This window comes from Galleria mellonella, unplaced genomic scaffold, assembly GCF_026898425.1.
Source record: "Galleria mellonella isolate WM207_F2 unplaced genomic scaffold, CSIRO_AGI_GalMel_v1 utg139, whole genome shotgun sequence".
NCBI lineage: Eukaryota > Metazoa > Arthropoda > Insecta > Lepidoptera > Pyralidae > Galleria > Galleria mellonella.
In genome coordinates, this window is record NW_026441995.1 from 7581090 (window position 1) to 7653178 (window position 72089).

At 31.7% G+C, this 72089-nt stretch overlaps 1 protein-coding gene across 1 annotated transcript; it reads left to right on the forward strand.

The window, feature by feature from the left end:
- The first annotated feature begins 691 nt into the window (after positions 1-691).
- LOC113513397 (chaoptin-like) lies at positions 692-27772 on the forward strand. The gene is made up of 6 exons (XM_031909525.2): positions 692-924; positions 20153-20329; positions 22306-22450; positions 22535-22645; positions 22724-25716; positions 26847-27772. Exons 2-6 carry the CDS (start codon positions 20155-20157, stop codon positions 27131-27133), a joined length of 3711 nt encoding a protein of 1236 aa, XP_031765385.2. The 5' UTR covers positions 692-924; positions 20153-20154; the 3' UTR covers positions 27134-27772.
- Positions 27773-72089: the final 44317 nt, after the last annotated feature.

Here is a 72089-nt window from a genome sequence, read left to right on the forward strand (position 1 = left end):
ATATTAGTTTTTATTACCCTATTAAAATTGGTAATTTATCAGAGAAATAATAAAATAAAAATATCATAACCTAATTTCGAGATTCGAAGCTCGTTACGAGTGTACCTACTTGCGTTTGGCCGACTTTTATTGTGCCAATTATTCTTTTACTATAGCTAGCCAAAAATAAACAACAAAGGTACTGTAAATACTACTTACTTATATTAATTTTACAACAAAAGATTTTATAAATGAAATAAGTGTCTAGACAATCTTATATAATATTATTTATCCCTGCTAATTAAGTTGTCATGTTTTGTAAAAAAAATTGTTTTTTAGAACTTACAAGGGCAAACTCATCCTTTCGTGCTCTTGATTAAAAGTTGTACCTATTCTGCATAAACCTTGGTCTGAACATCCATGAATATCACTAAATGCACTATTATAACTATGGAATCCATGAATGGTTTCTTGGATTTACTATTTCTGAGGATTAAGGTATTAAATAGCAATCAGAAAATAGAACTCCCATACCAATGAAGTATAGGTATGCTATAAATGTTGGATCTTCAAAATACAATTTATTTTATAATATATTTTTAGTGAATAAATGTGTAAGTAAATATTTTCATTTAAAATTTAGGGACGAGTAAGTAGCTAGTACCTGGAAGGTAAGCCCGCCCACTGCAGCCTACTGAGCGGCAGTCGGGCATCATACTCTGAAGGTTTCAGTCGCGTCGTCCGTCTAGCCTTCAGTTGAACCTCCGAACAGTACGCTCAACTTTACAATGTACCATAAATTGCGACATCACAGAGTGAAAAAGACCAAACGTGACTGATGTAATGATTACCTCCACTAATTTCTAATAACTGGTAGCTAAACTTTATTGGAATTGTATCGTGACTTAGTGATTATGGAATGTGATTATTGATAACTAGCAATTCGTAAGTATTCTTAACTTTATTATTAATAAAAATAATGTTATATTGTGTGTATAAATTTAAGTATCACGTAATAATTGTACAAGGAAGTACAACTTATTTAAAGAACCTATGTGTATCTTTTTTTTATCTAACGTGTTTTATTATATCAGTTGATTCCTGTCATTATAATTGAAACAACAATATGGCTAGGTACATTGTTGAAAACAAAATTATATATTTTATCAGTACGTATGTACTGTTTAGAAAATTATTACGGTATTATTGATGTTGTTCCCGTCGTTAAAATTTGGTAATTTCAGTAATTTATATATGAACCAACCAGTTAAATTTATCCTTGAAGATATACTCTTAAATAATGTTTATAAGCCACGGTGTAAAGTATTATTCTAATAATAGTTTAATAAATTCAATTTAATTATCTATTATTATATTAAATTTTCAGTTGTAAAATTGAAAAAATGGTCAAGTTTTCACTATAATTTTGATGCAGTATAAGGTACCTAATACATACAATTAAAATTCTAGCTAATAAATTAATTACAATACAAACTTGTAATTTGCAATGAATATTAAATTGATTGCTACATTATTTTTTTAGTTTCTACTCGTATTATAGTTATACATTTTATAAACTAAACCTAAGATTTTATATAAATATTTATAAATAGTTTATTAGTAAATTTATGTATTGTTACCTTATAAAAATTAAAACTTTTTTATGTTCTATATATTACAATCACTACGTTCCTATGCTACGGTGCGCCGTAGAGCCGTAGCTCTGCATCTACACAATCTACTTTACAATTCTGCTTCGAATCACATCGGTGATATAATTTATATTTATATCTAATGAAATTTAACTATATATATAGCTATAATAGTACAAATTATTACATTATACTAACAATTATATAATAATAAATAGTTTATTTAAAAAAAAAGTTATGAGTATTATTTTTTTTTTGATAGGTGAAAATGGTATGGTAGCCCCGCCTGCGCTAACGGGATACGCTGGCGGAGCACCAGTGAAGGGTGATAGATAAGAATGAAAACAGGCTAGTTAGCCCATCATGATGAATTCATCAGGAATTAATCATGATAGTTTCCAGGGGGAATCGCGAGGAGGTCAACCTGGTTGGGTATATTGCTAGCAATGAGATTCTCAGTCTCCATTACTAACAATCCCTTTCCCTCCTATGAGTATTATTTATTATACTTGGAAAATTTAAATCTTGCAGCTGTAGAAATTCATAAGTAAAACTCTATATTTCACTGTTATACGTAGCAGTTTAAATCGAATATAATTCCATTTTGCTCTGTTCACAAATATAGAATTATCGAACAGTGAATATCCAACAGTGTTAGTTTTCCATTAACAACCTATTTCAATTACCTAAGGATCCGTCATGACTGTTTTCTTTGATAGAAGCGGGGGCGAAAAAGGACGATCAAACAAAAGGTGTTTGTCCTTATGATGTAATGGTAGATAAACAACCACATTCCTTTATATTTTCTTTTATTTATTTATTATTATTATATGAGCCCTTAACGGTCCACTGCTGAACGTAAGCCTTTCCTTGAGGGGATTTGCCAGTAGTTTCCATGCTTGGCAGGCGGATTGGCAACCGTAGTTATGCTTTGGAGATGTTTTAAAATGGACGCTGCGGCCTATCATTCGTCCTCCCTTAGTCGCGTCTTACGACTTACCCTATTTACCCGCGGGAAAATAATGAATTGGCCGTTGAGACCACACGGCAAACTCCTTTTATTTATAAACTATTTCTTTTATTTACAAACTATTATTATATATCGAGATATATATAACTATAAAACAAGAAGAAAAAATAAACCAGTAAATAATGGAATATTATTGAAGATAATAATATATAACCAGTTACCAAAAGAAATAACTGAAATGTCAATTTAAAAAATTTAAAACAACATTTGTATCGTTTTATGAAAATAATCCATTTTCTAAAATTAATAATAAGTACATGACAATATTTTTTTTTAATGTTTAGTCAACTATATTTTCTATCTATTTATTAAAACTGGGTTAAGTAATTGACGAACAAAATATATTTTTTTTACATGTCAAATAAAATATCTGAATTTGAATATTACTGGAGTTTCAATTATTTTTAACCAGTTCAATGTATAAATATTTATTTTAAAAAAACTGCAACTTCAATCCTGACAAACTACATCAATAAACAATATTTCATAGACATATTACATTGAAAAGAAATTCATTTAAAATGCAAAGCCGTATGTAGATATTACTTCATCGCAAATTTATGAATCCAACACAGTAATATACCTTATCGATTGCTTTTAAATTTATCAAATTTACTCAGATTTGTCAACGTAATCTCATAACATTGCTACAAAATATTACAGACTGAAACAAATTGATAAACTCCTTCTTTTAGACATCCTTTAAAGACAAAAATGTTATAAAAAATGGATAAATGCAAATATTGTGCTTTGAGTATTCCGCAGCGTCACGACTTAAATTTAAAATAAGACAAACAAATTTATATGCAAATTTCAGATTTACAAACTGAAACCATTTAAGAGCTAAAGGTCCATAAAACATACGGTTACGAATAAACGGAAAGCAGAGTAACAGGAAACAGAGTTCTATTTTGCCATTTCGGAAAGGAACACTAAAATTATTAAAAAAAAAAGTTAGATTTATTGAAACGTACAGAAAAAAAATAACATTTTGTACATATAATATCAATAATAATTATTTCAACCGTTAAATTATTTATCCAATAAGTACAATATTTATATACAACTACATTTTTGGCCTATATTTTGTAAGCGTGGAAATCTACTAGGAAAACCAATTAAATAAGCCACTTCTAGTTAACGTATCAAGATAAAACATACACCAGTTTTTAAATTAGACCTTCAGAATACAACAGAGAAAACCGAATTTAATTCAGTTTTTACGTAATGCCAAAATTTTTAATAAATATTGTTTTGTATTTTATTGCCCTCATACAAAATTCTTCGCCATTTCAAAAAATATTTGTCGCGATCTGACCGCAAGATTCACTTCACATTTTAGGCTTTCGACAAACCGAGTTTGTGAATAATTCATTTCCAAAGAATGTCTAGGTATACTAAACTAACACGTGACAAAAATATTTAGAAAAACCGCATGAAATGGGTTCTGGTCCTAAAATGTATCCTTTTTTTATAAATAACAAATGATGTATTTAACAAATGTTTACTTGCTACTTCATTGGAATAACTAGAATAGCTTGTTTACTACGATAAAAAGTAGCTTATCTTCTCTATCTCAAATTACTACGTGTATAAGTATACTATATTTAATAAAGAAGGGTTTAATCGTTAAGATACCAAAAATTTACAAATAAAGACTATAAAAATGAAGACAGAAGAGGACATTGAACACAAGATACGTAATTAAGGAACCGATACGAATATACAAAGTTTTTAAGCCGTTTGAAGACGGACTTAACTGTTATCTAACCGCAACAATCAAGATTGACGACTTAACGTCTCTCCAGAAACGTTCCAGTTAACATGACAATTTATAGATCTTTATCCACGTCCAGAATATATTGATTGACTGGAATAAAATATAGCTTTTGTTTAAATAAATTCGTTAAAGAGCCATTAAAATACCAAGAGGTATCAAACAAATAATAAAACAAACTCATTTTATTATTATTGCCGTGCTAATTATATTAGATGCTACTACACTTGAAGTCCTATCAAATTGCTGATGGACAAAGTAACGAATCTATTGCGCATTTATAGGCACTTTTCCTGCATCATCAAGAATCCTAAATATTTACAGCTCATTATTTATCTAAGACCTAATTATCTAACTACGGTGGAGCAAGGGAAATCTCCGCGAAGATTATAATAATGAAAAGGTATGATGGGCAAATATAGAGGTATACTGATATATTAAACCTAACACAGATGAGAATGATAGTCTTGGCCATATCATATTACTCGTAGAATACACACGGCTAAGTATACCCAAAAAAAAAATCCCCACGAGTAAAATATCTCTGATTGCTCATGTTCTCTATTATAAGAATTCTATCTGCTGTTGGAAATAAAAATAAAAATAACTACCTAACGTAATTTATTTCACAATAAAATTCTTATTTGTGGTAGATACGTATTTATAGTTCATCGAGTTGATACTCAGTACGATGTCGGATATTTTTACTACAGTGCTAAAGTAAATGCTACTAGTACTAAATAAAAAAAAAAAACAATTTTAGACAGGACCTCTTGAATGTATATTTTATCTTTTCGCTAGTTCTGTTGTAGGGTAATCAGAAAGGACTAAGTACCTATAACTCCACCTTTAGACATTTGTCTTCTATTTTCACAAACTAAAAATATCTATAGGTCGGTTTCTACATTTACTGGAATTACTTTTTGTTTATATTGAGTAATTTATCAACGAGATTCGTCTCAGAGTAGAATAAAGACTATTCTGGATATGGACTCAATCTGGATAAAACCTCAATGTTTCCCTACCTGCCATTTGCTTACGTATTAAAATCTTGCTTATGTGGTAGACATATTTTTAGTACCTCCTCCCCGTTCTTCAAGATAGCATACTGAAACACATAACCTGCGAGTGGGAGACTCGTTAGGCCATTGTAATAAGCAGTAGACAAACCGCATCTATCAATAAGAACTCTTATTATTTCGCATTTGGGAAAGCAAGAAAAAACAACTAGAACATTGCATTGAATGGACACGCTATCCCCTCGATGAGATATTTGCCGGCAGCTGACAAGTTCTCTGAAAATGAGTTATTAATAGCTACCCAATATGCACTAGCTTCGACCATAGCCAATTGTTCCTTGTATCTAGGAGGGTTCAATAATGGATAGAGCATGGAAGTTTCCTAACCCGCACCTCAACTACTGCAGATATTGTACTAACCAAACTTCATTTAATCCTAATATCTGTAGTATGATTTTGCATACTCACTAATTCCGGAGACCTGTCTTCTCATTCAATCAGTTACACAAATGGGGCCTCCGAAATAATTAAGTGAAATTTATTATTACAAAGAAGCTATACCTAATTTATAACAGGCACAGTCCGCTCTGCTGAATGAGCGCTTGTGGATACAAAATTGTTTTATTTATTTGCAAACTTTGCCCAACTTCAACTAGGCAGTATTGACTTTGTTAGCTCTGTCTCGAAAGACGAAATTATTAACACAGTACGTGCGTCTATTTGAGTAAAACAATCATACGAGTATAATATTAAAATTCGCTATGTGTAGGTGTCTACTTGTTACTTCGAGCTACTGTTTACTCGATGTGCGTAGGTACTGTCTAAATATAAATGTTATGTAGAAAAATTTGGAATGCGCTCTCATAAAATAATTAATTACTGAATTCGATATTAGCTTTTACCCGCGACTTCGTCTGCGTGACCGGTATATGTTCACTAACCTGGACAAAAAGTAGCCTATCTCCATCCCATATAATAAGTGAATACCAGGTGTGTGATCGATTAAGCCGTTAACTTCACACTTTAATATTTATAATATAATGTAAGGATATCTGTCTTACTTGATATGATAGGTATTTGCTATGAGTACTAAATGCTTCGCATGAAATCTTTTGGTAGTTTCAAAAAATCTTTGCCTAGTCATTATAATTAATTTATTCCACCTGGTAAACTTCAGCTTGTAGTGAAGTAGTTACTTTTTGAGAACTCGTAATTAGTTTTCTACCACTTATCCATATTACTTACTTAGACAATAGGTAAATTTTCTGCCTATTTTTTGTTACTAATTTAGAAATTTGCTGATGTGGATTTACTTAGAAATGAGTGTGTACATCGAGGGACCACTAAACTAAAGTTCTTACATAAAATAGTCCACTTTGACAACTTTATAGAAAGTTCTCGGGTCTCATATAGGCATTGTATGTTATTGCCCATCGCCACACTATATAAACACATTCAAATTAGATTGTTTATTAGTTGAGTCGAGGACTCAAGACGTACTAATACAGTAGCCGCGATACAGCGAATAACCACAACTCTGCGCGTTACTAGTAAAATATTCGATTAATCTGGATCTATAAGACGGGTCATTAATACTGTATCGGTATATTTATATAAGGTTGAGTGCCGGAGCTTAATGATATTACTACGCCGACTTATGTTGTGTGTTCAAATCTAGCTAACAGCAAAAATTTTGTGTATCAATTTAACTTATCGTCTTTCTCTCCGATGACAGAGAACACCAATAATAAATAAACGCCAATACGAGCTTGGTGAAATGTGGATATGTAGTTTTAAATTCTTTATAATGGTAATAGTCGACAATTATTTTTAACTACTCCTTCAGGAATTATGATCGTGAGATTTTTTTACCTATGATACGTAATATCAATTCCGGAAAACACTCACCGATAGAATGTTGTTTATTTGCTCGAAACGATAACGTCAAGATCCTGGGCGTTACTAGTAGCATTTTCAATTTATTCTGGATCGATAAGTTCGATCATTAATTATCTGTACAATATATAAGATACATGGTAGATATAATTCTGGAAACCACGCGTGTATACTTCCCGAAACGACGGATAATGCATTTTAGGTAGTGAACCCTTCCGTATTCATTTGTTATCGTAAGGAGCACCATTTATTGCAGAGCCACTGTCTACTCTTTGGTCGGCAGCTCTAGACCCAGTAACGTAGTGTAGTTGGATGTAGGTGGCCTGAACCAGATGGGAAAATTTGACCGAGAAAAATTTCCTAACAAATAATAAATACCTTGTAGCCTCAACCACAAATTGCATCCATTTTTTAAATATTTTAGTTTTACCTACGATTTCTTTTTTATTAAAAAATAATTTTTACTTCGTTCCCGTGTCTGGAATACATTGACTACACTAAAAATAACCTGATGTCCTTCTCCATTCGAAATAGTTAATATATATGTACATACATTCTTATTTTCCACGCCTATCATGTATTAGGATAGGCAGAAACAATGTAACGTCAAATGTGCCATAAGTAATATGTGTATTTCATATGACTAGGTACAGCGTCAAATGGTAATAAACAAACAATCACACAAATTCACTTTACATTAGTATTAGGATAGACAAAAATTCCTTAATTATCTACTGTACTTAATTTTTGAGAACTTAATCCGTCAGATTCAAGTCAGTGGGTTTGAACCCACGTCTCTTCGCTATACAAGCCGAAAGTATACTCAGTTACACCCCAGAAGAAATGCTATCAGAGTTTTTTTTTCTAAATCTATTTTCAGGTGACAAATTGTTGAACCTCTTTCAAACGTCATTAAGCCTGACGTAGGCGCCATCTACCTACCGAACTATAAACTTTAACTAACGGCTTGTGTTATACAATAGTATTATACAATTTTTTATGAGACCTATTTATACATATATTTCGAAACATTTTGAAATGCAAACCTTGTTCGAATTGCTATATTCGGGAATCGTAAAATATTATTATAGTTGTAAAATTTAAACTTCCGACAGATCGTTCGAACAGGATTCGAACCCGCTTGCATCTCTTAGCTGAGAGCTATATTTTAAAATACCTGCATACAAAATTTGCATCTAAAAATGTTTTCAAAATTCTGTATTCATGGTAAGAATTGTAACTAGATAGTATTTATCTATAAAGCAGTGGGATTTTTTTTTCATGATACGGAAATTTAAATAATACAAAAATATACGAGTATATATATAAAAACCTCAGTTTTGAAAACACAACTGAATATCAAATTATTTCGCGTTGCGAAGCAAGTCAAAATATTGAAGATATCGTTCTAAGAAAAAGCAATGATGTTCTTTATAGAATTTGCGATTAAAGAAACACGCATCAAAGAATACATGCGTAACTCCAAATCTCGTAGGTACCTAGTTGCTTACTCCAACAAATTCGCATCTAAAAGGAAGTACTAAATAAATATGTCACGTAAATATGAAAATAGAATGAATTGACACATTGACAAATCTCGAGTTTATTGAATATATTTGTAGTCAATAGTTTAACTGTACACACGAATTCGTCCGCTGTGAGTCGCAATATAGATAGTTTCCAAATACTACTAAAATGCCAAACATAACAATTACAAGCTGTAACTCTCTTTTGAATTAATAATATTACATATTTATTATTACCAGAGGGAGACTTTGTACAAAAGTCGATTGCTTGGGTACCTCTGTCCCATTCGTGTTTCAACCGTGAAGCAGTTGTGTTTGCATGGCTGTGTTTCGGTTTGAAGGGTGGGATATGGCGTGAATTTACTGGGTACAGAGGAATAACACCTGAGTCCTCAGGAATGGCAACGCATGGGGGGTATCATGGGCGAAACAGTATACTCTGTTATGTCCATGGTACTGCTCGTGTCTATGGGCGGCGGTTACCACTTTCCATCAGGTGGGCCGTCAGCTTGTTTGCCATTCTAAGTTCTATAAAAAAAAAAAAAAAAAAAAAAAAAAAAAAAAAAAAAAAAAAAAAAAAAAAAAAAAAAAAAAATATTACATTATTTCTATAACATTATTAGTTTTGTCTTGTAATAGTATTTGATTTTTCTTTTATATATACAGTTTATGGTAACTCAACAGGCCTTAAAATTAAACATCTCGTTTCGTATAGCGTAGAAGAGTATGCAAGTATATGAAATTGATAATTCAAAATTATTTAGTTGTTTAAAACTTATACTTACTAGCTATATTTTGCGATTTTCCCCGAATGTATTGATATATAAAGTACCCATAAGGTATCTTATGTATTAATCAAAGTTATTGTCTATTTGTATACTAAATTTTAAAATTTTCAAACATCTTTTCAAGCATTTATATTATTAGTAGAATAATAATTAACAAATCCCAATATATCATAAGACATTTAAAAACATACTGTGTTGGTTTTACACATTATAATAATATGTATATACCTATCCAATTAATATGTATAGAGATTGCTCTCACACAGGAAAATATCTGAAAATATCCTCGTATATTTTCCTGTAATAAAAACACCTTCGATAACGAAGAAAGGGAAATCAGTAGATGAGTTACACACACACAAAATAGAGCGCGTATTTATGATATTTTATTTCATGAAAGATTCTTATTACTATTTATTATTCTACTATTCCGACTCATAGATTCCAATAGTCCTTAATTCAATACAAAAAAACTTTAACGTATATAAACACCAGTACATTGAAGTTTTTTGGTATCGGTCGGTTTTTGCTTTGGTATCCTACCGGGGTTTATTTATATTATACTCATAATTTAAATATAGACTCAGAAATAGGAGTTTTTATATAATTCTACTTAAATTTAAACTTTAATTTTATTTTTGCCAACATCTAATTCATTGTAGTTGTGATTATATTTAATAAATACCTTATTTTATTTCAAAATGCATTTCGAAAATTTTTAATAATATAAGTAAATCAAGAAAATATCATTACTTTCTCAATATCGTTCCATGTTTATTAGTTGCTGACTTGAACCTTTATAGAGTTTCGTATATATTCAAGAATGTTAAATTCTTTGTGGCCGTCTTTACATATTTAGTATATCTGTTTACATTTTTAGATGCATTAAAAAAATATAGTTTTAATCTAAGTGTCGTTATTATTCCATTTCATTTACTCATCTGTGGTAATATAATATTATAAAAATGCGATAGCACTATTCTTTGTATATTAAAAGGCGATTACGCTGTACATTATATTCATACATCAGTGCAAATGAAGGTAGACTCTGAATAAAACCCCATACAAAGCCACCAGGGGAAGTAGGGTAATATCTTCGTCTTATAAGGAGAGACCCGTATCCAGTATCGGGACGGTAATTGGTTGTTAAGGTTCATTATTATCTCATTCTTGTCATAATATAGTACTTCCGTCCAATGATCTATTTCATACTACTACCCATCCTATTCTACCAAGTTATAATTTTATGGATGTCTGAAATCTGTTTTGCCCATAATAAATGCAAGAATTTGTTATCACTAGCAGCCCTGCCAACTATAATGAAAATTGGTATAAACGTAGTATTTAGAATATAACTATATTGGGGGGAAAGGGATTGTCAGTAATGGAGTTTGACAGCCCCATAGCTATCAATATGCCTTGTTAGGTCGACCTCCACGTGGTTCTCCCTGGAAACCATCGTGAACAATTCTTGTTGAATTCGTCACGATGGGCTAACTGACCTATTTCAACCTCACCTATCATCCTTCACTGGTGCCCCGCCGGTGTATATCGATAGCGCGGGTGGGGTTCCCATTCCATTATCATCAATTAAAAAAGAATATAACTATACTAATACAGAAAATACTAAAGGCATTTCAAGATACATACCTATGTACCTTGTGGTGTTATACCTATAATACCACAGTCCTAAGGAGAGAAGGATTGTTAGAATTGGGAGCGTATATCCACATTACTAGCAATATACCCTGTCAGGTCGACATCCAGGCGGTTTACCCTGGAAAACATCGTAATTAATTATTGTCAAATTCGTCGCGATGGGCCAACTGACCTGCTTTCATCCTCACCTATCATCCCTCACTGACGCTCCGTCAGTATACACCGAAAACGCGGGCGGCGTTCAATTCATTATTATTCATTTAAAAAAATTACAATTCTCAAGAATTGCATTGCAGTGGAAAAACCCTGAGACAGAGTAATATGAGTCGTTCATGGTACTGTTCATATCTATACGCGACAGTTACCACTTTCCATCAAGTGAACCGTTCATTTGTTTGTAATTCTAAATTACATAAACAAGTGCGAATCGAATTCACGCACCAAGGATTTCGTACAAATTACAGAGTTCGATTCCTTTACAAATGTTAAAACATACCTTATAAACGACCATATCATTTAATTGCGTTAACTTAGAAGTTTGATTCAAGTGTACACCTTCAAGTGAAGACTTGAGTATTTGATATTAATTTCAAGTTGATACCTATACGCCGTCCTAAAAAATGGAACTTGACAGATGGACAAACAGACGGACAATATAGTGATAAAGGAACACTTAGTTTTTCTTTTTGAGGTACGAAATTCTAAAACTAAAACATAGGGTAACTTTCACACAAAATAACCTAATTACCTTTTTTATCCCGCACAGCCAATGATTATTACTCACTGATACCCCGATGACAGTTGCAGACATAACTAGTTACACAATAATTGTAATAGTTCTAATAACAATATATTAGGTTTATGTGTATTTACAATTAGGGTCTACGATGCACAATAACTTTCGGGGCATTTATCTGAATTTTGCCGTCCTTTTTACGACCCCATTATAACAGATGGTAGCTCTAGTTACAGTGATGAGTTGGAAGCAATAACAGTATCGCTGTACAATATATGTAGACATTTTTTTTCTATGGCAAATAAAATCAAAATGAAGGTATATAATATTCGGAGAACTGCCCAAAACTGTACTGGATCGACGTTGTTGCCATTTAAATCAAGGTATTATACAAACATTAAATTTATATAACTCACACACATACATAATACACGTATACACTATTTAATGTATGTCACTAAAGCTTTTTGTAAATACCGGTATTTCTGTCAAATCGATTCTGTGATAATCTACTTTGTGAATAAATATAAAAATAAATACAAACATGTAGTAGGTATATGGTATAAATAAATATGGCCGTATAATATATATGGCCATATTAATATATGTATATGGCCGTGTAGTCCCGGCATAGAATAGAAGCCCTCCCCTTCCTTTCCTGTGGGTGTTATAAAAGTCGACTAAGGGAACACGAGGGATGTGTAGAAGCGTTCCTCTTAAAACATCTCTAAAACCTGACTGCAGTTGCCAATTCGCCTGCCAAGCGGGGCTACTACTGTTAAAACGCCCTGAGGGGAAGGCTATGTTTAGCAGTAGACAGTTAAAGGCTTATATGATGATGATAATGATTATTATTATTATACATCAGACGGAGTTTTTTTGCGTAATAGAATCCGAAACTAGAATATCCGTAAAAGACCCAAAATAACCGACATAATTCGAAGGATAAGCAAATTGAAGTGGCAATGGGCTGGTCACATAGCTCGAAGAATCGACAACCGATAGGGAAGAAATGTTCTTGAGTGGCGACCGCGTACGGATATACGTAGTGTAGGACGACCTCCCACTAGATGAAGTAACGACCTGAAGTGCATTGCAGAGAGTCAGTAGATGCATGTATCTCAGGACCGTTCTTTATGGCAGTCTATGGGGGCTGCTTATGTCCAGCAGTGGACGGATAATGGACGAAATTATGATGATGATGATGATCACACGGTCAAACCATTCCTCCAATTTTACTTCCAGTCTCGTTGGCAAACCGCGATACAATGAATTAAGTCTCACATTTCAACTTATACTAAAAATAACTGACATTTACAAAATCGTCTGTTAACTGTCAGATCAATTAGTCTGATAGTTAAGTAAGTACTCGGGTATCGACTTCAGATAAATCAAGGGATCGATATAGATGTAAATAATATCTAACAATGTTATGATTATAGTTTTTTTTTTTTTTTTGGTGGATGAAAATGGAATGGTAACCCCGTCTGTCGTAACGGGATACGCTAGCAGAGCACCAATGAAGGGTGATCGATGAGAATGAAAACAGGCCAGTTAGCCCATCATGATGAATTCATCAGGAATTAACCATGATAGTTTCCAGGGGGAACCACGAGGAGGTCGACCTGGTTAGGTATATTGCTAGCAATGATTTATGATTATAGTTACAATAGCACTGTTACATATACAACTACATAGTAACTACTAATCGTTTTGAGTAACATCCAGTGCTCACCACAACTGGAGATTAAAATGGTCGAAGTGTCCGTTTATTTGAAAGGAATTATCTATAGAAATTCTGTTATTATCTAAAAAAATTATATATTTTAATACCAGACCTGGTATATTTGGTATATACAAGTATGTATATATGAAAAAAATATATATGAAAATAATTTGTAAAAATCTGTTCAGCCATTTAAGCATGATAAAAATATAAATATGGATAGATAGATAGATAATATTTTTGCATTTCTTACACTGTAAAAAAAAAGAGATGAATGTACTGAGTATGGGAATAATATATGTACAAAAAAAGCAAAACATATAAAAAAAATCTTTTATGTGTGTACTATAGTAAACATCTTTATAAACTTTTTTTTTATTATAAATATATCTAAGTGTAATATGAGCTAACATCAATCGTTATACACTTAATTGAGGCAATAAGAATAAAAAAAATAGAGTTTGGTATGAACTGAAATAAAAGTAAGAAAGAAAAACAGAAAATAACTTAAATACAAATACACTCGTATTTAGAAAGTAAATTGTTTTTACTTGTATACTCATACAAGTAAAAACAATTTACTTTCTACTATATTTTTTATAAAATAAATACGTAACTATAACTACATCATATTTATAAAGTTGCTATTATTGTGTTTACATCACATAACAGTAAATTATTGGTATGAAAATTGATTTAAGTGGACTGTAGAAACTTAAAATAGGGCTTTATTACTGCTGTAAAATACCGGCACAAGTGAACAAGTACAGACAAGATGTAGAAAGGTAAGGACTTACGGAATATTCTTGTTGTAGTCTGCCTGGAGCTGCCCACAAGTGTACGGGTTGTCGATCGTCCTAGGTTCACTTTTAGCCACAAATTTGTATGAATACCTAACTGAAGCACCTTAATTATGATTATTTTATTGTGAACGCGCGAAACGACCGCCATCGATGATATTTGTTTTTTCTCGAATGTTGCCATTTTGGGCAGCTCTGATTGGTCGCGTTCGTTGACAGGTTGAATGGAAAGGGAGGGCGCGGGAAATTTGAGTGCACTTGTTTTTATGTTCTAACAATTATATTAATTATACTTACTCGATTTCAATAAACATTTAGTAAAATCTACGATAATATTACTTACCTACTATATTCTCTATATTGTTAAAAAAATATTTACAATAATAAAATGACAAAAAATTTATCACAGCATTTAAAAAATAGCTATATAATTAACCTGACTGACTAATATACTTACCTCCATAATTAGTAATACGAACACCTTTAGTGTATTTTTATAAGATTTGGAATAAACTATTTAATGAAACTAGCCGCTCTTGCTTATAAAGATGAATATTGCACTTGACATCATAGAATATGACGTTTATCGTGACGCTTGTGATATTTCTTAAGAATTATCATTTCTATGAATATATGACTCCAAAACTAGTAATTATTCTATCAACCCTACCCACCAAACTGAAATAAAATCATGCCAGTATTTTTGTTTCAAAGCAAAAATGTATAGGTATCTTTCTTTCTGAGGTCAACACACGTGATATACGTAATTGATTTAGGAAACATTGGACATTAAGCCTGAATGTTTGATGATTAGTCTTTTGCGCATTAGAAAATAGTTCTATAAGAAAGTCTCGAAACGATTTTGAGTGTCAAGAGTTTCTTTCAAGAAAACTAATGCTGTGTTCTGAAAAAGGTCGTCAACTATTACTCACGTGATCTATATATAAAAGTCAAATATAATTAATATCCCAGAATATTTTGCCATATATTTTCCATACATCTAAGACTATCTAGAATTAGAGTGTGTCATTTGAATATGCATCTCTGTCTTACCTATTTTATTTCAACCATATACGTGTAATAGAGCGTGGGTGTGTGTGTATTTCAATCTCGTTTTAATAATAAAACCCCAGGGATATAGAGAGATTTATCTATACGATTAATTGAAATGACAAATGCAACGATCAACCTAAATAAGTTCCATCATAGACTTGTGATTTATTGCAACACCTTTCAAGATAGAATTCGTGACGAAAGGAACACTGATCAACAAAACTAAGATTTTCATCATCAATTCATATATTTTATTAAATAGCTAGAAGTACCTAGATGTGGTCAAAAGGTGATTATCACTTTTCAAGCGGCGCGTGAGCACAATAACCTGTGTAACATCCGATCTCACCTTACACGTGCGATTGAAATGTTATTATATTCGTTCATAAAACTAAATGCGATATCATCATCTTTTGTAGTCCTTACTAATATTATAAATGTGAAAATAAATTTGTTACTTTATAGCGCCTTAATGGCTTAGCCGATTACAATGAATTTTAATATACACATACTATATGGACTACTTTTTATACCGATCAGTAATTATGTACAATATATAAATAAAATATTATAAAATAAGCCAGTAAAAATCAGCATATAATTATAGACAAATAGGCGCAATGGGTAGACATTAACTGCAATAATAAATTTTTAATCTGTTATATTATATGCATTATACCTTTGTATGAAACACAATTCATTATCATTATAAAAGAAACATTAATTTACCAAACCAGTGATATTGTCAGAACATCATATATTATTCATAAACGGAAAAATAATGGACGAAAGTTTGTTCCAATCAAGCTGTTTCATCTCTTTATAAATTATTCCACAACCTTTCAAGCGTAATTATATATTATTTTAAAATATAGAAGTATGAAAACCAGTTTACTGATGAGAAAAGTATTTAATTTGTTATTTACTCCTTTTACAAAACATCGCATGTATTTATATTGATGTTGAGTTTTACACGTACATACTATATTTACTTTGTGCACTAAATATTAGCATACACTAGAAAAGAGCTAAATGTCTAAAGCGGCACATCTTTTACTTATTTATGCGGCTATATATGAGTTCAGATTAGTAAAGAAATAAATACCAATACCTAATAAACAATAAGATCAAAATTCTTGGCTATCTTTAATACTATCCTGTCAGTATATTTTATTCTCATAAAAGTAATCTCATTACGTAATAGATGGTACAAATCATAAATGTTATCATATCTGAATATTATGTAACATAAAAAAAAATACTTACACTAAATACTCTCTTTAGAGTAAAGACATACATATTAAAATAAACTAAGTATAAAGAGGAAAACATTTCAGTTCTTCTACTAACATTCTTTACAAGTAAAGCAAAATTTTTAAAATGTCATCAACATCATTTCAACAGTTAAAGGAAAAATTAATTGTCTATAATTATATTAATATTAATGTACCGAAAATTTTAAATACTGGCCCCGGTACAGAATAGGGAAATAAACAGTAAATAATAACGGTTTTGCAAATACAATTTAAGGTGACGCTTAATCCGATTGCGGCACTTGGAAATTTCCCAGATTACCATTTAACGTGAAAATCTCTGAGAAAAGTTTTGTGCCACTTATTACTGCTTCAAATGTCTTAAAATAATTTCTCACTTTTTTCGTCGTGAGCTTTTCGTTACGGTCTCTTTCATCTTTTAATTTCTTTTTTTTACTTCGTTTATTTTTTTCATCCTTTTCATATTCCTATTCCCGGTGCCTAATGCTTCAATTACTGCGTAAAACGGAAATGCAGTAGATAAAAATTCACACAGAAACCGGTGTTATGTCATAAATAATGATCACACCACATTATATATAACGGCCAACGTCATAACTAAATTGAATATATTCCCCACGCTTATTCATGGGCCAATACAAATTCGATACGGCAAATTCGATTTCAGAATAAAACGCGCATAACCCAGATATTCAGCCCATTTCAACTATTCATCGTTACATTTGAACCGTACGCGACATCGAAATGTATACTCGTAATTAATTTTTACTTCATTTTTTTTTATTTTTTTTACAAATAAACTTTATTGCAATACATTACAAATAGATAAAAGCACCATTAATCATTTAAAATTAATCATTTAAAAATGGGTCGCTCGAATTATGTCTTATTATCAATTTAATATTTCTGTTTACAAACAAAGATATTGCATTATTATGTGCTTACATAAAAAATACAGTCAATTAGAAAACCACATTTTTAAATCAGTTAAATATATAAAGCCTAATAATTACACATTTCTACCGTAAAGCAGTTGTACTTAAATGGCTGTATTTCAGCTTGAATGGTAGGATAAAGCTGTGAAATATTTTAGTCCTTAAAAATGACAACGCGTGACGTATCATGGGCATTGCAATATTTATGGTGCTGTTCATGTCTCTAGACAACAATTACTATTTACCATCACCAAACAAGCTGACGGCACATCAGCTTGTTTAATATTCTAAATATCATAAAAAATATACTTATATATCTATTAATAAACAATATAAGTCTGTAATAAAATAGCAATAGCAATCCGAAATTCAGCAATAAAATCAGTACTATTCGTCTCTATTTACATTGAAGAAAATTGCATAGGTAAGGAATTGATCTTTGCAATCTTCCTCGCTTTTAGTGGCTGAACTAAATCGCCTAGAGTTTCGAATGTTGCTATTACAAAACGACAAGACAGATACCTAAAGCGTACGGGAAAATGGAATTTACTGCTGTAACTAAAATCACCACTAAATTTGAATTAATTTAAGTTGGAATGTTGCGGTGTGCATCATAAAACACAAATGAAAATAGGTATTACGTAGCAGAAGTACGTACTCGTAGATCAACAAATAGTTATTTTATAGATAAACAAACTCCATTTTTCTTTTATTCGCATTCTTTTAATGTACGAATACATACTACAGTTAAGTATTAAAGTATAAATAAAACATACTTTATTCTATATATATATACTCATTGTTATTATTCTGTATTATCTATCTTTACGTTAAATCTCTTAGAGAGAATCAAATGCAAATGCAAGATTATCTTGAATATAATAATTTGAAAACGGTAACTGTTGAGTTTCTTGCGGATTCTTCTCTACAGATAACAACATCTCGAATCCAGCAGATCAATCAATAAAAATTGACGATTTAAAAGAGCTTGTGAATAAATCTATTTAAATAAAGATGATTTCTATTCTACTCTAAATGTCATCGCTAAAATGATGAATATAAGGATAAAAATCCTTACAGTCATCTTTTGCTTCAGACATGTTCATAACTCGTGCTGGCCAGACGCCTTTTTCTCTATGATTTGATTTGATCAAGATCTATATCTCAATATAGTCTGATCGATATAGGTTAGTTCAGATTATATCTTTTTACTAAATGCAAATAAAGTATTTTTTTCCACAAAGCTAAAAAAATAAACTAATAAGTAAACTAATCAACAATATATTTGCTGGTACAATTTTAACAATAACTCTTCACAGAGTGCGCTGTTCATATTTGTGAACAGTTGTCATATTTATCACATTTTCCTGTTAACTATATTCATCTGTGAGATATATTTTATTACAAATAGACGTATACGTAGTTATAACGAAAATATGTAAGAATAGATTTTTTGGTTGACTAATAAATTTTTTCTTTACACACAAATAGAACTAATAGTAGAACTAATGGCAATGCATGGGCACAAGATCAATTAAATTGCTTTTAATGATGACAGATCATGTGCGGCTATTCAACGTACAAGTTTAAAGCTCATAATATGATAGATCACTTGTGACCAGAACAATGATCGAAATCACTAATGGGAGTACTAGATGCTTATAACTCAGCAAAATATTATTCCTATTATTCTCAAGTATCATAGAAATAAGGATATTACAAAGTACCGTAAGCATTTTCCACCTTAACAATTGAAGCGCCAAGATAAATCATTGAAAAATAAAGTCGTTTAAAAATTGGCATACAGGTACAATGAAAAGGATGTTCTAAAATTCTTAATTTTCCTGTATTTTTATATTACGGATTTTGAAAATTCTTTATGATATACTTTTGTTTTGGACTGTTTAAGTCGGGCTTTTGTTTTTTTTTTTATACAGCTTATAATGGCAAACTAGCTGACGGCCCACCTGATGGAAAGTGGTAACCGTCGCCTATAGACATGAGCAATACCATGAATATAACAGAATATACTGTTTCGCCTATGATACTCCCCATGCGTTGCCATTCCTGAGGACTCAGATGTTATTCCTTTTTCCCTAGTAAATTCACGCCATATCTCACCCTTCAAACCGAAACACAGCCATGTAAACACAACTGCTTCACGGTTGAAACACAAATGGGATAGAGGTACCCAAGAAATCGACTTTTGTACAAAGTCTCCCTCTCTCCCTTTGTGTACTTTGTGAAGTTCGCTTATTAACCTTTACATACTATCCCCATTCATGTAGTTGTACCTTCACAGTGATGGTGTTGGGCGATGGTTGCGCGCGGTGGGCGCTGCAGAAAGCGGCGCTGGTGGCGTGCCTGCTGGTGGGTGCGTTGGCGCCGGAACGACTGGAGCCTTGTGCTGGCAGCCCGCTGTGCTCATGTCGGACGGCGCATATGTCCTGCATCGCTGTACCATTCCACAGATTTCCAGGTAATAAGCTGTCTTTAGGCTACGGCTTTTTTTTATGTGCAGCTTTTAGTAATGTACTGCCTTATACAAAGACTTCATAGTTATCATACAGCACAATATGAACTAGGAGCCACACGGTCCCTCCCCGCGATGGTAAGCGGTAACGCGTGGTTAACAAATTTATAGTGTACCGTACGAAAACCGCTGAGTTTTTGCACACAGCGGCTCGGCACACATGTCAAGCTCCGTATAAGTCTCCTGTCGAGATTGTTCTACAAGTGAAACTGAACATTTTTACTAAAGACACGTAGGACAAATTACGACAAAAAGTTCTGAACGCTGTCAAGTTAGTACGAGAGGGTGAAATTTTTTGCCAATTATAGACAGCATGTATATTTATTTCTTTGATTAAAAAGTTCGGTTTCAATGGTTTAAATCTCTCTTGCCAATGGCTTCTATTTCATCTTGTAGTTGTTTTATATCTCTTAAAAGGATCGTCCATAATTTTAATATAATTACTAGTGGTAGTTATTTTTTTATTCATTGTATAGGTGTAATTATTTTAATTAAATATATACAGCAATCTAAACTTATAAAATTCATTACGTAGCCCCTATGTATGTATATATACATACATAAGGGCTAAACCACCTCATACTCTTAGAATATCTTACAATTTCATAATAGCAGTGAAAATTAGTAGCTTAATTTTCAAAACAGGAAATGGATTTATTTTGTATTAAAGCTCAAAATATATTGAAATGAAATATAAATTTTATATAGAAGTCGTAGGTTCACAGGTGTGGAATTACGTCGTCTGATCTACAGTAGAATTATTATTTCCCTTATTTTTCCTTTTGTAATATAATCTTGGAGTCTAAAATATCTGCTCTAGAAGTTGTAGGTGATGGTAGCTTAAAATGATTATTTTTATAATTCATCAAATTTAATTTTCTTATGAAAATTTGTAATATAGCACGTTTGATATTAATCGATAATGTGTCAAACAAAGAATATTGTTATAACTTATTGCATAATAAATTTACTTATCTAACTCCATTATATTATAGTGGTAGTAGTAAACCATCATGCTGTCGACGAAAATATACCTACTGATAATAATCACGAAGCCTAACTTGTTATAGATACCACTACCTAATACTCAGCATAGATTTTTCCTCGAAGCAAGGCACAAGCACGGAACTTTAGCTCTTGAACTGACAATTCACGGAAAATAAACTTAATTTTATTTCTTGATGTAAAATGAATTGCAAAAAAAGCTATGCACATAAAAAAGTAAATATTTGAGCGTGTAGTACAATACTTTGATAGAACATGGAATGAAAAAAATACCAATCTAATTTTATGTCAGAAAGAATAGCTAGTAGTTTTTACGCCTTGTGAAAACAGAGCTGAAGTTGTTTTCCAACAAAGTAATTACAAACTATGCTGACCTGTTATCTATTTCGCTTAGTTTGATGTTTCTTTAAACGCTTTTGTGAAAATCGTGTATTTCAACACTGTTTTACACATATCAATTTTAAGAACTCGTTAAAAATCTAGCTCCATTTTTATTACAACAGCTGCATATTTTTTATCGTAATCGAACACGAACGCTTGCAACTAATTCGATTAATGTAGGAAATTAAATGCACGTAATATGCATATATGAAAATACGGTGTGAAAAATCGACGTGATATGTTCTGCTGTAAAATTATGTTAGCTAGGCTTTTCACTATATATTTCACGTATATTACTTCATAAATAAAAGAAGACTTATACCTAGTCATATTAAATATAAATTTATAACTACATAAACTCCGACAATTAATTGAATGCTCACGGAACTAACGGTACTTTTAAAAGTAATTCTATATTAATTAACCCGTGATTTACTTTTAAATAACATATATTACTTCGTGATTGTTTTTTAAATAACATATTTTAGTGTTATAATAGTTTGTGTCAATATTCACCAATTTGTTTTATTTCGCAGAATGGCCGCGTATAGAACTCCAACATCTAGACATAAGTATGTCAAATCTGGAAATTATATCAGAAAGTGCTTTGGATGGATTACGACTACAGACTTTAGTTTTAGTAGCTAACAAATTACATTACATCGAACTCCATGCATTTAGGTACCTGTTTCAGTTTGTAATTTTTAAGCTTCTAATATGCATACATATGTAGAAAAGTGTATAATAATAATTATTTTATTCCAGCTCAATGGCTATTACGCTAGCCTCTTTAGACCTGGGGTATAATGAATTTACTGATATACCACAGCAAGGATTGAGAGACTTAAAAGTTTTAAACTGGTTAAATCTACAGAAGTAAGCATCCAATCTAAACTCTATTTAAGTTTCACTTACTGAATTTAAATGATTAATTTACTTTTTTCTTTGTTTTAGCAACAATATTGCTATGGTTGGACCAGAAATACGATGGCATCATTTAGAAGAAACTTTAACAAGTCTGTCATTAAGTAATAATCAAATAACACATTTGAAATCACAAGCATTGACAAGTTTGTACCACTTGTTGCAATTAGATCTAGAAGGAAATCACTTGCGAAGCATCAGTGCAGACTCATTACCATCCACACTAACAATCCTAAAGTTATCTAACAATTTCCTTCATGAACTATCCTGTGATTTACTTCATAACCTCCCTAGGTTACAGTCCATACATTTACGACATAATTTAGTTAGATTCAGCAGTAATTATTCTTGTTCCAATAACAAAAACAAAAAGATTGAAAAGTTAGACTTAAGCAATAACAAAATTAATGATTCTTCAGAGATACTTCTGCTCCGAGAAGTTCAAATTAGACAAATTATTCTAGACCTTAATGAACTAACTTTCATTCCACGATTAGTGTTCGCAAATAATAGAGTCGAGAGGTTGTCTATTTCGTATAATAAATTGACTTCTATTTATCGGGAAGTATTTTTGTTATTAAAAAATTCATTGGAGCATCTGGAAGTAGAACACAACAAATTGTCCCACTTGCCGGACACTCTAGCTCAGGTCATACGACTTCGCCATTTATCTTTGGCTTACAACCAATTGGAAGAATCACCCCCTCTCCCCGCCCGTATTCAAACGCTCTCACTTGCGGGCAACTTTTTAACTTCAATACCCTCTGCACTACAAACGTTGGAACCGGGGTCAATTCGTTATCTCGACTTAAGCTATAACAGGATATCTAATTTGTTACCCAACGAATTTCTAGACTGGTCCACTTCCCTTGGGACTATCAACTTAAGAGGTAACAGGATTGCACAGATTTATAAGAACGTTTTTCCGCCAACCATGCCAGTTAAAGAGATTAATTTGAGCTTCAATGATTTATACTATATACACCCGCAGTCGTTTTCAAATGTTTCTAGCTCTTTGCATGTATTAGAATCGTCTTCGACTCTTTTTAGCAGTTATTTTCCCTTTGAAATTGAAGAAGGTTTAGAAAATCTCAGTTGGCTCTCGTTTGATAATAATGATTTTCATATCCTTAAATTATCAGATCTTGCAATATTTTCGTTTTTAAAATATTTAAATCTCGACTATAATCGTGTCGTAGATATAATTTTGGGCGATGACTTTCAAAACGTTTCGCTGCCTTTAAACAATATTAGACTTGCTTATAATTTTATAACTTCAATACACAGTCGTACATTTGCATATATGCCTGACCTAAGAAACTTAGATTTATCATACAACCGAATCAATAACTTAACTAAGCACAGTTTCACAAACTTGCCAAACTTGAGATATTTATCTCTTGCGGGTAACATAATCGATTCGATGGAAACTGAGACCTTTGCTAATTTACCAAAACTGGAAATATTGGAACTCCAAGGAAATAACTTTACGTATTTATCACTTAACTCGTTCCACAACGTTTCGCATGCATCTGTAACGTTTACGCTCAACATAAGCAGAAACCACTTAAGACTTATCGATGGAGAATCTGTGATTTCCGTAAATATATTCGATGGTTCATACAATGAATTGCATGAAGTGCCAAATAATTTCTTTGTTGCTGTGGAATCTTCCATACGCCATATTATATTATCCCACAACAAAATTTTTCATGTTTCTAATGAAGCTTTTGGAGATGCTATTAATTTAGAGATATTAGATTTACATAAAAATAATATAAATACAGTAAAAAGAAAATCATTTTCAGAACTGGTCTCACTTCAGATATTAGATCTATCTTTTAACGTTATATCTCAACTATCCGTCGAACAATTTTATAACTTGAATAAATTAAGATATCTTAAATTAGATCATAATAATGTAAGGCTATTACCCAGAGATGTCTTTAAAAATACCATTATAGAACATTTAGATTTAAGTTACAATGACATATCTTTGTTTCCAGTCACTGCCCTGTCACAAATAGGCTTCACTCTAAGATACTTGGATGTATCTAATAACCACATAGAATATTTAGACAGTAATATATTTCGCAATACGCAATTTTTACTAAATCTAAATTTAGGACATAATTTGCTGACTGTGTTATCAGACAACACGTTTTCAAGTCTTGGAGGTTTACGTCTACTAGATTTGAGTTCAAACTCTGTAAAAGCAAACTTTAAGGAGTTGTTTCATAACCTACCCAACTTAAGGCATTTGAATCTTGCAAATGTAAGTTTAAAGTCAGTGCCTTATCTACCTTTGACAAACTTAACTAGTCTCAATTTAAGTTCAAATTACATTAACAGTTTTAAAGAGACTGATGTCAAGCGGCTAGTGAATCTTCGCCATTTAGACCTTAGTCATAATCGTCTTACCTCTTTAGTGCCAAAAATGTGGTTTCACTTGAATAATTTAAATGTGCTCGATGTATCATACAACCCTATAGTAAGAATTACGCCAAATAGTTTCAAATGGTTGAGCAACTTATCTCATTTAAATTTAAATGGACTTAAATACTTAGACATAGTTGACCAAGATTCCTTCCGTCCCCTAATATCTTTGCGAGCTCTCCATATTCAATCGTGGTCTACAATAAATCATTCGACTTTTCGTTTATCGAACATTACCTCATCACTTCCCTCTTTATATAAAATAGTGATACAGTGGACAGATGATATCATGGACACTCAACTTCATGGAATAGATGCAAGAAACATTCGCTATTTAGAAATTAGAGGTGCAAAACTGCAGAGAATAACTGATGAAGCATTTGAGCCATTCGTTTGCGGCCAAGATATATTTATAAGGATAACTGCAACATCTCTGACGAAACTGCCAACAGCATTTATGAAACACCTTGGACAAGTTCCACAATTGGGCATCGATTTAAGTTATAATCAAATTACATCACTAAATCCAGCCATTTTCTATCCAAACTTCACCAGTTGGAGCCACGTAGCTACAAAATTGCTTTCAGGTACGTAATGAAATATGTATTTTTTAAAAATGTTATTAATGTACTCAGATATACAAATCAAACAAAGTATATAAACTACAGAAATTACAAGCTGTTATAATACTTAGTCTTTTCCAATTTAATTTATCGCAGTGAACTTGCTTTTTTTCTCTACCATTGAATGTAAGTGGTTACGACACCATTACGACGAATTTTATTTTATAGTTCTACGCAGTAGTTAATATTTATATATGTATGAATATTATTATCCGCTACTTCCTTTTTATATAGTGGCAATATATGCATAGTGGCAATATATGCATATTTAAAACATTCATAAGATGTCGTTAAAAAAAACTTATGAACAAATTACCTATTTTAATTTTTTTTTCCATGGACTCTTTTAACATTTTATAATGTACATATATATAGACCTCTCTACCTATGAAATAATGATAGATGACGTTCCATGTCGTGGTTTAATCTCGGTTTAATCAATCAAAATAGTTCAGTGAATAGGTAAATACAATGGAAACACCAACTGTTCGTTACATAACCAAAACCAAACTTCTATCAATAATATAATTATATTGATGTAAATTTGGTTTTAGTTAAGGCTTTCGTTGTGTATATTCATGATACTAGAATTTCTAGTAACAATTTTGAAAAACAATTTATTTGAAAGTTTGTTTTGTTACATATTATATGCACCATGTAATTTTTTTTATACCACTGAGGTGGCAAACAGGCATACGGCCCACCTGATGGTAAGCAGTTACCGTAGCCTATGAACGCCTGCAATACCAGAGGTATTACGCGCGCATTGCCGACCCTAAAGAAACCTCTACCCCCCTTTTTAAGAACCCCATGCTGTATTCTCTTGGGAAAACCTCGGCTAGAGATTTACAAACACTATATTTAATTGGTCAAACCTAATTCTAGTATTCGTTAATATACCTTAGTAACCAAGCCATCTAAATATATGGAACAATTAATAATTAACATTCTCTCGAACTCAGCGAATTACGGTTAGGATTTTATTAAACTTTACGAAACCTTCTAATGAGTTTTAATTCTTAATAGGTAACGATCTTACTTTTCCAGAGGATATAATCAAATTGTTGTGTACAGTTATTTTTAATATACTTCAGGTGGATTAATACTAACTGGCAACCCTCTGCGTTGTGAATGCGAGTTGGCGTGGCTTGGTGCTTGGTTGCGCCGGTGGTTGCAAGAAAATGAAGCAGGTACAGAGCTGAGACGCGCAGTTCGAAGCGCGACCTGCAAGGATCAACTTGGTAGACGAGTGCCCTTGCTACAACTTAGAGCAGACGAGGCAGAGTGTCACGCCAGTGCGCTGTCAAGTGATGCTCAACCAAATTACACTGATGTAGTTTATACCCTCGTCGCCGCGTTTTGGACTTTATTGCTCAGATGATATCCATTACTACATATCGAGTAATTGTATATTATTATATTATTACATACTTGTACATATGTTTTATTCACAAGGTCTATTTATAAATAAAATTTGCAATTTGAACAGACTGTAGTTGAATACAATTTTATACACCATATAATTAATTAAACAATTTAAATACGTAGATAAGTGAACCTAATAGGTAGCAGTGGTAATTTTATGTCTAATTTAATGAAATACTTCTATAAGGTACGTGTTATCTTGTAAGGTCACGTAAAATTAAAAAAAAAAAACACTTTTTGTAAATCCTGGTTTACATTGTGTCAGGTATAAAGCTCCAATCTCGAGACAGGTTAATGTTGACTTACTACTGGCACCATGTAAATTTATTTCAAGTCAGTGCAGCACTGTCAGGTTGCCACTAACTTGAATATACCCAGTAAATGTCTTTAAGCCAGCTAGCTGACTATATGTAGTTAGTAAAAGTCAATTTTTAACGATAACAATGACCTAACGTAACCTTAATAGACAAAATAAATCCGTTTTATTGCGTGCATTGTTTCCTTCATAATTAATAGATTTTATTGACATTGTGAATTGCAGTTAATTATATTACCTGTGTAAATATTGTACAGAAGTAAATATTTTTCCAAAATATTATTTGCGTTTTATTGCACCTTCAATTAAATTCTTCACGGGCTTTAAAAGCACTGTCCCGCAGTACACGAGGAGACGCTACGACGTAAAGCACCGTACCTGCCCTAAATTCTTCCAGATGAAGACAAAACAATTGTCGGAAATGACAAATTTTCGAAATTTATAAACTTTTTGTTATAAATATATATGAACACTGTTAAAAATGAACAAATGAACAACATTTTAAAAATAAAATAACAAATTGTTCATACATGAAAATAACGAAATATTTCATCCGCCTTTAATAATTTCACTTCGAGCTTTGTGATTTCAACTGTATGCGCGGGTGTAATACAATTTGCATTGAGATTTCGGCACCAGACGATTGCCTGAGCATCGTGCTTAATCCCCGACTCAAAGCAAATAGCTTTATTCATAGCGTTAATGTTTGATCCAATTTAAATAACAGGTCACATAACATGGTAATACTTCCCTTATGAGGATATTCTGGTATCCAATACTGAAACAAAAATAGATTATTGTATCATTATAATTATAATATTTTATTTAATTTAATTTTGGGAACGGCATCGTCTATACTACCGTAAACCTATATTTGTATTACTATTTAATAAACAACGCCGCACCACTAAAAAATTTCCTTGTTTCAACTTATCATCAAATAATTATTGTATACAACAGATATATTTAGACTGTACACTCACTTATTAACCTAAAGAATATAAGATGCAATTTAGCCGCCATTTAAAATTTCATAAACTTTGTTTATCAATATAAATGTCTATTTAACTTTTCGTCGAGGAAAAGAAAAACAATAAATCAATCCTAAAAACAGTGATAGGCTATCTTGAATTGGAGTATACACTGCAAAATGAGAGCATATTAGGCTATAGTTGATCCATGCCATATAGTTGTTTCTTTCGAGGATTGTGATATATACGTGAACATATTTATTTAGTAATATATTTTAAACTACACAAATTGAATTTTTAATGGACTGAAAAATAACACCCGATGACTCGATCCCATATCTCTCTACTATCCAGATTAAATTCCCAGTTACCTCACGAAAGGTCAATAAAATTTTTAGTCACTTTTTTAATTTATCACTACGCCCGCCAAATAAATAAAAGATTTTCAAATATATACAAATCGAAGCAATATTATAATTATACTCGTATAACAGATTCAAAAACATAATAAATATTCGCTCGCATATATTATTATTGTATGGACTATTACCGCAATGTGTGTATTTCAGTACGAAATGATTCAGTGAATCATTTGAATAAATCAAAATGTTAGAGCGGTATAGTTACATTTAATTTCCGTACTAGCTTTGATACCTATCGACTCCAGCTATTTTAGTTGTTACAAATGCACTGAAATTAATTTAATTGGCCGGAAACGTTCAGTTTTCGTATACCGCAAATATATCTACGTGAAGTTTAGTACTCGAACAAAGTAAATAGAATAAAAGTGACATACTTAAAATCAAAAGGAGGATTTTTACGAAAGTCGCCTGCATATGCACATACAAACATGACATTGAACATAATATAACAGTGAAATTACAGGACACCTTAATTCTCATACCACTATAACTACCATGGACATCACAGTGTAATTAAAGATATCAGTAGTACTATTCAGGTCAGTATATGACGGTGGTAAAGAATTTTTATAGATAGAGAACATTTCTGCATTTCATGCTCGAGCGCTGGTAATGGTAATCATAATATGTATGATATCTATGGAACCTCTCATACTAAAATTACACACGAAAAATCTATTATCAACACTATCTTGCAGGATGGGAGGGATAAAATGATAACTTCCCTTATATATAAAGGTTTAGTATGTATAATATTTTGTAAAAATAAATAGACACAGAGTAATAATTATATATATATATATAAAATATTTAACATATTTTATATTATATTTGCATGTAAACGCAGGTAATTTAAATTTATATTTTAATTTACCTGCGCATACATATAAATGTAATTTTTGTTCATGTAGATTATTTGGATTAATTTCATTCAATATCGAACATATTCCGAAATATAACTAAAAATAGATAATTGTCCTTGTTTTCCAAAGATCGGTTGGCTGATGAACTAAAAACCAATATTAATTTATTAAACCTATTACGCATCGTTCTAAGTGACTATGAGAAAATTATGTTACCCAATAAAAAATAAATTATGAGCACAGTCTTGATGTATTATCATAGAATCGTAAGTACAAATGTAATGTTTATATTAATTAATTTTAAGAGCGTTCATACTATAGCTCACTGAAATGAAGCAATGTCGCAATTATCTATAAATTTTAAAAACAATTGACGACTTTTCAATGTATCTGATTGACTATTTAAAAAGGGCTCAGCTAGCAAACAAAAACATTAATCTAGAACAAGAGTTGAGCTAGTCTTAGCTTACAGATTAAACAAGGTCACTTAGCTGTAGGTACTTAAAATAAAATGAAACTTAAAGTAATTGAAACCGATCACGACCCATATTTGTTAATAGCAGTAAAAATTACGTATTATAGAAAATTTGCATTATAGCCAGTCCCGGCATAGTATAGGCCACCTCTTTCTTTTCCGTGGGTGTCGTAAGAGGCGACTAAGGAAGCTTATGGTGTAGCGATGGAGCAATGTCTCTCTTAAAATATCACCAAAAGCTTATCTGCAGTTGCCAATTAACTACTGGTGCGTGGCAACTCCTGGCATAACCCCCTTAAGGAGGAAGCGTTCAGCAGTGGACAGTTAATGGCTGATACAATACTATACAATTATAAAAATTAGAACTTAATATTACAAAATATGACTGACCATTGGTTTAAAAGAAGTCTTATTTTATTTTCTTGGTTTCTTCGTGCGTTACCATTGTGGCAATAACTTTATAGTATGTAAGTATATATAGACTGTCATATCTAAGTTATATATTATAATTAACGCAAATAAATATAAAAAAAAACATAGAATCAAATAAATTGTAAATAGAAAAAAAAATTAAAAATGTTTATAAAAGTCAAATTATTGAACAAGCATGTACAAAATTTCCAATAATAATGTACACAAACAACGAAAGAGTGGACTGATTGACAACATAATTATTCTTTCCGTTCAGTTCCGTTCAGTTCCGTTATATATATATATATATATATATATATATATATATATATATATATATATATATATATATATATATATATATATATATATATATATATATATAATATATACATATATATATATAAAATATTTAACATATTTTATATTATATTTGCATGTAAACGCAGGTAATTTAAATTTATATTTTAATTTACCTGCGCATACATATAAATGTAATTTTTGTTCATGTAGATTATTTGGATTAATTTCATTCAATATCGAACATATTCCGAAATATAACTAAAAATAGATATGTTAATATTTTTTAAATAAGCAAAAGTTTTACAGAAATGCAATGTATAATGCTAAGGGAATTAAAAAATAGTATTTATATGAAAACTGAACGGAAAGAATAATTATGTTGTCAATCAGTCCACTCTTTCGTTGTTTGTGTACATTATTATTGGAAATTTTGTACATGCTTGTTCAATAATTTGACTTTTATAAACATTTTTAATTTTTTTTTCTATTTACAATTTATTTGATTCTATGTTTTTTTTTATATTTATTTGCGTTAATTATAATATATAACTTAGATATGACAGTCTATATATACTTACATACTATAAAGTTATTGCCACAATGGTAACGCACGAAGAAACCAAGAAAATAAAATAAGACTTCTTTTAAACCAATGGTCAGTCATATTTTGTAATATTAAGTTCTAATTTTTATAATTGTATAGTATTGTATCAGCCATTAACTGTCCACTGCTGAACGCTTCCTCCTTAAGGGGGTTATGCCAGGAGTTGCCACGCACCAGTAGTTAATTGGCAACTGCAGATAAGCTTTTGGTGATATTTTAAGAGAGACATTGCTCCATCGCTACACCATAAGCTTCCTTAGTCGCCTCTTACGACACCCACGGAAAAGAAAGAGGTGGCCTATACTATGCCGGGACTGGCTATAATGCAAATTTTCTATAATACGTAATTTTTACTGCTATTAACAAATATGGGTCGTGATCGGTTTCAATTACTTTAAGTTTCATTTTATTTTAAGTACCTACAGCTAAGTGACCTTGTTTAATCTGTAAGCTAAGACTAGCTCAACTCTTGTTCTAGATTAATGTTTTTGTTTGCTAGCTGAGCCCTTTTTAAATAGTCAATCAGATACATTGAAAAGTCGTCAATTGTTTTTAAAATTTATAGATAATTGCGACATTGCTTCATTTCAGTGAGCTATAGTATGAACGCTCTTAAAATTAATTAATATAAACATTACATTTGTACTTACGATTCTATGATAATACATCAAGACTGTGCTCATAATTTATTTTTTATTGGGTAACATAATTTTCTCATAGTCACTTAGAACGATGCGTAATAGGTTTAATAAATTAATATTGGTTTTTAGTTCATCAGCCAACCGATCTTTGGAAAACAAGGACGTTTGAACAATTGAATTAAATAAATAAGATTACGTCTTTTGGTAATCTCCTTTTTATAAAGATTTTTATTAGATATCTAACTTTTTTATATATTTTATTCCTATAAAATCTTTATAATATTGTGCAAATAAATAATAATAAAATAAAATTCAAGGTAATTGAAGTAGATTTTTACTCGAGCACCATTCAAAATGGTGACTTTCTAACGCTTATTTTGTATAATAAGTAATCGAACTCTAGAAAACAAAATATTTCGTGAAAAGCGTGATTTTAAGATATGTATCATTTTGATAAGAACTGAAGGAATACTGATTATTATTGACGTCATCCTGTCTACAAAATATCATCAAGTTTAATTAGTTTTGTACAATATAAGCGAGAACTCCGATTTATAAGGAACGCGCATAAAAGAAAGACCTTCAAAGGACTGCTCTTTTACATCCTTAAAATAAGATAAAATTACCTTATAAACCAGAACAGCTACCGCTAATACCGTATATCTCTTTGATCTCCCTGAAAATAATATTAGAATGTAAATGCAGTTCATCCGATTAACAAAGAGAACATGTGACAGATATACATAAATTATTGTTGCAATTAATTTAGGAGGTACATCGTCGACATCTTTTCCCAGTAAGTCCCAGCTTCAAGGACTACAACCGCACAAACCTACGTTTCTATTATTTATATCACTTACTTAATTAACACAACGAATACACTCACGAGGTAACTACATGCTTTTAACATTACCACGAACTTTTGGCGTAATTATTCAAAAGAGACACATTGCCAATTAAATAGCATTTATAATGCAATTTAATTGACAATGTGTCTTATAATAAATAAACAAATAATACGTATATAATTATGATATAAGCTCATTATGTTTTGTGCTTTTTGAAAATTATACAATATATTAAACGTAGTAATGCGAATACATTCAAAATTCTAACAAGTACCAACAATCTCCGGCATTAACATACTTCGCAGGTTAATAATAATCTAAAAATAACAGTACCAATACTTATCTAAAATCATATTTGCATTCACTATCATCATATCAGTCATCAACTATCCACTGCTGAACATAGGCTTCACCCATAAAGGAGAGTTTTGCCAGTAGTTGCCACGCTTGGCAAGCAAATTGCCAACTGCAGTTAGGCTTTGGTGATGTTTTAAGAAGGACGTTGCTGCCCATCCCTCGACTATTTAGTTCTCTTAGCCACCTCTTATGACACCCACAGGAAAGGAAAGGATTATCTAGTCTATTATACCACTATAGACTACACAACAATCTATGTATTACCCAATAGATAACTTTAAAATGTGCTCAACACCGCCTAATAATCATCTACTAATTAAGGGTCTATTCAAACAACACGCAGAAGTTTCTTTCGACCTTTTCAGAGTTGTACACCCACATGGAATAATAAACTTGTTACAAAGGTAAGGAAAAGGTAATAATATGGCACACAAAAGGCGAAACATATTTACACATTAACAAGCAATTAGGTATCATTCATTAGGGAAACATCTGTGTTATTTGTAATAAGAAATAGTGATATATCTCTGCGGAGTCAGGCGGGTAGTTCTCAATCACATACGGATTATATCACTCAAACATTAGGTAGTGTAGAGATTCGATCTGATCTCTTAAGAAGATCCGTACTCACCCCAGAGCCCAGGGATCAACGTGCTCGCACACTACACAATTTATGGTATAGCTCAACTCGGACTTTAATTTAGAAACTGGGACAACTCGAACCAACTACAAAAATAACATTAAATTATAACAACTAAGTAAATCATTTATACTAACCGTAACCCGCGGCTGTGCTCGCTTGAATTGAGATAAAAAGTATCGTTATTATCGAATTTACACACGTATTAAAGTCAGACTAGTTTCGAACTCGATAGGAATCCTTATTTTAACCTAATCTAGTCAATTCAATTAGCTGTTTCTCGTGGCTTTGCTCGCATGTAAAGTTTCCTATGTTAAATTAGAATATAATTTACATACATACATATCTGTCACGCCTGTCTCCCATTAGGGTAGGTAGAAACAATGGAACGCCAAATGTTTCGATTCAAACAAACCTCTTTCGCTTCTTCATTCTTTCATCAATCTTTTCATACGCTGTCGGTTACGGGTACTTTTAATTTGGCCCTTCTTCAGCACGTCGCCTATTTGGTCGACATACGTCCATCTAGGGCGGCCCCTACCGACATCTCCATTCATTCTTGCTCGATAAATCTCTTTCGTAATTCTTCTTTCATCCATCCTCTCCAAATGGCCAAACCAACGCAACATACCTTTTACGATTTTTGTCTACTACATCGTCTTTCAGTCCACACTTCTCTCTAATCACACTGTTTATTACTCTATCTTTTAATGTACACATACTTTTCAAAGCTCACATCGCTACAGCATTTATCTTACTTTCATGCTTCTTATACCATACCCTCGATTTGCTTCCACACATGAGTGTTGATGTCAATACTCCTTGAATTATGGCAAGGCAAGCTTTGCTGGATACATTTTTACTCGACATAATCGAGAGCAGTGCACCATTAAAAATATAATTAAATTATTAATGGTACACTGCTATTAATTAGATAATATAATTAATTATTATATAATTTATTACATAATTTAATTATTTTAATTTAATACGTACACACTAATTATACATAAAAATATGAAAGAGGTAATCAAATGTACAAAGAGTTCTCTTCCAGCAAACCCAAAGTGAAAGGTAGCATCAATGTCAACGGGTAGAGTACAATATTGTCAAAATTTTCAAACAAAGGAACTAACTAACCTGCTCATGTATTAAATTCCATCCGAATCCGTTAAGCAGTTTAAAAGTAATCAAGTAACAAACAATTAAATACATTTAACATTTATAGTTACTATATTCCGCGTCTTTGCTCACGTAAATCAATATATAAATTATTACATATTCTAAGTTAGGATGTAACCAATTTTTTGTGTACTAAATTTCATGCAAATCATTTCAGAAATTTTTGCGTCAAAGAGTAACTAACACCCATACATACATCCTCACAAACTTTCATCTTTATTACAGTAATAGAAAAAATTCGTTAATAAAATTACAATACCGTATGAGTCACGGTAGTTATTAACAATAAAATGTATGAATAATTTTATATATGAACAGTCTGTTAATCAAAATTTATTCTTTTTAATTCACTGACGACTAAAACTGCTATATACTTTTTTATTTTTATTTAAATCCGTTCAACTGTTTAAGTGTCATTGAAAAATAAATATCAGAAATCATTTCAAACCTTCATATTTTATAACATTAATAAGATTATTATAATATAAATTCACGCCTTTGTTATCCATGTTTTATTTATTAGACTATGTCAAATGAATTTAGATTCTATCAGGGTGTAGACCGGGTTCGGGATTTATATCTATTAACATTACGCGAAACAATTTTTTTTGGCACGAATGTGGCAAACAAGTAAATGGAGACAATAGTAAGAGCTTTACTTTACATTACTTAGACTAAATTAAAATCGAACTTTTCAAAATTGACCAAATAGTAGCCTGTTTTTTTATGCTGGTTTATACACATTGTTATCCCGATTTTAAAATAAAATTATTAGCTATGGAGTTGTAAGCAAACGTTTTTCCTTTTTATTATTATTATATTGGCCGTTAACTATCCATTGCTTTATTGTATAGCCGTGCCAGTAGTTGCCATTCTTGGCATACGAGTTGACAACCGTAGATAAGCCTTAGTGACGTTTTAAGAGGAACGTTGCTGCACTTCCATTGACGATTAATTTCCCTTAGTCGCCTCTTACGACACCCAAGGGAAAGGAAGGGGTGGCTCATTTTAAGTCGGAACCTCACGACAATTTAAATTAATGCTATAATCAAACCTAATTAAATGTTAATTAACACATTAGTATAAGGGAAAGAGATGATTATTAATAGTCTAATTACCTCATTGCTAGCAATGTACACTGCCAATTTGTTCTTGACGCGGTCCCCCTGTGAATCCACAAGCGAGATTGTCACTCTATCTTCATCCTATTAAGAATACATTAGTATATACAAAGCATTTTATTTTATATACCTAGGTATGCTTAGGCATACTATATTAATATATTAATCACTATCATTATTAATCGTTTTAATTCTGGAACTAATATCTCAGTTGGTTATATTACAATACACTCACAAAATATAACTAGACAACGGGAATTTAATAAAGTTGCTATATTTATCGTTTCCAACGATTGTTTCGACTTCATCTGAAACTAGAAACCATTGTGACTTCAGGTAGTATTAAAAATAAAAATTTATGTTCATTACATTAAATTGAAAATATATTATTTATTGAGCCTATAAAGCCTACAGTAATTTACTTCTAGGTCAAGATCCTCTGCGAAGTTAAGTAAAAATAAGTCTAATTACTCACATACAACATTTCTCGTATATTAATTTCTAACTAAAATACGTATTACACATAAATTATTTACCAACCATTGCAGTAAGTACTTTAAAAAACATATCTATTACAATAATTACATTTTTTTTAACTAATGTATATTACATTAGTTAAAAAAAATGTACCCATCATACTTTTTTCTTTATCTAATACGCTCAAATCTTAAGGATAACACGATCCTTCATATTGAAAACGTTTGTAGTTTTCCTTATTACAAACACAGGAAACAAGAGACGAGATATGTAGAGACAAATTACAGGAAAATAAATTACCTTGCCTGACATTTCGAAATACAAAGCGAGCAGTTCTTTGTAAGCTAGACTAAGGATTCCAAATTTAAATTAATGACATTTCTTAGAAAAAAGATAGTAGGTACATCCATTCATTATATGTTTTAAATTTTTATGTTTTAGTATCAAATACATGTAGCATAAATATAATCTCAATAATATCTATGTATTAATACTCCAAAATACATTATTTTAATTTGGGCACTTTGGTTCCGAAACCTAAACTATAAGTATTAACAGTTAACAATAATAGACTAAAGTTCATAATAATGAATTTAAAATATATTATATATGTTTATTATTACATATATTATTATATAACAACATTCTTTAACATAAGTGTCAAAACGACATTCATTTAATTCCTTCATATTGGGAAAATAATGAAACTCCGAAAGTCGGTATGAACTCATTGAAGAACAACTGCAAACTCGTACCGAAGCTTTCCTTAATTTGTTGAATCAGCACACAAATTTTACGAAGAAATTTCGAATCAGATCATCACTTGATAAAAACTGGATCTTATATGATACTAGCTGCAAACTGTGACTTTGTTTGCGTGAAATTGAATAAAAAGTGCTTTATATAAGTTATGGTCAACTGAACACCTTTTAGACAAATCATATTTTCTAAACCATTTAAATGTTATTCAAACAGAATAACAAACGTTCGAACATTCACGTAACTTTTAATATTAAACACAAAGTTTAATATTTCTAATTTCAGCAGAAGTAGTATTATGAAATAAGTAATTACATAAAAGAGTTTTTAAAAAAGGTTCTCTAAAAATAACTAACATTTACGCAAAATTCATCAACTAACAAACTATTTTCCATTTAGAAAAGCCTGTTATGAACTATAAAGTGCTGCGAGCGTTGACCCGAAAATTTATTTGCACTTTGGATGGTTTTCCAACATCCCCAATAGATATTTGTTTATAGGGGTTAAGTAACCATTAAAATATTGTTATAGTATCTATCTGCCTATTTCATTATCGTATTGACGTTACCACAACTTCCAAAAATAAACCAAAATTAATTTATAATATTTATATTTATAAATTTACTAAGAGTCGACCCTCATTTTCCTACTAACAGTATAAATGTGACAGTTTATAGAGATATCAATACTACATATAGGTAATATCGGAATCACACTGATAACTATATATTGGGTTTCCTGGACACTAATAGCGGAAAAAAGAAAATTACCCATATCGTTCATACTAATCAAATATCAATATTAATTTTGATAGGGTTATTCGTTTCGATATTACAAATTGAGTAATCGACATTTAATACGTCCGTTATTGATTAGCCCAATATATGCATATGTATATTGTAGTTATAATATAAATATTTTAACTACAATATACATATCTGTGCATCTTCTACCGAATTTATCATGAGGAGTGTTCTGAGGAATTGTTCGGATTGATACCTGCTGCTGATTTTCACCACCCTACAACCCGCCACAAACTAAAGTTTTATCCCAATCATCTGGACGAGTGGCAGTCTTCCACCGTGCGTTTTTCAAGGCACTTTGTTCCACGCACAACCATTCTTTGGAATCAACTTCCAGCAGCAGTATTTCCGAACCGATACGACAACATAACCTTCAAGAAAAGAGTATATTCCTTTTTAAAAGGCGAGCAGCACACCTGCAATGCCGCTAGTGTTGTGGGTGATCATGGGCGGTGGTAGCCACTTACCGTCAGGTGAGCCGCATGCTCGTTTGCCCCCTGTATTGTAAAAAAAAATTAAATTCAGTGAATTTTAAAAAAAGAAATTCTATGATTAACACATGGATATATTTTATTAACTATGCAAATCATTTATTATTTCGAGACAGATTTAGTAGTTCCTACCTACACACCTTCAATGTTACGATTTTTTTATACCACAAAGGTAGAAAACAAACATACAGCCTGTATGGCCACTTTATGGACGTCTGCAACACTAGAAAATCGCATGCGCGTTGCCGACCCTAAAGAAACCTTAATATACCATACGATAGCACATGTATTAATTTTCCACAAATTAGGAAAACTAGATTCGAAATTACTCATACTGAAGAATTTTGCTGAAACGAAATTTGTCAAATATGTAAGGACACTGAATATGATAAGTAATCAGAAGCACTTCTCGCAATGGTGCCTTTAGGAACGAGGTGAAAGTAAATAACGAATATAATTTATAACTCTATTTACATTACGTTTTATATATAAAAAATTTATGTAAAAAAAAAAACTAGAAAAGTACTGTCAATTAATTGTGTGCTGTAGTTTTGCCCGTATGAATTAGTATATTTAATACCCTATTTGTTAGAGTAGGTTATATTTATTACTGCATCACCATCCACGACTTTATTTTATTCAAATAAATTATATATACATTCACACACACTCACACACACAATCTAGTAACTATTGTTATGATATACTATAGTGTTGTTTTTTTTATTTTTATTTCCTTCTAAATTTTATAATTATTCTAGCCACGACAAATTTATATCGCTAAGTCAGTGAAAACCTGTTATTGGCTTTTTATATGGATAAGTTTATTGTTTTAAGCTATAAATTGTAAGGTGTTGGTATTCTAATAAATAAATAAATATATATTTTAAAGATTAAATTTTATTTAAATTCCGAATGAATTTGGCTTATCAATATTGAGTAAGAATCATCCATATGTCTACACTGATACAATATTACAATTATTTCATGGGGTCCCGGTATAGAATCGTTATATAATCGTAATCGTGGGTGTCGTAAGAGACGACTAAGGTAATAGACTTAATGGTCGAGGGATAACCAGTAGCGTTGCTCTTAAAACACTCAAGAATGGTATCTAATAGCAAAATCCCCTTTATGTAGAGGCTTATGTTCAGCAGTGGACAGGCAACGGCTGACATAATAATAATAAATATTACAATTAACTACTATTACTCATGTTTGAAGTCACTTTATATCCATCTAAATATAACGGTATTAATGAATTTCATATATAAAATATAGTAGATACATAGATAATTTTATATTTATATAATGAATTGCTATTTTTAAGAACAACACAATTTGGAAGAAACTTTCAAATACAGCGACTTTGATCAAACTTTCTTCAAAATGTGAACATTCTAATCGAAATATTCTATTGTAAAATTAATCTCATTTGGCATGATAAGAATTCCCCAATCGATTTCAAAAGCTCTGTTTAATTAAAGCCCTACCTATCAATATAAATGCAAAATAAAACTGCCTTTACCAATTTAATACCTATTAAATTCTTATCACCCACTGAATAGTTAATAAGAATTGGAAAACAACTTATACATGCAGTACAAAGTCGTTGTTATAGAGAAATTAGTTTACAAACAAACAAATAAATACGATTGTTTCATTTTAAGCAGAAAGAGTAACCCAAGGAATAATAGCATACAATCTGAGAAAAAAAGTACAATCAAGGAATTGATGATATTGAACCATCCCCTACAACTCTAGTAACTTGTAAACTCACTGTAGATTCAAAGTAGATTCTTGGCTTTGATTTTTTGTATGGAGGAAATTTTCACCAATCTATATTTCAAGTAACAAATACCCTTTCATAGAGAAATCCTTTTTGTCCTATAACTGTTTTGTGGCTTTATAATCAATGTTTTAATATAAGTATATCATATGCTCTATAAATATACGTAAGTACTCTAATTTGAAAAATCTTTAATTACTACACTAACTTCGAAGTTCTCAGAATCTTATACTCCTGTCATAGTCAGACAATATGTCACCAATAGTTGTATAAGTTTATATAATACAAATATCAATATATAAAACACGTAGATATGCATACTGGCACTGTTTGGAATTAGCATTGCGTCGTATATTCTCTAGTTAGGTACAACTTCATAGTATGTAGATAGTGTCTATTTGTCAAACACATGTAAAGTGAAGTTGCGCGTGCGTGTTCACATATACTGACTACGAAATCCCCCAGGAGAAGACTCGACTGGCACGCTTCAATTACATTCCACATACGCTGCCTGAATCAGCAACAAAGGTATCTACTGTCCCACTACCGTCACTCAATATACCTAATAATATCACAAATATTCATAAGAACAGAAACAGAACACTGCTTCATTTATTTGAATGACTCGACCATTTTTTATGAACGCTAATAGCATTCATGGGTTACAATAAGCCGTGAAATTTGAGCAATTCATACGCAAGTTGTGTTGGATGTGGGAATTTTAAATTATCTTATAGCGCTGGATAAAAATGATTTGCGCATCTGTTATATGTAACTACATAGACACATTTACACATCTCTGTACAGATTAATGTCATCTATGAATTTATAATTTATCTAGAATTTAAATGAAAATTATCAAGTCACAACTGGATTTAGATTGCCTAATCGTAATGAAGAAGGCCTACGCTAAAAATGTTTTTTGAACAAAACTTAAATCGTAATACTAATGTTTCAATAAAAATTAAAAAAAAAATCTAGAGCAATCTAACAAAATAAAAAAAAGTACTTTTATATACTTGCCAACCGAACTACCCAATCAACAGGCCACTATATATAGGCATACATACATACCGTCACAGTTATTGACGTACAAATATGAAATAAAAGTAATCAATATTACTAGAACCACTTTTGCTAGTGTGTATATATGTATATACCATGACGTCATTATCGTGCCAGAATAAAGGCGATACGCTTGCCAGCTCTCACGTCGGAACCATAAAACACACCGCAAAGATGAATGCTCTGAATGTCGAGGTTTCGCCACGATCATTGACATTCTAAAATACCTCTACTTACCCTAACATGACATATATACTGGTTCCATATACATGAGCAGAATACACTACCAATAGAAATACGAAAATCCACTCTTAATTTCAGATGAATATCATAATTATCATATAAGCTGCTAGGTACGGGTCTCATTATAAAATGAACTTAGTTTATAGCTATCAATCTAGCCGGGTGCTTTGATATACCTAGAGTGTAATATAAATCTCATAAATTCTTAAAATAGTGAACCTTTCTTACTCTAATCAATTTTTACAATATTATAATAAATAATGGATCAAAGACATAATATATTTTTACTCCGTCGCCACACGATTTATTACTAAATTAATCTAAAATTCTGAGTAGGATTTCATATAATTTTAGATGAGTAGTGCCTACTCGAATCCATGTAATCGTTCCGATACCAATAAAGAAATGTGAATTGAAAGAAGAATCGTTTCCGAGCCCGAATGTAATTGTCCGTACTAACAGCAAACGATTTCAATTGCTTATTGCCTCCCAGGGTTTCATGCAATTTTCTTAATGTTATTCTCTGACAACTGAATTTTATGATACGACCCTACAGTTGTCTATAACAAAGAAAATTGAAATAAAAATATAATATACCTCGCCGTGTAATCAATATTTATTTTATTACTTTTAGATGGAAAGATGAATAAAGTATATATTACCTGTCGCTTTTCTTAACAATTTGTTTATTCTTATTATTTTACTCACAGGTTTGATATGATTTATAACTATAAGCTGTAAGGGTGATTATTTTAAATAGATTTAGGCCTATTTAATGATTATTATATATATTTTTTATTATCAAAGTATTTTTTTAAATGCCTTATTCCACTTTATTCAAAAATACAAAACTATTTTATCACAATGAATTCCTGTATATCTTATAATTTTAATATTACAAACACTATATCTTCGCCAATTTTACACTCTATTTGGATGGTTCTACTTAGAGTCGATAATACCTTTCTTACTCTGTGTTATAATTATTTTCACGATTTAAGCTATTTTTTAAAACAAAGTCTTTTATTATATTCATACCGAACTTTCTACTCTTTTATTTTCCTGACATAAAAATTACATTACTTTGACACCCCTAGTGTTGTAAGCGTCCGTAGGCTACAGTGACCGTTTAACATTAGATGAGCTGTATGCTTGTTTGCCTTTGTGGCATAAAAATAAATTAAAATCGTATGTGATACCATGAATATAATTATTATAATTAATTATTCTAGACTAGAGTACACGTAAGAAAGTTTCACGCTTTTTTAGTATTCTAGATCTTAATCATCGAACAATTAGATGCGTGGGATTGATATTGAACTGTGTTATTTTATTTAGGTATGAAACAACGTGTAATATAAAATTATTAAAGCCACATAAGTTTTGTAAATATCACAAAACTTTTTTTAAATACTCGTATTTCTCTTTTTACAGTTTGTTTATCAGAACTTAATAAGTTTTGAATTTTCCGTTTGTTTATTTCCTTGACAGTTTTATTCGTTTCTATTGTGTCGAAAGCGATAAATTATGAAACTCAAGAATTCAAAGAAGTTTTAGGAGAACTTCTTAAGAGAAAGTTCAAGCTTATTTTATATCCAGCGACCATTAAAGAAGTAGAACAATAGAATCACAATACACCTTTTTAATGATTAATTCTATGTGACTAATAATAAGGTAGATCCATAAAAGCAATTATAGCCTTATAAAATTTATAATTTTAATAGAAATTTTTGGTTATTTCATACTAGATGTATCGGCGGCTGTTATAACGTAATTTTGGGTAAAAAATATGTTAATCCGTGGCGGGGTCTATATGTGTGCTAAACTTCATCCAAACTCGTTGAGCCATTTTAGCGTGATTAGGTAACAAACATCCGAAAATCCCTATAAACAATCACATTTATAAGTAAGATTTTAATAATAATACCCTTAATTATGAGGTGGTGAGCTTTTATATATTTCATATACATTAACAAATTTAGGTTAGCAGTTCAGTTTTAATAGCAAATTCCGAATACCTTTTCCACTTCTTTCCCCCGGTAGAATGAGTTTCCATTACGGATTTTCTTACGTAGAAAGGATTCAATATAAGTTAATTTATATATAACAATATAATTGTGGTACACTGCATATACGTATATTATAAACAACAAGCTTTGCTTTTGCAAATCATTGCCCAAGAATTTTATATAATATTTTTATTAATATATATATATATATATATATAATATGTATGACATTGCGATTATGATCAAAAGATGCGATTAATAAAGAATAATAAATGGATAGGACACAAACAATTAGGTAGTTGTCCAAACTACCAACCACATAATGGAACGTTCGCTTCCAGTAAAAACTGATGGTGCGTAAATAGAACGAAATGAACAACCGATGACTTTCATTTTCTCTAATTCTTTGTATTGTTCAAAAGAAAAACGCCGAGCCACTCAACTCACTACCTGATCTAACGACAACTTTCCTATTATTCTCTTCTATTGTATACGCTGCCACAGTACTATAATAAATATAAGGAAATGGTTAAATCTCAAACGACACCTAAAGGGAATGCAATAAAAATATTTCATACACCCTTACTTTTGAATTTAGTAGACTGCATTACATTTAACAATTATTTATAGCAGTACTAACTTCAATGAATAAATAGCTACTTATAAATAGGCCTTCCAATTGTTAAAGGGTTAAATGACCCTTCACATTCAGAGGATGAAATTAAAGTCATTCAAAATGAGGCTGTAGATTTAAGTATTGACGAAGTAGATACCATTAGAAATAGTGTTAGCTTAGGCCTCTAAGATAGACTTTCGAAAAGGACCGGACTCCGTAATACAAATAGAACAGTTAAAGCCGAATTGATATAGACGTAATCTAATACTGTATATATAACTGGTTAGTATTACAAATAATGCTTATTATTTTAGTTAATCGACGAAATTATTTTTACAATATTAAGTATTCTAAATAATTATAACATCGATAATAGATACTTATACATTATAAGTTGTATGGTAAATAGAAGACTTTGTACAAAAGTCATGTAAGCACATAGCTCCTCTCATTTTTCTCCCGCTTACCAACTGTAGGTACAGGTATACCTGTCATATAGTAAAATTGCAATATATTACAATCAAAAGGGTCTACTAATAAAGTAGGGTACAAAACATATATACCTAATACTAGCGTTGCGGCTCGGCTTCGAACGGGTAGAAACAATTTTCGAACATATTACCAGCGACTTTATCCGAGTGACCGGTTATTTTTACTGACCAGTATAAAAAATACATATCTTTCTCCATCTCATATAGTACATATATACTAAATTTCATACTAATTGGTTATGCAGTTAAGGCACTTTATAGTACTATAGATAACAAACATACTCGCTGATAATGTATCTTTCTATAGGTGAAAGAATTATTAAAATCAGCAAGGTAATTTTTAAGCATCCATATCCATTACAAATAAATGATATACTATATAACCATAATAATACGCTAAATAAAACAAATGTATAAATAGAATTAGAACTCAGAACATCGAATTATATTCTACCTATAAAGTAATCAATATATGATCGGAATACAGTCTGCCAAGGAAGACATCTTTTATCTAGAAGCTCATTTGTTACAACAAATCTGAACCAGTAGAATTACTCTAATCCAATTAAGAGCTAAGGAAAAAGTAACAAAGTGTCTCTAATAATCTTGATCATTTCTATTATTTATTGTCGGATAAACAAAACAAAAACTGTGTAAATGAAATGAAATGTATTCCAATTTACATATATTTCACTTGTATCTCAGAACTTAAAAAAAAATTATAGGTTTTATGCAATTATTATTGGATAATATAAATTTTCTGCGAATGGAATAAACCAAAGCTGACCTAATAATCTTTCTGTTTCTTCCGTTAAGGATACACTATGCATCTTTAAAAGTAATGCGAAAATTTTCATCGAGTCATGCAATTTTTGGGTGGTCAACCCAAGCGAGCCATTTTATTTTTTCCAAAGAAATGAGATTTTACCCGAGATGTAATCTATCACTTTTGGGTATTCGGGTCTCCAAACTATCTCTGTCCATAAAATCACATACGAGTATGTTCGTTACTTCGTATTGACGTAAAAGAAATGCAAACAAAAACAAATACTCTTTCCTATTTCTTATGATAATTGTTTTTAGCGACTTACTCGACATCTCCTACAAGAATTTTGTGAAGTTCCATCTGTACGCACACTTGTATAGTATTGCAAAATTTGTATTGTATAGTCTATCAAATTAGATACAAATAAATACTTTACTTATTCTTAATCCATTACATGAGATTGTATATTCTCAGGATGTCAAAAGTAACGATTAAAAGAATAAAGCACAACACTTTATATATTGTAAGAGGATTTCGAAATAAAATCCTATACCAAACTGCCTAGCCAGAATAACAGTAGAAGAGTATATTAAAAATCACGAATATGTGTATCATTAACGAATAAAAATATCACTTGCCGTTTAAGATAGGTACCACAGAGCAAGTAATTACTACGTTATAAGAGTTGGCACCGGCCTTATATCAACAAAATCTGGAGAAGAAAATTTTAAATGATATGTTATATTTTCGAAATAACAACACAATAAAAATTATAAAAAGAAATTAATATCCATAGTGTTGATCACTATCTGTCATTCAATATATCGATATTGACAATTGCTATAAAAAACCTAGTCAAATCATAATATAAAATTTCAAATTTTATGAAAAAATAACAATAAAACAAGTACCTATATTCATTTACTTTATTTTTTGACAGGAGAAAATTGCACATTCTCTTTGGTGCATTAAACAATAGAAGCATTGTATCTCGTCAAATAGCATCAGAAAGAACACATATTCAATTTTAAAGAATATAATTATACGTACTATATTAATCATAATTTTAGCTTACTCGCTGGTTGAAATCTATTGAAAATTAACTAAAAACGTCGTTTATTCTTTGTATTATATCACACTGCACAAATTTATTTATCTTTTTTACAATTTATTACTACATGTTTAGCTTTGTTTAATTTGACGTTAGCTTTGTTTCGTGTGAATTTATTACACGTTTATGTACCTAATAATTATAAGAGTTTATTACTTATATTAGAGCGGTATAAAAGTTTTGAAGGTCAACAACATTTCTAGTTGTCTATCCAATTATTTAAAATTATTCTCTGTTATTTTGTATAGCTCCTCGTTTATTAACACTAAAACTATTTTGTTGGATCAAAACAACTGAATTATTTTAATATAATAATTATACCGTATACACGGAATGTATTTATTGATTCATGAGGTATTCAGAATAATAGGTACTAAATTACTAAATATGAAACGTAATACTTTTCATAAGCGTCTAGTAACTAGTGTACTCGTACTTATGTTATATCATATAATACCTGCATTATAACATATAATGTTATAATGCAGCGCATATCGAAAAAATTCAATATAATAGATCGTTTTTTTTAATTTTATGTTCAAAATATTCGTGGTGTATTAATAATATACTTGTTTTATTTTATTGAATACATACGCTACAATAAATTACACAGAAGACTGAAGAGTATAGTCTGTCACTATGTCTGGCGTTTGGGAACCATGAGAAAGCCTTTGATTCGGTCGAGATGGGCGGTACTACAGTCCCTATAGCATTGAAGTGTATGTACAATAACGCTACGATGTCTATCCAAGTACAGAACCAGAGTACAAAACCCATCCCAATGTAGAAAGGTGTAAGACAGGATCTTATTCCAAAACTCTTACAGCGGCATTAGAAGAAGAAGAAGCGGATATTTTTTCTAGGTCAAGAGTTTTCAAACTCTTGACCTAGAAAAAATATGGTATAAACATTAATAGCGAATACATCATTCACCTTCGATTTGCCGATGACAATAATCATGGAGGTGCATTGATTGTGCGAGAGTGGCACTCTCCCGCTCCCTTTCCTCCGCCTCCTTCTGCAACATGACGGCATCGCAGAAAGCGAGCACCGTTTCTCACGATCTCGTACTACTCACCATCCGCCGAACCACGGCGGGCAGCGAGAGATCAGTCTCCACTACCGCGAACAAGACACGATGCTCATCGGCATACGCTGGGCACTCGTACAGCGTATGCTCCGCCGCGTTCTGGTCCGCTTCACAAGCATAGCACTCCTCCGTCGGCTCCCTGCGCGCGACATGACACAGATATCGCCCAAAGCACCCATGCCCGGACAGTATCTGTGTCATCCTGAAGGTCAGCGGCCTTCGCCGCCCGCCCATCCACTTCTTAAAACATGGACAAATAGCCTCGACGGTCCTCCGGCCAGCCGATGGGTCGACCAGCCGATGTTTCCAGTCTCACAGCAGGACCCGTCGAACGTGGGACTTCCGCAGTGCAATTTCCATGTTGAAAGGCTCGGTACCCTGGCGCCTATGCTCTGCACGCCACTAATAGACCAATGCACAGGCATGCCTCCAGCTCTCAGGACGGCGAGCCCGCTAAAACAGGCCACATTTTGCCTACTCAGGGCCCTGTTCCATACCGGGGCCCCGTACAGGGTCATGGACCGCACCACCCCAAGATAGAGGCGGCGTGCGTTCCCTCCTGGCCGTCCTATGTTCGACAGCAGCCGGCTTAGAACACCAGCTGGCGACATAAAGCAAGAGGCCAACCTCCAGCGATCGTCTAGGTCAAGACAAACAATCTCTGGCCACTGACAATTATGTGGGCTCTCTCTGGTGGCGCTCGTCGGGGTCTGTGAAAACATAGTACCTCCGACTTCTCCAGCGCCACATGGAGTCTAAGGCGACGCGCACGACCGACGACGAGTACCACGCTTGCCGTGGCAAGACGGCCAGCCTCCCTGTAGGTCCTCCCCTTGGCAGCAACAAACGTGTCGTCTACATAGCAGACAACATCGCTGCCCGAAAAGAGAACACCTCGCAGGTTCCAGTCATACCCGATGTTGTGGGACATCGGATCAGAACACCGACATCTGAGGGGAAAGGGATTGTTAGTAATGGAGACTGAGAATCCTATTGCTAGCAACATACCCAACCAGGTCGACCTCCTCGTGGTTCCCCCTGGAAACTATCATGGTTCATTCCTAATGAATTTATCATGATGGGCTAACTGGCCTGTTTTCATTCTCTTCGATCACCTTCACTGGTGCTCCGCCAGCGTATCCTGTTAGCGCAGGCAGGTTACCATACCATTTTCACCGATTAAAAAAAAACACCGACCCTTGTGGGACACCACGCTGCATCTCCCTTGACGTTACCGCCCCATCCTGTCCACGCGTACACTATCCTGTACTCTAGGTAGGCTCCGATTACGTCCCGCAAGTAGGGAGGCACTCGATTGTATTTTAGTGCCTCCCTGATGTACGCAAATGGCAGGATGTTGAAGGCGTTCTCGATGTCGAGCGACACCGCTAGCAGCACCCTGCCGCAGGACGTCGCCTCATCCGAGAGAGCCCGAACACGAGCGACGGCTTCGATGGTGCTCAGACCCTCACGGAACCCGAACTGCCTCAGACTTAGGCCGGGACCTACTTGGGACAGGTGTTGGGTGAGGCGACCAGCTATTATTCTTTCAAACAGCTTGACGACCTCCCCCAGCAATGCTATGGGACGAAATACCGAGGGTGCAAGGGAACTTACGGGGTGCCCTTCCTTCTGTAAGAGGACCACTCTGCCCATCTTCCACTCGTCGAGAAATCGTTCCGTCTCCAGGCACCTGTCGAACAGGTCCCGGAGACGGTCCCCTAGGGCACCCAGGACTAAGAACAGTGCGCGGCCGGGTATACCATCAGGCCCCGGGGCGATGTTTTTCGCTCATAGCCTATCCACAGCTGCTGTGAACCCCTCCTGGGAGACTCTCGTGACTCCAACAACTCCGGCACCGCTAACCTCACGGGTCTGCGGTAAAGTATACCTTTTTTTTTTCATGGGAAAATGCATCATGCAGACCCAAACGCCCCGGGGGAAGCGTATGGGTACAGCCGGACCCCTACCGACTAAAACCACCACGGCATCCCTCGCCGCGCCATAATGTTGGGAAACCAGGTTCCCTTTCGTAGTCCACCGAGTCCCAACGGCGTTGGCCCGCACCGGCTTGCGGGCCCTGATTCAAATATGAAGCGGGTGCCTGATGTTAAGCGTCCGCCTACTCTTCAAGGGTAAGCACGCGGGGATACGCGCGCGACTTCCCAGGGCCATGTTGAGTGGGGTGAGACCGCCCCCGCGGTCTTCATCCCGGACCTTTGGCAATCGGCGGCTAGCCGCCCCGATCACCGGGATGGGACGGACTCTCTCGCGGCCTGTAGAGAAGGCCTGAGTGGTTGGCCGCTTCGGCTGCTTCTTTTTGAGTAGGGTGCAAGTAAAGTATGTATACCTGGGACAACTTGTTCCAATAGGTAAGGTCAACTTCAACCAAGAAGTCAACCGACAAATCTAACTTGGCTAGATAGTGTCCAGAAAACTACGTCTACGTACGATAGTCATTGCGTGTTGCCAATGATAGCTTATGAAAGCCAAACAGGATCCTACACGATTTTCCGTAGACAAATTACTCAGCGGGCTATGGAGAGGGCTATGCTCAGTATTTGTTTGCGTGATAGAATCCAAAACGAGGATATCCGCGAAACAACTGAAGTAACCGACATAGCCCGAAGGATAAGCAAGCTGAAATCGCAATTGGCTGGTCACATAGCTCGAAGAGCCGACAACCGATGAGGAAGAAAGGTTCTTGAGTGGCGCCCACGTACGGGCAAACGCAATATAGGACGAACCCCCCTAAAAATTAGAAAAATCTATGTTTCCATGTATTACCAACGCAAACTCGAATACATTACTTGGATTACATATCAAATACCTGTGCGCAATAACCGCTTTTTATCTATTTTCAAAAATAATATATTAGATGCTTAGTATCTTTGGCTAACAATGGCATTCTAAATTCTTTCATTGAATATAATATCAAAAATTAAAAAAAATCTATTATAGAAGTACACATTAGATTAATTTTAGAAAGAAATGCAGTCGTATCTGATTTTCTTAATTTGTCAGCAATTAGGGGATATTCATTAATTACGTAAGGTTTTTCTAATTTGGATTCCCACTCTCTAATTGAGATTTGGTAAAACGTTTTGGGGCTCTTTCATTCTTACATGATACTTACCTACAAGATTTTAAATAATTAGATTTATTTAATGCTGTTTTTCTTATTTCAGTGAAATAAGAAAACTTATCATTTTGTAGTTAACAGTCAAATTAGTTAGTATAAACTTTGCACATTTTTGAACTAGGTGACACTGTATTGTTACAGTATATTTTAGGAAGAGACCACCATACCACAGGAAAAGGAGTATTATTCTTTTATCTATGATCATACCTAGCAGCGAGACGTTAATGAGCAGTTATGATTATTAATTATATACTCACACCTTTTATATACATATATAATATTTACATAAATATCTTACTTTATCCCGATACACAGTTTTAGAAATTTTTACTTCTCTTTAAGATTAAATGCAATCTATCTGAACGTAACAGGTCAGCCTAGGCGACCTCGGTCGGGCCGCAAACCATTGTAACGAGGACGGACGGGTGATAGATCGAAGCTCCGCGTTCAACAGAAAAGGTGCCCAATTCTTTTCTGTACAACTAGAAAAGTTTTCATGTGATCGTTGAAAAATGTTCAGAAACCATTAATTTTATTATAAAATAATATAATGCACTTCCGTAGATCATAACATAATGATAAAGGCATGAATAATAAAAACGTAAGGTCGAAAAGCCTGTACTTTGTATTTTTGCAAAATTTTGCATTATTTAAAAGATTAATCAATAAGACATAAATTAAAAAAATAAAAATGTCAATTCGCATCTAGTTTTATATGCATGCTATGTCCGTCAATTCTGAAAAAATTTGAATTTTTTTTTTTTTCAAATGATAGAACATTATTGGAATCAGCTAAGCGAATCATAACTTGTAAATTCTTTTAAATGATCAACATATAGTAAAAGTGCTGTGTGTTAATCAATTTAAAAAAAATATAGTTGTTATTTAATAAAAATCTTATGTATGGAGTACCCAGTGTACTCCATACATAAGATTTTTATAGTGGTTCCCTGTATAACGCCAGTAATTACTAAGATAGGATTTAAAGTAAAACACAAAATCCTATAGGATTGAATAAAGTAAATTGTTTCGAACAAGTCAAATCGCAGAAAATAACTATAATAATAGTTGACTAGAACAAATATAATAAGTATTTGAGTACGGCAAAGGTATGAGTTATGACAAGTTATTCAGTTCTCGTTCATGGTGCTGTTCATGACCACAGGCGACCGTTGTCACTTTTCATCAGTGTTTGCCACTCTAAGTCGAACAAAAGAAATGCATTTTTACTCTTCCTAAACCTACTTTTTTGCCATCGGTTTCGAAGAGTTGTCCCCTGTCAAGCAGAATCAGTAAGAAACTAGATAACAATTCTTTATTTACCTGAGTTTGCGTATTGTTGAACCTGTGTCACTTTGAATATTATTTATTAATTTATTTATATTGATTTTAATATTATATCATTCTAAATAAAATTTCGTCTTTAATCGACTACGACTAGAGATTTGATTTCCGTTTAACTAGTTTAGTGCATTGTTTCTAGCACTTATAAAGTACTTAGTTATGCGTATCCTCGACTAGCCCTGTTTTATGAGCTATCTCAGCTACAAAAAACAAAACAACATCGATTGAAATTAATTTCTTTATTAATTTATTTATAAACACTGCTGGTATTTAAAATGTGACATTATTTATAAAATACACACATAGTCACTTTATTTCAGGCTTATGAGAATACATAACCAAATAAAATCATAAAGGCACCGAAATAGATCTTTTATACCAAGATAGCAACATTTCGACTGCAATTGCTTCCAGAAATCTTTTTTTATCCTTGGAGATAACGCCATGGGAAAAAATAAATGTGGTTTATACATTTCGTCCCTCAATTTTGCGATTCAACCATGCTTCCTAATTGTATTTACATAAAACAACAAACATTACGATAATTTTAGTCATTAATTTAATTTTTAGATTAATTTGTCATGACGTCAGTTGTACGTATATGCTACCAACCGAGTTAGGAAATTATAAAAATTAGAAAGAAATATTTAAATTAAATTTATACAAAAATAATGTACATTAAAAATCGATATAGTACACATACAGTAAAGCATAGTTTCCTTTGCATAATATACATCTCAATAATTAAATAAATCATTAGGCTTTGAAAATACTTATAAATATTGAGTATATCTGTGAATTGCTTTAAAATCAAGACGGCTAAGTTTTGTGTAACTTTTGTTTATAACTAAATACCTACAATATTTAGGAACAAACGAATGAATAACAGTCAAACAAAATATTTATTCTAATAAGAAAATATATAAAGATAAAATAACACTTACGTAAGCTCAATGACGAGTAACAACTAATTAAAAATATGACAGCCAATCAATAAAAGTTCATATCTGGCATATTATTTTAATTCTAATAATATTTAATTAATAATATAAACTTGAATATAAATAACGAGACGTACTTATCAAAATAATACTCTAATGACATTAATTGCTCATTTTAATTACATTTTGTTTTAATTTAATTTCAGAATAATCAACACTCAAACAAATTCTTCTCTATTGTAATCAATCTTCTTAAACCAAATTACTTTCATTAAATTATAAAGTAATTCAATTTAGATAACCACTTTTATCACATCGTTAATATCTTTAAGCAATAAAGGTTCTTATTCCATTGACATACCTTCAATCCCCCTGCCGGTAGATTGATTGATAACATCACACACATACACATATCTGTACGTGTATATGGTAGTAACACATGAACAAATAAAGGTGATATGTCTCTGCCAAGATAACGCTTTTAAGGTAAGGCGATCGTGAGTTTTTGTTTGCCGTATGACAAAGAGGGAATTGATAATTTAACAGGAAGTTCCTATTGTCATTTGATGGGGTAATTTGAAAAGTACCAATTGACTGATTAAGCACTGTTTTTTTTTCTTTAATTTTATTATGAGCTATCTATTTATATAGAACAGGATAAAGTAGAAATCCTTTAGTCTTATAAAAGAGTGTTCTATTAATGGAATTTGACAAAGAGGAAACTAATAATTTAATAGCAAGTTCCAATTGCTGACTAATAAAGGTATAAGAATAAATAAATACTCTTTTTTACATTTTTCCCAAAGAAACAATTTAAAAAATGACAAAAAGTACAAGACAACTTGTAACATACATTGAAGACGAGAATGTGAGAGAAGGAAAACTCGAAATAAAATTCAATACCAAGCCGCATACATGCAGCCTACCTAATGTACAAAATATTACTTTACTGGAATAAATTAACCGGAACAAACTCAGATGTTGTCAACATTTTATGTGCACTAGATAAATATTATAACAGTCTGCAATTTTGTTTTATTATTATATCTCTATACTAGCTTTTCACCAACTACTTCGTACGCGTGGATTATAAAAACAGGAAATTCATTGAAATAGACTACTTCTAGAAGGTGTATCAAGATAAAACATACTCTAGGTTTTAAGTTAAATCTTTAGGAACTGTGAGTGACTTCAGGAAACATATTTAATTTGGTACAATAGATTTTGCGTGATGCCAGATCCAGGGTCGGACTAACCATATGGTCTAGATGGCATTTGCCTGCCAGGTCCTATCCTGCGTGAGCCTCTCACAAGCCTAACTTGCTCTTTCGGCTTTCGGCTAGAGTCGGACAGCTCTTTCTTGCTGTCCGACTCTAGCCAAAGGAAACATACAGAGAAACTAACAAAATTTTTAAAAAAATTCAGACATTGTCTAATTACAATTTTATTATATATGTTCTACAATACTTAAAATTGATAATTTTGCATTTCTTCCACTGCCTGCCTACCGCTGCAATGATTAATAACTAGATAGGTACATATATTACTGAACTAACCAACTGACTTCTTTAGGAATTTTGTAGAAACTAATTCACTGTATTCTCGTAATTTTAAAGTAAATAAATAGAAATATATTCTCTAGTAGGGGAGTAAAATATAGTTTATGTGTACTGCGTAAAAATTGTTTATTCTTGATGCATATTTTTTTTTCATGTTCAAATTATAAGCTTCTGTTACATTTCAACAGACTAACTGTAAATTAAACAGTAACTTAGATTCAATCAGGCATCAATTGTTATGTCACAATGCAACACGTAGCCTTTTACACGTAGTATTTTCATAACATACCAAATTAAATTAAGATACACGATTTAAATTTTTTTAATGCATTTAATAGACCATTTGGTCTACTCGTATTTTCATATTATTATTATATTTAAATTACATAAATATATAAAATATACACGAATAAATTTATATTCAAAATGTTTACGACTTTATCATAAGGTTTCGTATTTAGGATCGCAGTTCATACAGCGGACGGGACGAGTGAGGTGTCAGGGTTGGATTAGAGACGTCGTTTGCGTGCACCTGGCACAGAGATGAATTTAGGGAGCCGACGCAGGCGACACCTGTCTGACACGAGATAATACGCTACTTATACGCTGGTGAAATATGAAATTCTTCGTTGAGGATTATCAAGCAAAATACCTCACCGTCGTGACGCGATACAGACATTTGAATGACGCGGAAAATAATGTAGACTCGCTTGAGTTATAAGGCTTCTAAATTGATTTTAATTTAATTTTAACAAAGACGGCACGAAATAACTATGACTACAGATCCAACATTGTGCACAGACTTAATATTATTAAATGGAGCCCTAAAAAACATTTTTATAGGCTTTTAGATTATATGTAAACAAAAAACAGTAGGCGAAACAGTATACTCTGTTATGACCATGCTACTGCTCATGTCTGTAAATGACGGTTACCACTTTCCATTAGGTAGGCCGTCAGCTGATTTGGCATTCTAAATTGCATAAAAAAGGAATTTTCAAAAAATATTCTAAGAGGCGATTAGGAGAATAAAATATGTACAATATCGATATCACTAATGTAAGAAAAGGATAAATCAACAATCCATTATCACCTGCCGAACGTATTATTATTACACAAAAATCCTCTATAACAAAAAAAGAAGAGGCAAAACAGTTACATATGCATAGGGCATAGAATATTATATAACAGGAAAATAACCTGACATATCAAAGCACAGAAAAAACTTCACTTCCCAATATATACTATTACAAAATTGCCATAAAAATTTCATATAAGTGAGAACTCACAACAGTTTCCACCAATTACAGATGGATAGTTTACTTAGTATATCACTTAAACAACATTTAAATGGAACAGAACCAAAAGAAAATTATTATATAACATTGTTAAAACACCCAAGTAGTTTAAAGTTTATAACAATTGTAAAGCCCGACTAAACGCACAAAGTGGAAGGCTGTATGTATTTAGTTGGACTCAAACTTTTCGCTTTGTTAAGGAAAGTGTGCAGTTTAACTGTTCACTCGTCTACCCAATATCCGTGCGAGAGAAACATCGCATGTGTATTCAGGCGTATGAAACCAATGCGATATATACCGCGGCCGTCTGCCGCCCGAGTTCGACGCAGGCAGCCGCCTCCGTTTTACGATAACAAACTCCCTCAAAAGCGTATTGTGCACCAACTTTTCTCTTCTACTCTGGTTATCCCTCATGTAACAGTGTTAAAGATAAATATTATTCAATGCTCCTACTTTTCAAAGTTATATTGACACAATTTTAACAGCACTTACATCAGAAAACACGAAATTCCCCGATGAGCATGAGTTGGCTCGTTAAGTTGTAGTGTATACGCGAGAGGCGGTGTTTGCCGCCGCCCTCAAAACTGGCAAACAGTCTCAAGTTACACCCTCGCAATCTCTGAAATAAACATGCGTCGAGGCCACTATTGCTAACAACCTTACAACTTGGGCTCCGAGAGCTTTAGTAACTCTAGAGGATTAATCTTATGCGAGATTCCCTTCAGTATATGTAACTAACTTTAATTAAGATCAAATATTAAGAAGTTGAAAACTTTCACTGTATAGCTAAAGAGAATTAATATTAAACAACGTTGTGGATCCGGTATACTCTGTAATAATAAGTATTTAATGAACATATGCCCCACAACACCGTAAAATGTATACTAATATAATAAAGAAAAATAATAAGCAGAAGAAATACCAGGCCATAGAAATTTGAGTCCTATAATAAATAAATAAAATTTGTTTATGTGAACACGTTAATTGCTACTATTTATACTGGTAGTTCTAGTCCGATTTGTAAAATTATTTTTGCATTTCATAGTTCATTTCTTTAGGAAGATTTGAAGGCAATCGACATTACAATACGACCTCGGGCGACGGCAAGTTCCTTTTTTTATAGAAAAAAATATTTAGTGAATAAATATAAATTAAATATAGTAAATAAATCTGAAATACAGATAATTTGTTAACCAATTTTCTTCTTAAATTGTTTGACTTCAAAAAGAAATTTACCATTCGTCTTTTTTTTCGATAATTCTTTTTAAATGATAATTAACATAGATACATAACGCAAAAATTACAAACAAATATAGTAAGATATTTCAATAGCCTTTATTCTAAATTTTAAGCACCTAATGAAACGGCTAAATATACAGTCATTTAATTAAATGCATTGAATAGAAAATCTTCCAAATTAAAAACACTGACCCATCACATGTTATGACATTAAAGAATTTAAGAATCTAAATATTCAATGAATTTATAGAATCTTCGATAAAATATTTCGAGAATCTTTGATAATAATATTTAAAATATTATTAACAAAGATTCACGAAATATTTTAACTGACTTTTCCTATAGATAAAGTCTTCATACAAATGTTTCGCCAAAAACTGATCAACTTTTTTATCCATGTGTGCGTGAATTTAAATACCAGATTATAACTTATATACAATATATACTTTAATAAAATTCACTTTCTTTGAGAAATTTTTATATCATTGTGAGGATATTCTTTTTCGAATAATTACAATAAAAATAGCGCTAAATTTTTGTTATATAAAATACTGTTTAAGAAAACAAGTCAACAAATTTGACAATTCACAACCTAAACGTTGACCTGTTTTTGACACTCGATAATATAACGTTAAAGACCAGCTGTGTTACGTTATTTATGGTTAATTTCAAATACATTATTTATAATCTCAATTTTTCTAACTCTTAAATGTATAAATAAGAGGAATAAGGAGAAATTGTAATCTACAAATATGGGGATCTGCAAAGATGGCAATCTGACGACATCCCCTTAAAGAAGACCGTTTTACTGCTTTGGAAAATAAGCCGTAGATCCGGGATGTCGCTCGTTAACAGACGTGAGACCAATTTAAGTCGGAGGCTTTTTAAGTAACTTAATGACTAGATACGGTGGGTGACCGCACCACAATACAGCGATGCTGACCGCTTGTAGTGGATTAAGTTTCATTGCTATTTAGATAGTAAGGCTATTATTTATTACTCACGTTATCAATTTATAGTTACTATTATATTTTTATATTATTTTTATAAGATTATATGTGTACCTATATATGTGTATATATATATATATATATATATATATATATATATATATATATATATATATATATATATATATATATATATATATATGTTTAGGGGGATTTTCTCGATTATTGTATGTAAGAGAAATAAATAAAATTAAAAATCTAAAAACATGTAAATATCAATAAATATGACAATCTAAAGATCTGGACTTAACTATTTTAAGAACATTTTATACAGAGTAAAATACAGTTTCGCAATAAGCCGTTGATTCCTGATACACCTAGCTCTGAACTGTAAGGTCATGCCCATATTTAATTTTACTGCTCGTATGGATGTCTAATTTCTCACAAACTTGTTTTTAATTAAAAAGAAATATGGATTTAGAATAGAGATTAGATTAAGATTGTATCTACCTGCAGTCCTAATAGATATGACACGCAAACGTAAGTCTCCTAGAAATGTATATATACATATATTTGGTCTTCCTTTGCACAAGCTCTTCTTTTTTGATGACGGCTATTAGTTGACAATCAAAAGTCAAACGATAGCTATTATACACTAGTGAATATTCAAATAAAATACGTTTATATTTTTAATTATTGCGTTGGAAGAGTAGTGTGTTGTTAAATACATATTTTGTAAACAATATAAATATAGTACACTGTTAGGTATATTTTTTGTAGTCGCAATGGAAATGAAAAACATGAAAATATAATAATTTACAAGTAGTTAAGACATAATATTATCATTTTAAAATAAGACAAAATATTTTTTTAAAGTAACTATGACATGTCTAAAATAAGCAAAATTTGATAATACACAGCTAAATATCAAGATTTACTATATTATACGAGTAGTTTTAAATATAAAGTTTACATTACCCGATCAAATTAAATAGTTATATTATTAATAGACAATACTAAAACGGAGGTATTTATTCCATTGCATTTGAAGATGGATATAAAAATACTGACAGTATTGGTATTAAATTATTTACTGAAATTTTGGACAAATATAAAATTTTGAGTAAACTATGAGTAAATATAAAATATTGGGCAGATTATATATTAAGTAAATGTATAATTAACATCTTTTCAAATATTCGAAAACGTCTTATTGTATGAAAAAATAGATAAAGACTATTTTTTTTAATGGGTGAAAATGGTATGGTAACTCCACCTGCGCTAACGGGATACGCTGGCGGAGCACCAATGAAGGGTGATAGATGAGAATGAAAACAGGTCAGTTAGCCCATCATGATGAATTCGTCAGGAATGGTTACATGATAGTTTCCAGGGAGAACCGCGCGGAGGTCGACCTGGTTGGGTATATTGCTAGCAATGGGATTCTCAGTCTCCATTACTAACAATCCCTTTCCCCCCGATAAAGACTATTTGGTCGTAGTAACTGTAAAGAGTTTCTTGTATTGAAAAATTGAGCAAGTGCTAAAATTTACGTATATATATGAAGTATTAAAAACTAAGGAATTTTGACAACAAATTAATTTGTTACAATAAAAGATGTAAAATATAAAGAACATTTTTTTATAAAGTTTATAAATAAACAGACGCATTAATATTACCTTCTGTAATATTTCGTCTTATTTATAAAAAACAATCATCTCGTTATGAGCCCTTTATAACAAAAAAATTACTTATTTATAAAAATCTTTATTTATAATAACACTAGAACTATGTTATAACTAATCACTAGCGATATCAGATATAGATGATCTATAGAGCTACCATAAACCTGTAATAGCAAAAAATTTTATTCATAAACGCACTATAGCAGTCCAATAAAGTAAAAACGTCAAATAGCGCTCTTATAAAGTAATAAATGCCTTAGTAGGCATTAAACCATAGTTAAACCATAGTTGGTTTAACCTCAAAATGAGTTGTGTTAACTTTAAATAATATATTTATTTGTAGTTTTAATTCTTATTTTATTTTACATATAATTATGACTTTATGTAAATTCTTCATTTTCTGTAATTTAAAATACGAATCAGTTCAAAATCTACAATTAATTATGGAGAATTACATTGTTTGTAATTTAATTCTCCATGATACACACACCTCCAAATAACGTCTTTAAACAACATTGTACTAGTTTACGTAAAATTATTCATTTTCAAATTAAAACATAATAGGTACTATTACATTATTCCAATTGGTATTACAATACAATAATATATTTTTATTAAAATCTTGATATATATAAAATAAAATTTTTGACAGCTAACTACAACTGACCGTCTATGATCTGTAGAATTCGCAAAGATTTCCTGGTTCTTAGAGAATTTGACAAGTTTGCAACATAATGGCCTAAATTTTTCAATAAACCTATTTTAGTTATTGATGTTAGCTTATTAAATATTGTGAATAACACCCTATTTTAAACAATGGATAATGCTATTTGACATTTAAACTAAAGAGCTCTTTAAACCTATAATATTTTTTTAAGAATAAGACTGTTATTAGATAGTATATAGATTGTAACGATTGTAAATATTTTTCATAATACACTAAATTGGGATTACATTTTATAACTTACGAAGTTCTATATTAGTAGCAAGTAATATAAGAGTTATCGTAAATCTTTATCTTTCAAGAAATAAATTATCCAGTGTCTGGTAACTTCACGAAAATTACGTTGTTTTATTTCTATTTCATATTGCATACACTAATAGCACTTTCAGGGCTTTTGAAGGGAGGCTTTTCTAGGGATTTTAAAGTATTTTATCGAAGGTTGCAATTACTTTAATTTTGATACTAAATAGGTAACACTGGCACTAATATGACAGAAGGCGAGTCTCCTGACTATTGTATTGATTATGTTGTTTAATAACATTACATAACATTTACATAAATGTAAAATTGCATAAAATTTAAAATTGCGAGATAAGTATCCACGACCACTGAGGTCCTAAGTCAGGGTCGTAAACCATCAGGGCCCGATGTTAAAAAGGTTTTATGTTTATTAAAATTTGTAGCTGAAATATTTTTCATTAATGTAAATATTATTTAAAAGAAAAAAAAAACAAATTTAATTTAATTTTCATTCAAACAATGGTTTGAAATAATAAGATCCCAGATTCGGTGATCCGCTGGGACAATATAGAAAACAAGTTATACTTATATAATTATCATAATCAAAAGATTATGATAAACTGAATTGTCTGAATTGTCAGTTGCAAAAACTCAATTATGAGAATAATTTCATTATAAGGATTAAAAAATAATAATACCTGCCTATGAAGTTTTTTCTACGTGCGACAATAAAATTAACCGTACGATACAGAAAAAATAGGTAACGAAAATGCTTGACTTAATTCAGTCGTTCAATAGCTTGGTATGTGCTCTGATGCAGAGGTGATTTTATTGGTCTCAGAGCGTAAGCCTGTGTAAGGAACGTAAAGAAACTTTTGGTCGACCCAAAAGTTTTGTCATGTAACAATGTAATTAGCCCCCAGGAGTTTGCCGACCCTCAACTTGTAGCAAATTCTTTATCTCGCCTCAGTATTTTCACTTAGTAAAATTGAAACTCTTTAATGTAAGCATGTGAAGTGATTGAGATTTCTTCATCATTGTTACGCAACTGTTTAATAACCGTTCAACTGTTCGACATGTTTCTTCGCATAAATTAAATAGCGAGTATGGTTCTTGATAGAAACAATTTAAGAACAAACTTTCTAAATAGGCTTATATTTGTATATCTTTCTAATCTTAGGTTCTGTTGTTAGCTATCTTTCTCTCTCTCTCTTCAGTCGTACACTCTTGACAGAGTGGTCGTGGTTTTCACAATGACAGTGGATATGTCTCCATGGTACCATTTAATGATAGTATTATAATAATAATAGTAAAGCCTTTTTATTTATTTCCATATCTCTAATATATTTACAGTATTGTTAGTATCTAATCTATTTATAATTTTCTTAATAACTAACTGTTAGTAAAATTCTGACTTTGATTGTTGGATATGGACCTCTCTTTGGGTGAAGACCTCCACCATCTTTCTACACAACTACTATGAACAATAGGAATAAATGATATGAATAATAATTATTTAGTGCAGCACATATCAAAATATATATTGTTATAATTATGTATGTGATATTTACATTTTAGTATTATCACACATTAACTACGTTAGAAAAGAGACAACAAATGGTTTTGGGCATAACATATACGAGTAGTACTCGCATTTTCATATTCATCCATACATAGAATTATATGACAACTCATTGCTTAGTAAGTAATTTTGGTAATGGTGGCACTTTTGTTATTATATACCTACTACAATATTAGTTCGTAATTGCGGTGTAAGTGGTTTATAAAAAAATCAAGCGATATAGATTATTTAAATATCACTGTATGAACAATAATTACATTTTGTCAAAAACATACAGTTATAATACATAAAATATCATTCCAATATTATTGGCAGCTTTTCAATTATATTTTTTTCAAATCTAAGAAAGTCTTACCAAACAATATTATAAAGAATTAGTGGATGTTTTCATCTGTTATGGAAAGAAAAATATTGTAAAGAAACAAAAATTTTTACCGAAACTCGTTAATTCAGATTTCGTGGAAATCGACAGGGCAAAACATCTCGAAACGAGCGTTCAATGACTAAACATCTTTTAAGGGTTATTTTAGATTTTTTAATGTAAATTAAATACAAAATACTTCTATAGACCAATAGAGTTCTTCGTATTGTATTGGAGTAAAAATATATAAATCATATATGCTTTTTCCGAGTTACCATTTGGATAACGTAATTCCCTTCTTCAAATATCCAAATCTTCAATCAACTAAATTGATAGAATATACATACATAAAATATCATGAATATTGTATATAAGAATACTTGAAATGCCTGTTGTTATCACCGTGACAGATTTTTTTTTTATTATTATATCAGCCGAACTACACTATCGAACATAGGCCTTTCCCATAAGGGAAATTTTGACAATAGTTGTCACGCTTGGCAAGAGGGTTGACAAATCAAGGCTTTGATGATATTTTAAGAGGGAAGTTCATTAAGTTCCCTTAGTCGTCTCTTACGACCACCCTTGGGAAAGATAGTAGTGGCCCATTCTATACCGGGACCACACGGCAACCGTGGGAAACTATCAAAGGTTTATTAGATAGCAATTGCTTCTTGCACATAGTTACATTAAAAAAGCATTAATTTTGCACAGAACATTGTCTCATACCTTCATTTGCAACTAAGTAAGCTAATTAATTAGATATTTATTCTTCCACTCATTTGTCCATAATTTTCAGGCTGTACCATTATTATAATTAAATTTTCTTAATTTCTAGTAATAATGTGAAGTCAGAATAACTTAAAATAAAACCCAACGTCCAGCCGTGTGGTAACTATGTAATATTTTAAGAAAAATAATAATAAGTATACCTAATTATAAGTACTTTTAAAATGATTCTAATGCTCGTCCTAATTGCAATTTTAGGATTTTCTGCTAATGAGGAGGGACTCATTAATAGCTTATATAACAACTAGAACATAGTTAAAGCTTTTACCAGACATTACATTAGAACAAGTAGATTTTACTTGGCCACTTAGAAATGAATATATTTTCAAACATCTTGTATTGGAAAAGAAACCAAAAAAATATTTAACTAGCTTTTTCTATTTTTATCCAATAAGAAATCTTCATATTTAACTATCGATTACATTTTATTTTAATTATTATCTTTATCGTGTCGATATGCATGCTAACATCAACCATTACCATCGACGTATCGTGCTGGAAGGCACGTCTAATCTAGCCGTCAATTTCAGATGTTTAGGTAGGAGGTTTTGAAAATCGTATTCATTTATGTATTGCACCGCATACATGCAATGTAATATATATGTGATTATAACTTTACATTAATCGTACCTACATATGTGCAATAACTCAAGAATGAGGCAAAATAATAATAAATCATTTTGATGCTTTTTCGTATCATCCTTTTAAAACCAAATTTTGTTAAAAAAAACGTAATATACGGTATTGTACAGTACAGCAATGTACTATATACTCGTATTTTCTTAGCAAAACATGTAATAGCAGGGATAGCAATAATTGTATGACCTCTTCTTTGGGAAAACAGTTAACTTATTATGCAATACAAAGTACATATTTATGTTTTACATAAATATCGTCATTATTCTAGCTTTAATTTTTTTTAATATAAAATATAATTTATATTATTTAAGTATACATTTTAAGGCTTTCTACCTATATTTTCATGCCCTTTCGGGGCATCACAAGATAATCATAAAATCTTATACACTATGTACGTGCATTGTATTTTGTGATACTACAACAAATATTAATTGTTTTATTAATTTTTTTCTTTGTGTAACAGCGAATGGTAAATAAGCTGACAGTTCACCTGATAGAAAGTAGTAACCGATGCGTACTTTTTTTTTAATAAAATTATTTATGACCATTACTAGTTCTATTATTATACCGATAACGATTTTTCACTATACATCAATTTCCTAAAATATATTTATCTTTGTATTGACTAAATTAGATAAAGCCTATACAAAAGATTAGATGAGATTGTGACCAAACGTTCTTAAATTTGATATATTATTAAAGAAAAATTATGATACTACAATACCTTAAAACCTTTATAACTTGAATCCAAAGGATTACACAGTGTAATAGATGGTTAACCGCAATTACTTTGTGACATAGGCTAAAACGGGTACTTTAATTTGAATTTCACTTACAACTGACATTCCACTTTTTTTAGCCCATGCGCTAAGTATTGATATATACCCCAATTTTTTCAAACCGATACACAACAAAAGAACCTTAAATAGCAATTTTCTTCGCAGAAGCCTTTTAACAATAACATTGAAATTGTTTTCATACCCTTCCCCTCGTTTGTTCGCGTACTCACAAATACAGATTTTAACTATATGGATACTGATACCTACTTCCACCCAAATATGTCATTATAGCGATCATTTCTTTTTTATATTATACTATTACTGGTAATGACAAACAATCGAATACTCTATCTGATGGTAAATACTATTCATTGCTTATAAATATGAATAGCGTAAACATTACAAGAGATACGCAACGCATGTTTGATAACTATACTTTTATACTTCTTGTAATAATAATAACAGTAGCTATCATAGCATTTTTTGTACATCAAATTGACAAGCACGTGAGCGATGGCTTATAACCAACTTGATGGAAAGTTGAAAGCAAAAAAAAAAGACCATGGATTTCACAGAATAAATACACTATGATGCCCATGGTACCTCTTATGCATTCCTGAAAAATAAGGAATTATACCTCTTATTATAGTGTGGACTATATGATTGAAATTCTTAAGACGTATGCATATACCAATATCAAAATATCAAGGTGAATTCCTAACCGAATCATAAATACTATAACAGTATTCTCCAAACAATAAAATTATAACAAATGTCCTGTTTAGGGTTAAGGAAAAAAGACAAATTATTAGAACTATTGAGGACAGAAGGGGAAAAATGTTGGGACACTTGATACGACATGACGAACTTATGAACATTATAATAGAAGGTAAGATAGAAAGAAGGAGGGGTAGAGGGAGACCGAGATATAGTTACATCATGCAGATCAAGGAAGGAATTGGTGTCGTGTCGTATCAAGAGATGAAGAGACTCACTGAAAATCGTAGTGAGTGGCAAGAGCTCCACCGACAAGAGCGCAACCCTTAAATAGGATAGATAAATAGATAGATAGTATGTTATATGCCTATAAGCTAAATGAACTTTAATTTGCTTTCCTAAATCTAAATTTTATCGTAATTATAAAGGACCAGATGTAATCAAATAGTCGCGAATATCACTAGCAATATACAACCACAGCACTCTCCACGGCGACGGATTCATCACGTACCTAACTCCCCATAGGGTTGTTAGTTTACCCGAGAAATAGATTGTGGTTTTTGCATTCCATTCACCATTTTCATTTCAATTGTTGTTTTAGTTTGATACTTCGCGATCTCACGAATTCCAATCTCACACAGATTAAAATTTTATATATATTTAAGTTACCTTATCTAAGAAAATAGTATATTTGCATGTACAACAACAAACTCTAAACAAAAATCTATTTATATATACAAAAAGAAAATTTTTATAAATATATTTTATTGTGACATTCGACCCTCTTTCTCTCTCTCTCTCTTCATAGAAGAGACGAGGAATAAATGCTAAAAAAATAGTACCAGCGACACTTATAAATAGATCTTCATACTGTCATATCGACATGGTACCATCTCGTTTCAAATTTAATAAAGCTTATACTCTAAAAATTTCACAAATTATAGATATACTAAAATACATTTTTTATACATAACAAAAAAGGTACAGCTAACTCATGTATTTTATTTCAGCCAGTTCTATCCCATGCCATCTCCCTATACAACATGATACCTAGTGTTTCCTTTATGTCTCATGTAGTTATTATTATAGGTACTATAATAATATACAAATACAAACAGACATACTCATGAAAATAATTAAAAATAAATATTGCGGAATAATTTAGTCATCGAAGAAGACGAAAACAAAGTGACTCGACAAAGGAAAAATCCATAACAGGGTAGCTGAAACAGTAATTTAATGGTATGGAAATAATCTCATTCGTGCGTACTTTATTGGAAATTTCTAAAAAAAGTACTTTATAAAAAAGCAACCATTTTCTATTAATAAAGGGATTGAAAGAATTTTTTCAGGGTCATGTTTAATTCACAATCCAATAATATTGGACTCTCTAACCGTTACTGCATTTATTAGTTTTACTTTGAACGGAATATCAACTTTAAGAGATATCAGTGCCGAAGACTTTTTAGCATAAAGTTAGTTATTAGAAACCAAGGTCCTAAAAATCATAGTAGTAATAAATGATAAATTCAAATAAATTCTGAAAACTAAATTTTACAATAGTCATAAAATTAACCTTTATTAAATTACATAAGACGATCTTTTAAATTAGACCAAGAATCGTGTGAAGAAATAATTATAATATCCTTACTATAAATATACAACTAAGTTTGCTTATTTGTTTGTCTATTATCTTCTGGCGTCTTAACGATCAATTATTATGCTTAATGCATATGCAGTATTTGATAGAAACATAGCTACATTTATATTCAATATTCTATATTCAGTATTGGTCAAACGGAGATAGTGAATAAGGACTAGTTTTATTAATTCATAAATATAATAAAAGTAATTTATAAACCCGTTCTATACAAAATCTGTTCAAAACTCATCAACAAAAATCTTGAACATCCGTCCGTTATTTGTTATAAAATATTCATTTAAGTTTCGTTATGTAAGAAATTTGAATTTAAAATGAAGTTCAATGATCAAATTGCTTTATTTTAATGACAGGTAAAGCGAAGTTCCTAATAACGCTCCACTGAAATCAATCAGGTACTTAAGTGAAAACAACCCGCCTTGAGTGGAGGACATCCAAATGTCAACTTCACCTGTTCACTCCGTAAACAACCGGCGGCAGGGCATTGACGAAGGTATAGCCAATTTCTACGATTTTAATCTACTAACAATTTATGATAACCGCAATTGAACAATTTTTGTTACCAAGAAAGGGACTCTATCGTTGTAAGCACTACAACATTAACATGCAATGATATACAGGTTTGTTTCTCACAAAACATAAATACCTATTCGAATTGGGTATTGTAAATCAATGAAAGAAAGACCAATGAGATGAAGGCGACGATTGGTATCGATATAAGAAAACTAAGTAGGGTACGCTAAATACAGATAGGTACTTTTTTTTACTAAATAACAAGTATACATTACAAAATAACAAGGATACATATGTTGGTATGTATTTACCGTGGTTGCCTAAGAGGCAAATAAGGAAACTTAATGGTCGTGGGGTGGGCAGCAGCGTCTCTCTTAAAACATAACCAAAAGCCTAAGTAAAGTTGCTAATCCGCCTGCCAAGTGTGGCAACTACTGGCAAAACCCTCCAATAGAGGGAGGCCTATGTTCAGCAGTGGACACTAACTACTGATATCATCAAGGAAACATTATACTAGGACATATAATATAACACTATATTAGCAATAGTATGTAAGGGAGAAGGGATTATGAGTAATGGGAATTAGTAGCCCTATTGCAAAACACCTTGTCAAATCGATGTACTCGCAGTCCTCTCTGGAAACTATTGTACTTCATTCCAAGTGAATTCATCACTGTAAGCTAACAGACCTGCCTTTTCATCGTCACTTACCATCTATGATTGTTATTCTACCAGCATATACCGGTAACGTAGGCAGGGTTACCATTCTATTTTTCATCTATAAAAACATTAGTATATAGAACTCATTTTATCCGTATAAGTATATTTTTTATGTAGACGTGAATAGAGTGGGAAATTTATCAGCAACTTATTCTCACATCATTACCAACGTATAAAAGTCGTACATCACAGAGTAATCTTAACATTTACAACGGTGTAAACATATTTTACGAACATTAATACTAGTACATTACCGTGAAATCGTTTACGGTCCTAAAGTACCTAAAGCGAAATGGTGAAATAAAAAATTTAACAGGCTGGCTAATTTATTGTGGCCACAAGATCAGGAAGGTTTTATCCATTACCAAGGTCTGATTTGTCACGCTAGCTGATTCATTAGACGCGCATTAATCTTCGACGGAGGTGTGAGGGGGCAGGGAGGAAATGGCATGAGGGAGGAGGGTTGCAAACCAACTAGCACGGTGATAACACTTTACTTTGTTCAAGAAGCCGTGACGAGTGCCTTGAGACATTGAGCTTCGAAAGCCCGACACTGGAATTTAATTAACCCAAATTTGTCCTTTTGTCTTAACAGCATCGGGAGCCGACCCTTCCTAAAATGTTTGTCAATATGTGGTTAACGGTGTGACGGGTTTAAGTGGAGCGACCTCTTAAAATATATTAGTCTGCTTGACCTTCCACGTTGAGAGTGGGGCAATACACTTTTCAAGTTCACATTTTACAAACAAAACAGTTGCTTAATGATTTCGTGACTTACTAAATCGAAATTATTAATTTCACTTATCAATCGTTTACCCAACCTACTGTTCATATCGTCATAAATAAACTTTATAGTTTCCTTTCGTAAAAATATAGTAACTAAGTAAATTTAATAAAAGTGTGGAAAACTGTGAAGTGTACAAAAAATTCACCATTAATTTATAGTTGACCAACCATAAATCCAATGACAGTATCAGTGATACATATTAAAAACAAAATATTTTATTTTTTAATTAGTACTATTATAGGAATTAACATGCAAGTAATACAAAGTAATATATAAGCAAAGGTTTATCAAAATAGCAAAGATATTGTGATAGCATATACATAAATATACCGTATAATTTTGAACATCCTCATTATTATCATTATAGTTGAACACTACTTTATAAAGAGTATCTTATATAACTTGTTTATTTGCAAAATTTTATTTATTTAAGCAATAGATAATTCATAGGTAATCATCGGACTTTTGTGTTTTAATATTTAAGAATTTATTATTTTATATACATAATTATACATTATATACATTTTATATAGATAAATATACATATAATTTTATATGTCACAATGCAGATTTTCATGATTCTTACAACGACTGACATAGTTTGTATTTATTCAATTTATAACTTAAAATAGAGAGAGGTTCCTTATAAGGAACTTATATATATTATAAACTTTCAAAAGAATTTTGGAACAGTTTTATAAAACTGTTCCAAAATTCTTTTGAAAGTTTCTGAGAACTGTATTTCTTCTATGTAATGCAGTATTGATATTGGTTACAAGATCTGTGACTATCGTTCTGTATTATATAACTTGGAAAGCATTTATTTATCAAAGAATTCCAACTGATATATTTACTAAATTATAAACAGAAATCTCAACTAAGTTAATTATAGCCCTCTCTGTAATATACATTTAACCTAGCAATAAATTTATACATTATCTCTGTCGAGAAATATCAAACTAGATCGCGGACAGTTGGCAAAACAGAATTATAATGGCAAAATGCGTCAACATTATGTAGGGCTGCTACAATCCCTAGCAGCTGTCTCTAATATTCAATTTAAATTCAAATATTAAAATCAGACAGCGTGACCGATAGAAAAATACATCGCAAATTACAAGAAATTAATGTAAAAAGTTTTAACAAACATAAAAACCATTTAGGGTAGCCACAGATTCGCACTGAGTTACTGAATATGGAATATAACAATATACAACAGTCTATATTTATACGCTGGTGTTCTGTCTAGCGGGGGATAATAGATGAGGATGAAGAAACCATGAATCAACCACCATATCTATAGTTTTATTCGAAATGCATGAAGAATCTCCATAAGTAGAGCTCTACTAATAACCTTAATTCTGTTTGGTGTACTGCGAATAATCAACTGTTAAGTTTATATTATTTCACTGATCCTATTCGTAATATAAAGGTCACTATTTGTCATATAAAATTTTAATTCTAGAGCTATAAGTAGGATTAGAAAAAAGCACCTCAAAATCGCTACATAGCCTACAAAATTTGCGTCACTAATCTAAGTAATTAACTACTATTACCAGTTACAAAAATTCCGACAGCAGTCTGAATTTTTTTTTATTTATTTTGTATGCAACTAAGAATGGTAAATTACTGACGACCCACCTGATAGAAAGTGGTAACCATCGCCTATAAACATGAGCAGTACTATGAACATAACAGAATATACTGTTTCTCCTATGATACCTCCATGCGTTGCCATTCTTGAGGATTAAGGTATTATATATACCTCTGTACCCTAAATATGTAAATTTTCAGCCATATCCTTATTCTGATAACCCTAACCATTAAGAATGTTTAGCTTAATCCGTCTCCAAAGCGACAAAATCGATTAAAACAAAAACCAAATAGCCAATTATCGAGGATCCTGAACCAAGCATTGTGGACTGAGAAGATGGAGCTTCTACAATAATTAGCTATTTCGTTTCAATATTTTCTTTAAATAAGGAATAAAGGAAACCAAGTAATCCTTACTTTTGTTAACGTTTGTTAATATAGCATCTTAACGGCTTAACCAATCATTGTTAAATTTGGTACACACATATTAATGCAATAGAGAGCTAAATTTATCTCGGTAAGTGATCATATCTCAGTCACGTGGATGGAGTCGCAGCTTAAAGCTAGTTAAAAACAAAGGAATTCTTCTTTTAATTATAAATATTTAAATTCTTCTGTAATTCTATAGTATTAGTCAACAAAGTCTACAATAACAAAATCTTTATATTAATTAAATTAAAACTTACACTTCAGTGGAACGTCTCAAGATAAAATATCTTGAAAAGATGGTATTATTTTACTGAAATGAATATTTATTTAAATAAAACTACATTTCAGCAAAATCTT

Bases quoted from the DNA above. Each gene is read 5' to 3' on its own strand.
- LOC113513397 (XM_031909525.2), top strand. From the start codon at position 20,155: ATGGTGTTGGGCGATGGTTGCGCGCGGTGGGCGCTGCAGAAAGCGGCG. The intron at 22,451-22,534 runs GTACCTGTTTCA...ATTTTATTCCAG, and splicing joins ATCGAACTCCATGCATTTAG to CTCAATGGCTATTACGCTAG. The intron at 22,646-22,723 runs GTAAGCATCCAA...TCTTTGTTTTAG, and splicing joins AACTGGTTAAATCTACAGAA to CAACAATATTGCTATGGTTG.